This window comes from Empidonax traillii, unplaced genomic scaffold, assembly GCF_003031625.1.
Source record: "Empidonax traillii isolate 1590-97213 ecotype Southwest subspecies unplaced genomic scaffold, ASM303162v1 scaffold21:size2437335, whole genome shotgun sequence".
Lineage (NCBI taxonomy): Eukaryota > Metazoa > Chordata > Aves > Passeriformes > Tyrannidae > Empidonax > Empidonax traillii.
The window spans coordinates 1,633,845-1,705,933 of NW_020955214.1; the positions used below are offsets into that span (position 1 = coordinate 1,633,845).

General features: G+C 41.5%; 2 protein-coding genes across 3 annotated transcripts; one reads left to right on the forward strand and one right to left on the reverse strand.

The window, feature by feature from the left end:
• Positions 1-18,054: 18,054 nt before the first annotated feature.
• Positions 18,055-36,993, reverse strand: SLC35F2 (solute carrier family 35 member F2). 2 transcript variants are annotated; one of them, XM_027900486.1, is made up of 8 exons: positions 36,548-36,993; positions 31,852-32,027; positions 31,177-31,304; positions 25,557-25,716; positions 23,778-23,934; positions 22,943-22,995; positions 22,134-22,288; positions 18,055-18,557 (listed from the first exon to the last, which is right to left on the reverse strand). In XM_027900486.1, the coding sequence occupies exons 1-8, from the start codon at positions 36,700-36,702 to the stop codon at positions 18,339-18,341; spliced, it is 1,203 nt and encodes a 400-aa protein (XP_027756287.1). In that variant the 5' UTR covers positions 36,703-36,993; the 3' UTR covers positions 18,055-18,338. The 2 variants fall into 2 exon arrangements, with proteins under 2 accessions (XP_027756287.1, XP_027756277.1); XM_027900476.1 differs by lacking the exon at positions 36,548-36,993 and adding an exon at positions 33,468-33,876.
• Positions 36,994-56,335: 19,342 nt separating this feature from the next.
• On the forward strand, positions 56,336-67,441 carry RAB39A (RAB39A, member RAS oncogene family). The gene is made up of 2 exons (XM_027900498.1): positions 56,336-56,658; positions 64,761-67,441. The coding sequence occupies exons 1-2, from the start codon at positions 56,336-56,338 to the stop codon at positions 65,185-65,187; spliced, it is 750 nt and encodes a 249-aa protein (XP_027756299.1). The 3' UTR covers positions 65,188-67,441.
• The last annotated feature ends 4,648 nt before the right edge of the window (positions 67,442-72,089 follow it).

Below are 72,089 nucleotides of genomic sequence, written 5' to 3' on the forward strand. Positions count from 1 at the left end.
CCCAGAGAGCATGAAGGAGACAAAAAAGCAGCAGCCAGTGTGCCCCTGGCTCTGTGCCCTATGGAGTGGGTTGGGCTGCAGTGCTGCCCTGGCTTGTGCCACGGCTGTAGCACCCAGGCTGTGTGGCCGGCTGGACTCTTGCCAAGTCACCCAGCTCCAGCAAGCCCTCCTCAGGGCACCATGGAACGCCACGGGCACATCGACTCTCCCTGCACTCCGTAGGGACAACTCTGCACAGGGAGCTGAGCAGGAAGGGCAGCAGCCAAGGCTGCTGGAGACTAATCCCCGGGAGGATTTATCACAGGGGCTTGCAAGGTGCAGACAGCCCCTGTGGGAGTGCTAAGCTCTAGCTTTTTGCGGCTACAGGGGTTGCAAGCCCCAAGAGGGGCAAGGCCAGGCATGAGGGCTGCAGGGATAAGTGGGCAACAGCTCCCCCAGTGGGTCACGGCATCCCACCCAGCACCCAGAGCCACCGCCAAGGTTGCCCTTGGGTGCTTCTGGGGTGCTGAGTGCTAATTATGCTGCACCGTCCTCCCCACTTGAGAGCAGCTGACAGGTCTTGGGGGAAAAAACACGTACTTCGGTGTTCGCTGTTTGAGACACAAATGGTTCTGTGCTCAGGGAGCACTGGGGAGTAGTGCAAGGGAAATCACAAAGGAGTCCCCATGGGGGTCTTCACTGCATGAACATCCAGCCTGAGAAACATGCCCTCTGGTGCATTAGACCAGAGCCCAGAGATCCCAGTGCCAGGCCAAGATGAGTGAAGGGAAAGCGACTGTCATGCCCTGAAAGTCCTCTGTGGGAGAGAAGAGCTATCCTGCCTGCCCAACCTGGGCAGATCCTCTTCCCCCACTGGTCCTGTGCCAGGGCTGTCTCCCAGCTCCAGCATCACTGCTTCCCACAGGTTTGCCTGTGAAATATTAATTGTCCCTGTTCAAGCAGAGGATCAAGCAGGACTTACTCTGGGGTGAGCCTGGGCCCCAGATAATCAAATCTTGTTTGATGTTGGCCAGGTTTTCGCCATGGAACATGGCTGTGAGGCATCTTCTCCACTGCAGTTCCTGAGATGAACACCAAACCCTTTCCCTTCTGGCCACTCAAACAACTACCCCAGCATGCAACCATTTACACTAAGTGCCAAACAGAAATTTAGAGCCAGCCTCTCCATTCCCCAAGCCTTCAGAGACCGAGGTTAGGATTTATCCAGCCCCATGCACATATCTCCCTTGCCTCTGCTGCTGTCCATGGAGTCTACATGTGGCCAAGGACATGCTATGGAAGGGCATGGCTGAAAACTGATCCTGACTAAGAGTCAAAACTTAGATGATTTAAGACCTACAGGCTTTCAACCTTTGAGACAATGGCAAGAAAGACAGACTGTATGTAAAATATGAAGAGCTTCTCAGCAGAATATGATGTTCACTAATGTGATATTTATTTACATTAAAATCAGTGTTATTTATTGATACTTGCCACTCCTAATGGATATGTTTTTCAGAAACATGTTTTGATCCATCATTCTTTGTCGCCTGATAGCTGTTACTAACTGCTACAGCTTCATGATTTGCTGCTCTAGAATATCATAGATCACTTGAATCACACATGATTGTCGTCTTCCTGACTGAGCACTGTAGATCTGATGAACAAGAGTCCCCTTATCTCCTTGAAAAATACATGTAGATAAGTTCAATTTTTTAATGACTACCTCCAATTTGTAGTCTATTAACCATTCCACAAATAAAAGTGCTTGACAATACCTAAAAAGCAATTTCAGCAAGTGCCTTCCCAAAGGCACTATTACCATCGTATTTTATAACAATGGTAGTGTTTAAAGATCAGACTTCCGCCAGAATGCACCTAGCATTTAAATAACAGTAATATCCTTAAAGAACTAATGCCTATGCTCAACAGTATAAAGAGGTAGCTGAACATATGGGGTTTATCTGCATTTTCTGCAAATAAATGAATGAGAAAGCACAAGAAATCTAGTCATGCTAATAGGGGGAAATTTTTTCTACTGACACAAGCAAATATAATGTGCTTTATTCAAATTATCCAGCAGAGACAACTTCTGCATTCAAATACCTGGAAAATTGTGTGGCTCACTTGTTTGGTACTGATAATAATGTTCTCCGTGTTGGTTTTGTTCTGCTCCATTTGCCTAGTCCTCATCTTCAAGACAGCCTCCTTTGTCCCACCCCAGCATCGGAGCAATCACCACCCTGCTGCTGTGATGCACAAGGAAACCAGGGCTGTGGCCTGTAGCTTGGCTAGGAAGTTGCTTCTTTTGATCCGAAGAATTGAACAAAATTGCAAACTACTTCTACTAGGAGGAAAGACTGAGGGGTATATTATTTTTCAGGTATGTAAAGCATTTTTTTCCTCCTGAGCATAGTAAGGGACCACCAGGAACGTACATTGCCTCTGACTTTGACTCCTTCCACCCAAAGTTTCATATTTTGTTTCTTTTTTTTCTTGTAGTTTCACAGAACACATCTCTCTGTCCATAGAGCTGAACCTTGGTGGCTTCCCCCTTTCAAATATACAGCAACTGCCACACCTTTCCTTCCTCCTGAGGTTTTTTCATCAAACCTTTAGAAAGCATCCAGGGCCCAAATTCATCACTTCATCATAGAATAGTAGAATGGTTTGAGTTGTAAAGTACCTTCAAAAGTCTAGTCCAAGCCCTGACCATGAGCAGGGACATTTTTCACTAGATCAGGTTGCTCAAAACCTTTTCCAACATGACTTTGAACACTTCCATTGATGAGGCATCCACAGCTTCCCTCAGCAACCTGTTCCAGTGTCTCACCACCCTTATGACTTTGCCCACATGCAGTATTTTTCCCTATGTCTAACAAGGGGGCATCCAGCTTTCCTTTGTCCCCAAAAAGTGAAGGCAGCCGCCATGGCCAAAAGCTTCTGCATGTTGGTATGGACACTCAACCCCCAGCACACTAAGGATTCCTTCATTTATGTGTTTGATGGTGTTTTGAATGCACAAAGTCAAAATGCATAGGACAGGCACACATTCATGCCTTGGGTAAGGTACTGGCCTCTCAGAGCAGAATGTGTGTGGGACCAAAAAAAAACTTTAAGCATTAACTTTACTACTTCTGCCACACTGGTTTTGACTCGGCTGCAAGCTTCTTTGGTTCCAGATCAAAAACAGAGCCAATTCAGGGTGAGGATATGGATAACCAACCAGAGAACTGTCTCACAGGTTGCATACCCCCTGTGTCCTGTCTACAGTGGCAGTGTCCTCTGAGCTACCAAACATCTTTGATAGGAAGGAGGTCTGTGCTGAGATATATCTGAACCTAAGCTACCACCTTGTGCTTTGCTTTGAGCTTCGTACTTCGAAAAGGCAGAGGAAGCCTTTAAAATGAAAACCCTTGTTTTGTTTTGTTTTGTTTTTAATTAGCAATTAATATGGAGCTCAGTGAATGAAAATAATGTTGAAAATTAAGAAAATACTTCATAGAACTACATTATGCTTATTGTTTTTGTGGAAAGGCATACTTGCTTTATTAGAGCCCATATTGCCTGTTCTACAGTCATGGTCTTAACTAGACTAATTGCTCAGACTAATTCTGCAGTTTACAGGAAAGACAAAGATGCACGCAATTGTCAATGTAGATTAAAACTCATTTACAGCCTCAATATCTGCCCTGTGTTCTGCAGCAGCTCAGCTGAGCCACAGACCCACAGCCCCTCCTCTGCCCGAGCTTGATGATATTGAGAGAGGAAATAGCTCCTTGCAGGAGTGCTGAAGTGTGGTTGTGCTAATGCCCTTGCTTTGTTTTTAATTTAACCAGGCTATCTCTGTCAACAGGATTGCAAGTAAGCACCCCAGGAACTGAGGCAGATATGCATGGACATCTACTGAGTTCACAGTAGCTGCTACTGTGGTAGTCCAGCCTAAAAACTTATCCCCTAGATGGTAAGGACCTTTGGATCAGATTCCCACAAGCTGAAGAATTGCTTGGTATATGCAGAAGGTGCACAATGAATAGAAAGGCAGTTGACCTTCCCCGTACTTGTCCACATGGGAAAGGTGATTTTTATTTGGGAATACAGCAATGACACAGAGTGCTGTTCTGGATCAGCTTATTTGCCTAGAACAGTGATAGCCTATTTGCCTTGTAAGATAAAAGTGTCCAAGAGCTCTCCTCTTCTACCTAAGGGAAAGACTTCCATAACATCCCTGTTCTCTATATGGGCTTTTCATATCAGAAGCAAAATCCTGCTCAAGAAGCTTGGATCTTACCATGTCTCAATATGATACCTTACTGACTTTTTATGCAGTAATAATTTCAATGGTACACATTTCTGGTAGAACAAAAATAAGATACCTGCAAAGTTTTCTTGGGTTGAAAACATATGAGAAACTACTCATTTTCTACCTACACAATAAACATGTTGCTAAAAGGGCTGGATCTCAATTTGAAACATGAATATAACTCTCAGATCATCAAGTCCAGATCTCTCCTCTTGCAGGATTTTCCTTGGAGAAGACCTCCAAGCCATTTCAATCAATGTACAATTGGAAAGCTTGACTTTCTTTTCCCTCTTGTTCTAATTTCAGAACACCAAATGTCAAAGGTGTGCCATGATTTTGAGTTCTTGCACAAATAGGAAAGACTCAGGTCCCTGAGTGTTGTCACCACCATGACTACTTTGTGAAAAGCCAGTGGAAGCTTTAAGTTGAGAAATAGAAAGTTGGGTTACTACTGCCAGGTTCAAATATTTAAATATCAGGAGTCAGATTCCACCAAATCCAAACGATTTTCTTTGAACGGAATCAACTAAGGTGCTCTCTTGACTTAAACTAGTATTATTCCTTTGGGTTACATTTTCTCTGCAAGCACAAGGGCTAGAAACTTACTTTCTGTAAAAGGCAAGACCCTCATCTCAGATCTTCAGAACTCTCAGGTCTAAAACGTTGGAAGATGACTAAAAATATCACAGGTATAATGCTAAATAAACCTGCCTTCAAATGCTTCTTTGGTTTCCATGTGCACTGACTTGATACCTGGCCTTCTCTTCAGTGCTTTTTTGTTTCACACACAGAGGGAAAAACACTGTTTTTTAAGAGGATAGTATGATAACATCCTTGCAAGTAGATCCAGAATCTCTTTTCCCCCTTGAAATGCCTTAGATTATGAGATATTTTCAAGTCTGAAAACTTCTAGGAGAGGAAATTTCTTCAGAAGTGTCCTTTGAGTCAGAGATAAAAGTGATGCCCAGCAGGTATAGGCTAGCAGTAGTCAAAGAAAAGATGAACTCCCAGCAGAAGCTGTGAAATTCACTCCCTCTAGTTCTGCTACTGTAGAAAACTACATAGCTCTTTATTCCTAATCTTTTTTTTTTTTCCTATCCACTGGCTGTACCAATAATTGTGCAAAAAATCTGCCTGTGAATCTGAGTTCTTAGCCTAATTATCCTGCTGCTTATGATGTTTTCCCTGAGAACAGAACTTAGACCACCAACCATTTCATGCAGTGATCCAAGCTCCAACAAGAGGTGACACATCTGGACACCTCTGCAGAGGTGGAGCACATCCCAGGGCTGTGGGAGCAGGCACCACCTTGCACCTAGGGAAGGCAGTCTTCAATTTCCAGGTTTAGCTTTGATCTTTTCAAACATCGGTGAGCATTTAACATCTTCTGCCTTGGTAAATCTGAGAAACCTGCTTTTATCTCCTGAAAATCTGTATTACCATTTCAGCCCATATTCCTCATTTTCCCTCACCTTATGCCATGCATGCTGGCTCTCACTCCAATTTAAACCTGAGACAAGCCAAGCAGAGAAGCACAAACTCAAGTCTGTGTCCATGACTCTCTCATGCCATCTCCAGCTTCCTCAGGAAAGCCGAATATGCAGAGGAGAGTGACACAAACACCTGTTCTGGCAGGGCAAATTATAATGCTGTATTCATTGTTGTTACAACATAAAAATCCGTGTTGCACATTAAAGGGACTTTTAGTGGACACCAGGGAGGAAATATCATTTATGTCTGGCTAGATAAATCAACTTTTCGACATTACTGCATTCCTAGCACATTTCTAACTCTCAGTCCTTTAAGACTGATTGAGGAACAGACCACTCATAAGCTGTTTCTATCACTTACTTCAGAAGCATTTACAAAGAGAGCTGGTGTCTTCATGTCCCACCCTAATAATTGGAGAACTTGAGTTTGGAAGACCAAATTACTTTCCCCAGCCAATTAACAGCCCTGTGTTTAGATTGTGTCTCCCTGGCTCATCTCCTGGGATCACAGCTATTGGTACTGCTTCTCAGGCCATGGCAGTTCCGTTGTGTTATTTGAGAAGCTGTAATCAAATAGCTCATTTCCATGCTTTCTAAGTAACCTGTATTCCCGTACCCCCACTGTGCCAGTGTTGCAGGCAGAAACACAATAAGCCTATGCTGACTCCTGCAAAACCAAACAGCAACCACAACCCCTGTATGCAAAGTGCCTTTAATACACTTCTTCTAAGTTAACTAAATGTTACTGATGTTCTCTGATAAATAAAAGCCCTATAAACTGTTCCCAATGGTACAGTAGTGAGCAGGGAGAAGTGTATCTAAAGGTAACTCCTTTACCCTGAAGTTCTGTATGAAGAATGTGCTGAAGCTTCATCATAAATAATTAAATATCTTTCTAAACTATTAATGCAGTTTGTTGATGGTTTCTGTTTTCCTTATGGTGTTTCGAAGATGTTGACTGTAGGCAAGTATAGATCTTTATCTCTGATGAAAAAAGCCTTGAAAGTAGCAGTTGAAAGTGTTTCTCCAGATGGGGACTTTAAACTGAAGTGTGCTGTCTGCAAGGCAGCACTCCTAAGGAATAAATTCTCAAGATCAAAGCAAAGCACAGTAAAGTCACTGCAAACAAATCTATTTGGTGTTTGACCAACTGAAATCAGCCACTTACAAAAACCAGAAGTTTGAATCCATAAGGCCACCACCTGGAATACGCTAGGCTAGATAGAGATGATCTGCAGCAATACTTAACATTATTTCCAAGCTAACACCATAAGTGGTTATTTAAGGCCCTTCAGTGAAGACATATCAGGTACAAGACTGAAGTACCTCACTTTCCTCATTGTTCCCCTCCAGTTAGGAAGAACTTATGGGTATCAAGGCAGATGGTACCTAACTGATGAGTACCATTTGGCCATGAGCAGCTTTTGTTGTGAGCCACATGCCCTTGGCACCAAACAACTCCAAGCTGATCCACAGCTAATATTTCTGTGCGCTCTGTTGATGATGACAGCCTGTTAAGGGCAAGTGTCCCAGTGGCTTGCACTAGCTATTTCTTGTCAAAACAGAAGGGTTTTTATTAAAGAAAATTAGGTGCAGAATCATAAAAAATCTTCTGCTAGCTTGTAAGTAGAGTCCCAGATGTGGGAAAGCACCTCTCAAATCTATGCCTTTGTGCTATCACAGTAAAATAACCACTTTCAGAATGCCAACACTAGATTGCCTCCTGTTTCTGCAGTAAACCTGCAGATGAGCACTGCTAACCTGTGGTACTGAAGGCAGGGAACTATTGTTTGTGCTAGTACCCGGTGAGCCAGGATTCCACCACTGCATAGAGCTGAAGGGCACTGGTATCACCTGCTCTGGTGTTTATGTTAAACTGGTTTACATAAATACCAGTGTAAATGGTCAAACTCATTATTTGCTCCTAGGAATGCGCTCTATCTGTTTCAAAATGAGAAGGTAGTGATTCTGTTGACTCCTGTGGCCTAATCAGAAAGCCAGAGCAAGGTCTACCTGCAGGCATGTCATTGCAACTTGATCTCTAGTCAATTAGGCCATTTCGCAACAAAAAGAGAATATTGAATGTCACTGGCAGATGGTAAAGATCTGTACACAATAGCTAAAGTCAACGTACATTTTTGAGGCACATGAACGAAAAATATAAGCAGATAAAAATGAAATGTTGCTTGACTTTGGAGGAAAAATATGGCTTTCTGGGCTATGTTCTACTTTAGCTGGGCAGGAATAGCAGAGCAAGGAGCAGTGGCATCAGAGGGGGTGTCCTCTTGCAGCTTACCCTGAATGACATTCCTGCCTGCATCACTGAGATTCCCAAAAGCCTCCACTCAAACAGAGCCTAAGCAGAATAATCAGTCTTTTACCTCTATAAACAAGGATATGCACAGCTTCCTCCCCACCTCATATAGCACCAGCCTTTGGTGGTGGCATGTTGGAGCAGAGACTTTTTTCTAGCACCTGATCCATCTTCCAGAAAGTGCACTTACAAAGTTCTCTCAAACTGCTTTTGTATAACACTGTTGGTCTAGATTCTTATCTTGGCAACTTAGCATCAAAACATCACTGCCTGATCAAAGGGCTGGAATTCACACTACTTTTCTTTGCTTGAAGAAGTGATATTATTAACTAGGTTATTAGAATAAAAACTTAACACTGTATGTATTCACAATATTTTACTCTTATTAATTAATTTCTGATTGAATACCCTGCCAGAGGATCAGCTTACTACTGAGATAGAGATCAAGGACACAGAAGCTTAATTGGATGGGAAGAAGTCCCAGAAGGACACAACTCTGCTGCCTCTTGATGCTGTGCTGGATCAAAGGCTGCCACGGGCTGGGCAGAGCTGAAACCACATGAATGTGCCTGCAAACGCAGTTGCAAGGATTTGCTGGCAGCAGGGCTCTCACTGCAAGCATCAGAGCATCGGAGCACAGGAGTGTGTGTGTGTGTCTTTCATAACAAAGAGGGTCTTTAATCAGCTTTGCATCCCCAAAGTAGGCAGGGTTACATCTCAGCAACGGGATGGTCAGGTGTTCAATAGCACTGTGTCTGGGCTGGTAAGTCAGCATACCTGAGGTGTGTCTCTGCAGGGCACATCCCCAAGCCTGGCTGCCAGGGCTCCTGCTTGGGGAACTCAGAATTGCCCCATCACATCTCAGTGTCCTGGCAAACACTTGTCTGTGCAGTCTGCAGCAGCAGAGGGGGAAGGCAGTGAGACCTGCGGTGGGCACCATGCCCATGCCCCTCCTTCCTGGAGCCCACAGGGCTGTTCAGAGCCCTGTCCCACCTGCCAGTCTGTGCTGTCAGCAGCCACTGATAGGGATGTGCCCATTGTGGAGCAAGACTAACCTTGCTATAGCTGATCACAGAGAGGAAAGACCAATGCATACAAGTCCATGTTAGCCATCTTCAGTCAATTAAACGAGGAATGTGATCAAAATTCATCCAACAAAAGCATCCATAGGACAATTCCTTACGGGGAAAAATTAGATTGGCAACTGTCATCTGCTCTCTCTTCCCTGTTTTAAAGGAAGAGTGTGAAGGATTTGGTCACAGATCAGCACTTGTCATGTGCTGACTTTAAGGCCTATCTTATTTTTCATGCATGGTTGGTATCTCATGGACACAAATCTATCAGCATTGTCTGGAGGATGTGGGGCACAACCCTCAGAACAGCCCTTCTGTGAGGCTAAAGGGTGATTCAGTAATGAGTAACTCAAAATGCAGCATCTCCAAATTATAACCAAAATTGAATATTGGATCATTTTAATGAAATTTCTCTGATCCATTGCTTCTGCTAACTGAATGGTGATTAAATGATCTGGGGCAAATTGAGGTAGTCCCTGTGGAAAACTTCATAGCACTACGAGCAAATTAAAAAACCAAATGCAGGTCTTCTTTAAAACAGTCTTAAATCAGTTTGTTACAAACTCGACTCAAAGTTCTGGCAGCAGCTTGATAATGCTGCTAAAAGACATTTGTACTCTTTTGCAGAAAGAATGATGAGCAGTTCTCCTCATTCAGTACTGAGATGAAAGGTTCTTTTCTTTACAAAAAAGTCGCTAGCTCCCAGTAGACCATAATCCTCATGTTGGAGTCTTAAGGTTAACAGCCTGGGTTGGGACATTTGTCTTTTGAAATGTCTTTCATGCTTGGATAAATCATTCCCTTCCCTCTATGCAGTACCTCTGTTCCCCAGCAGCCATTCAAAAACGACTGAAACATCTGTGGAGGAACTGTAGACGAAAGACAGTAGATACCTCAAAATTACAAGTTTTTAAAAGACCTACAGAAAACCAATATGTATGTGTGATACAACATCTCATGTTTTACTAGCAACATTTCGTGTCATACTAACTTATCGGATCCTCTGAACCGCCTCACTGACTCCTCTGGATGACTCACTGCTCCCTCATCCCAAACACTGCAGTCCATCTCAGAGGAAAATACTGACTTTGCAGAGCAGCATTAAGGGATGAAGAGTGTGTGCTCTGCAAATTCATATCCTCCCCATTAACAAAAATAGACCTTGCTGAAAGAAAGCAGAGCCCAGGCACATGCACAGGCTTGACATTTAAGAGATTGCCATCACACCAGCATCGGTGTCTGCGCTAACCCTTGTAACTGGTCGTTCTTGCATGAAATATGTGAAGATTCCTGACACCTAAACAGTTTGGTGCAGAAATCACACAGCAGAGGGTAGCAAAGGACATTATAAAAGCAACAAGGTGCATGAGTGAGGTGGGCCAGGCACATTAAACCCTGCTCAGTCTCCTGAAACAGTGTCACAACAGGATCGTGATGTGCAGCCAGACATGAGGACATGGAGGAATTACTTGGTCTTCCCCCACTTATTTCACCTGAGCTACCCAATGGTGCAGCTAATTTCTAGAGCCTTCACTGGGTGAAATAGAGAAAATAAAGGCTGGAAAATTGTGGCCTGTGCTGGGTGGACTTCCCCAGACAAACTTGAGGAAGATAAGCACAGACCAGCAGCTTGTCCTGGAAGGCAGATCCTTGAGGCCTCAGCCTTAAGGAAAGAAGTGCAGATGTAGGGACAGGAGCTGTGTCCCACCACCTGCATGCAAGGCCATGAATGGGTCTTGAATGTTTCAGCTTCCTTGTTGACTCCTGGATCTTGCTGATCATCCATGTTACTGAAAGGTCATTTCCCTCCCAGAGGGTCTCTTGGGCGTGAGCAAGTCAGCATCCTCTGAGACCAAACTGGCATGGGGCTCCCACGAAGAGCTGTGCCAGTCTGGGGTCCCACTGACCTCTGCTGCCCCCCAGCACTCTCCTGAGGCATTCAGGCAGAACTTCATGCTGCCTGCCAGGGCACTGTGAGATGTATACTCAGTTTAGTAAGATAAAAAAAAATTCTGCTGGTTGACTGTGACTCCCCCCTCACGCTTTTTCAGACTCTGCAACTAAAGAACCCCCAAAGCAATAACCAGCATCTCAGGGGTTTTCATTGAGCCTAAGGAGAATGGGACCTGGAGTACCATGCAAGGGGAGGCAGCCACCAGTTGTAGGCACAGCAGGATCACCATGGATACCATGTGCTGCACTGAGATGGCTGAGGGGGTCACACAACACAGTGCCTCCTCCAAATGCTGCCATTCCTGCTTTTCTCAGGCTTTGGTGGACATCCAGGGACATACTGTCACCCTCCCTGCACCCTGCCTTGGCAGGCTCCCCTCCACGCGACTCCAGCAGACCAAAGTGTGAGCACCAGCCAAGTTACATGACATTTCACAGTTTTCCAGAACAACTTACTGTAACTGCAACCGTGCCTGAGGAAGCATACCTTGATTGAGGGTTTCTTTTGAAAACTACCTTCCCCTTTCTGCTAGACCAACCTTTCAAAGAAGCTTATTGTTGCATTATTTGAGTAGACAAAAGCAGAGAAATATTTTCATGGCAAAAAAAAAAAAAAAGAAAGAAAGAAAGAAAGAAAGAAAGAAATATATTAATAGAAAGCAAAACCAAATATAAAGAGTAATTTAAATTTGGTGGTTTCCTGGTGATTCACAGAGCCCTCTACATCTTTGCTGCTGTGATGCTGGGAATGCTTTACTCTTTGAAGAAGCAAGACCTCAGCTGTGACTGAACCTGTAGTCTTGGCTAAGGGGCCAGAAAACAACCTCTTTTATTTAATGGTGTGAACATAAAGTTGTGCCAGTTACCTGGCTCTGCAGGAACGTGTCTCATACAGTGTTTTGCATCCAGAATCGATGCCTCACAGATTTATGCAGCAACACTGAACTTTGCAATCTGGTTAAGGTCCTCACCAGGATGGAGGGCTGAGGTGAGTCCAAACCCTAACACACGTTCCTCACACCCTGTTGCAAATCCCTTCCAGGAAAGCACACCCTATGTTTCTCAAAGTGGATTCCAGAAAGTGAGGCTGAACGCAGGATTAACTGCAGTTAAGACGATTTGGGGCCCCACACCTTCACTCTGTCCTTGTGAGCACAGACTGATGCTGCTGGAGGGCCCGTGACAGCTCTTTGCAGAGATCAAGGGACAACCCACCTTTGGCAAACAATGCCCTACTGGAAACTGAGGTCCTGAGAGCACTACTGCAGCTGCAATGCATCTCAGCCAAGGTCTGGGCTCCTGCAGGTCCTTCCCGCTGCCCTAAGGAAAAGCCCCACAGCAGCTCCTTCAAGAATTAGGGGTGGGTGAGAGGTGCCCAACACCCTGCCCTGCTTCCCCATGTTTCTGTGCAAACAGAGCAACTATGTGCTTCCTGCCTCCCTTAGACTAAGGAAAACAACCGGAGTAAGAGCAGAATCTCTCTGACAGAGCGCAGTGTGTGTTGCTGTCCATGAGCTGTTGCAACGCAGAGCTAAGATGGCATCTCCTGTCTGCATGCATAAAACCCACAGGTAGTCCTCAGGTTGTTTAGCTAATGCAGATATTTCTCAGGTAAGCATGGCCAGACAAACCCTGTAGGAAGAAAGGAATCATATCTTTTTGCACGCTGATTCCTGTGTCACTAAACTCATAACCTTAATATCGCATTAACACAGCATGTGCATTTGTGCTGTAATTGCATTCCAGCTGCCTGAACGCTCTTCTTAATTTAGTCATGCTACTTTAGCTTTGTTGTGAGTTACAAATCATTCTTGCTCTCAAGAAACAAATTAATTTACAGATGTTACAAGAGATAGGATTGCCCAGCAGGATTTCTTTTTTTTTTAACACATGCAATGTATAAACTCTATTAAATGAAAGCAATTTCTTCAGGGAAGTCCAACAGGCACTTACATTGATGGCAGAGGGAGACAAATTACAAAGGTTTTTGAGCTTCAAGGAGCGTCACAGCCTCCTTGCAACTGATTTGAAGGAACTCTGCTGCAAATAGTGGAGCAAAGAAGAACATGAGTTGTAACATGTACGTCTACAGGTTTTTAAATACTCAATGATTTTTCAAGGGCACAGATACTATGCATACACACATATTATCATCAGAACATGAAGTGTTACTTGTTTGAGATTGGTGGCATCTTTTTCACCCTGAAAAAGATTTTTCAGTCATTTTGAATTTTGTCATGGTTTAGGTCAAATTTTCAAGGAGAAGGTGTTCTATTGGCCCAACAGTTTGAGGCTAAAACCTAAAACATTATCTACTTTGTTATAATGATCTGTGTATGGATGAGTTATCTGGTTCATTAAATAATAATTATGGGTTAAAGCAAAACCAATCTTTTCTGGACTACTGGCAAGCAGCCATACCTTTGTGCAGCCTTTTCCTGCCATGTTTACTCCTATCCCAATCACCCCCTTGATCATGCATTTACTGAGCTAAATGGTTGTTGGGGAAGGTGCACTTTTGCCTGTCAGAGTGCTCTTCCTAATTAAAATAATTAGATACAGTGTCAACAGATGGTGCTGAAGAGCAGCATTTTTATCCTGGACTGCTGTAACATCAAGAATATTCCTAAGGAATTGCAACTGCTGCCACTGGCTGCTGTTTACATAAACTTCCAGTGACCTCTACTTCTGGAGATGTTTCACTGTTTCCAGACATCAATATGTAATAAATGTTGATATTTCTATAAAAACATCTTAACATTTCAAATAAACATGAAAATTTCATTTTGTACAATAATAATATGTCACTATAATTTTTTTAAGCCATCTTCTTTAATTCCTTCTTTGGAAGTTGCAATGTACTTTCAGTATATGTTGTCCACTCTTTCGGAGTACTTGGGAGGCTCTGATACTATGAGGTATGAGGACAAAACACACCTTTCACCTGCAGTCCCAGTGATCTTTCTGTCTTGTTGCCCAAGCTCTCCTCATGGTATTGACAGCCAGGGAGACCGTCTGAGGAGGAGCTGGTGAAATAAAGTTTATTTTGAATAGGGTGATGTCATGGGTTCAGTAATACTGACTTCAGGCCATACATTTAAGACAAAAGTATCACATCTGTTCCCAGCTGGTAGCTTAACAAAAATACATCAGTCTTGAAGGGCATGGAAACCTGCTCTTGGAGGCTGCTTACTCTCAGAGAGATCTGAGGATTCCAACCTTCTCTCTTCACACTTTATATATCCAAGAGTCAGCTCACGAAAAAAAATCAATGCCCCTACTTGTAGAAGAGATTAATTCAATATTGCTTCAAGAATTTAATATCAAGATTTTAAAGAGTTGCTGCAACTTAACTAAAACCTACACCTGTTTCCTGGGTTTTGCTGGGATACAGTTAATTTTTCCTAGTAGCTGATGCACTGCTGTGTTTTTTGCTACTGAACAATCAGATGCAATGTGTTGACCTGTGTTGTACAAGTAGTCAGATTTTCCCTTATGGCTCTTTTCTGTAAAATCTATAACTTTCAGTCTTGAATGCTCTTAGACAAGAAAAATTAAATTGTATCTGGAGAGGAGTGAAGGATGCACACTTTGGATACCACTGCACACAAATACTGTTGAATCAGCCATAGGCTTCCCATAGCTGCTAAGGAAATCTCTCTCTGTCTCTTCCATCTCTCACATAAATCTTAAAACCTTTCAGCTTGTATAGCCCCTCACTACAGACACCAATGCCTCTAAGAATGGGACACTGCACTTGGCTGGGGTCTCCAGACTTGGCTTGCTTCCACCTAAACCTAGGCACCCAAAACCAAGGGAGAGCCGAATTGCTCCCTTCAAGGACTGCAGTGAGAGAGCTCAAGAGGGTAAGACTTCAATATCTTGGATGCTGTTTGTCTAAAGAGCGTAGGTTTAGGTGTAGCCTCAAGCCAATCTTTAAAGTATGTAACATCACAGTTCATCATATTCTCATCAGGTATAACACTAAAATTGCCAACAGGCTGCATTTTGGAGAAAGACCAAAACAGTCACAGGTTCCTTCACTTTGCATTTTTAGGAATCTCCATCTGCTTGCTCAAATCAAAATTGCTCATGATTGATTGTGCAGCTTGTGCAGCTTCTCTCTGTCAAACTTCTTAAATTGATTGAAATAGATAGTTTCAAGACAGACATGTATAACACAATACATCTATCCCACAATAATATCCCACAATACATAGTGTGAATGAATGGTGCTGACAAGAACTGATATGCCTGTCCCAGATACCACATCATATAGAACTATGTGCAACTTACGAAAGGTCAAAAATCTTAAAATAGCTGACGTCCACAAGCCCATCTTCTCCTTCAAACTAGCACAGATAATGTCACCGCTCAATTACTGCCGCACTAATTTCTTTTTTTCCAACACACCGTGACATTTTGATGCCAGATAATTTTTGATGTCTTGTAACCCAACCTTGGAGGGAGGCTGGATGTCACACATTTTTATTTGGATTCTTGGGTTTAATGCAAGTGACAGCTGGATTTTTTTTTCTCCAGCATATTCCAATATTCCATAAAGATTTGTGTTAAAGACTCATCCATGCACCTTGTCTCTGAGGTACCAGAGGATCTGGCATATGTGATTCATTAACTGAACATTTGTTTCCCCAAGAGCAATACATGTGTCACTTGTGCTCTGAGGCAATGCATCTTTAACAGTCTGCACCTACTTCCTTCCAGTTCCTGGGAAAGACAGCAAGTAGGAGTGATGCATCCAGCCCCATTCCATGCAGTGCAGGTTCAGGGAGCCAGCACCCCATGCTGAGGACTTTGCAAGGTCAGGCTTCAAGTACTTCTTGTGCCCAGAGCTTGGACTGCACCGCAGTGCCAGTTTGTGATGCAGAGCTCTTCTGCAAGTCAACTTTGCCTCCTCTTCACCCAGGTAGGGTGGAGGTAGGAAATTTAAGGCAAGGAAGGGCAGGACACTAGGTGTGCATGACCACCAGCATGTAGCTGGCCACCATCCCAGGCTGTCAGAGGAGCTCCCTGCATACAGCAGGGTCACAAAGAAATGGAAGACACCCTGGGCATGGCAAGGGCATAGAGTCATTGACAGAAGGACTGAGAAAAAATATCCATCTTGTCCTTGCTGAAAGCTTGCAAGACCTTCCAGGCCTTCTTGGTGACATTAGCACACATCTTAACCTTAGCTACCTACGATGTGCCATGAAAATATTTTGTATGGCGTTAAATCATACTATATAAAATTAAATCACAGTGATTTCACTCTGTGAAACAGAGTTAGTTTTCAGTTCAGACTGTAATTCTGTCAAATTCTGTCACTAAGCTGTCCCAGTGTACGTGCTGAGGAATCTGAGCTGGATTGCCGCCCCACACTGCTCCCCTCTTTTTGTGGTTCAGTGTAAGTCCTGCCTGTCCCAATTTGATTGAATCAGATTTCAGTCTCTTATTAGAGTCAGACTTTAAAAGCCTTGGAAGAACAAATCCATAGTTAATAGGCTGTGCCTGGAACCTTATCCATGCTTTACAAAATTTTGGTTTCAGTGGTCTATATATTGAGAAGATGAGCTACTGCCTGAGCACTCACATCATACCACAAGACGATCCTGGATTTTGAAGACCGGCCAAAGTCTGAGTCAATACACGCTTCTGTGTATTTTCAGATAAAATCTATATTAGGTTACACTGATCATATCACACAGAGTATAAAATAAATACCATCCCCCCTCTAAAGGAGCATTTTACACGGCAGGGGACTCAAATGCTCTTCATAAAACATCAGCACCTCTGCACCCTTCTATGCACAAACCACTCAGTGAAAAAGCAATGCACGTTCCTGCAGTATCTGCTGAACCTTTGTTTTGCTATTGCTAACTAAAATCAGGTAACATTTTTCCCTGAAATATTTTGCTTGAATAAACTACACCAGAAGCAAAAATTTGATCGCCAATATCTTTATAAAATGTCACATTTTCTTCTAGGCAAAGCCCAGCCATTAAAACAATTATTTGGTTGGTAAAATTAATTAATATAATTTTGAGCAACAAAGAAATTCTAGCTTAAAAAAAATAAGCAAACCAACTCTTCAGCTGCTGAATACTTTATTTTTTTTAATTTATACACCTGAAATCCAAAGGCTTATACAAAATATAAAGTAAAATAAAACCCCAGTATGTTTTTGCTGATGTTAAAAACTGCAGTCTTGTGTTTTTTAATCATTTATTGTAAATATGAAGAAGGGGAGGAAAACTGCCAGTGTATCTACTGAAAGCACTCAACCTTTTGGATACCATGTCATTATTGTTGCAATGAGAGTTGGCTAAGACAATTCAATTTTTTCAAGAAATGTCAATTTTATTCAACTCTTCCAGCAGAAATGTGTCCTGTTTCATGAAGAAATTCACTGAGAGGTGAACTTCAGTTCAAAACTTTTTGCTGTCTCATCCCAAAAAGAAACCCACATTCAGTTCTTACTGAACAGAGCAAGGGCCTGCTTTTGCCTCCCCCACCTAGTGGGAATGCAGCAAACAAAAGGCCACTGAAAGAGAAATAGAAGGCACTATAAAAACACATATTCAAACTTCCCTTACTAGCAAAATTCAAAATAAAATACACTTAACCTCCCCAGCTGCAAGAGGAAGTGCAGCAATATGAAGAGATGAACATTTGGGCAAAATATAGGAAGCAAATCCTGCCGTAGAGGAATTAAGTCCACCAGCATGTGGAAGGTGTATGTATGGAATACAGCTTGCAGAACTAGGTCCTGTGAGAAGCTGAATGGCTTTTGCAAGATGCTACTTGAGGGTACTCAGCACCAAGGGGTGGAAACCACAAAGCCCTCTGAAAGCATCGTGCAGATTTAAGTCCCTAATGCAATATAAAACATATTTTGCTCCACTTAGTGACCTGAGAGCTTGCTTTGGCTTAGTTTTTTTTCCCAAGCATTTGTTGTTAAGTTAATTAAGCATTTAAAAATAACAGTCTCTAACTTTCCAGAGACTCCACATAAATACTAATCTGTCTTCTTCTAAGGGCCAGATTTTCTGCAAGGGCAAATCAATAATTTTACTGATTGAGGATCTGGCCTTAAAAGTCTATCCAGTGCATTAAAACCAGCGCAGCATGACACATGCTTTGGCAGTAGGACAGCTCTCCGGATTAATATTTCAGGGAAATTTTGTGATTAAAAAAGCAGCTCTGTTTGAAATGCTGCCATTTCTTTAATCAGTGCTGACCACCACAGTTTCTCCTCTTATGAACTGCACAGTTACGGTTGGAGTTTCAGTGTCATTCTCCTCAAGCTTTAGTCCGGCATTGTCCAAGCCAGTGCTCTCAGGCTGTGGTAAGGCAGTGGGTTCTGCTGTCCGAGTTGGAGTGGAGCAATACAAGATGAAGCCCACCATGATGATAACGAAGGACAGGATATAAAGACCTGAAAACTGGTAGAGGAAAGAAGGAGATGCATTAAATCTTGCCTGGTTGTAAAAACATGTCAACACTGCCTTGTTTTAAGAGTGTGAAAGCTCCCCTTCCTTTTAAAAATTATTTTAATGAGGATTATCACCATGACCTGGATTCAGGTCTGAAAATCAAAATTCAACAGTTCCATTTACTTAAAGACTTAAGCCTGCTGGCTGGTTTTCTTTTCATCTCATCCTCAACGTTGTTGGACAGGGAGTTTCCACAGGTCTACATACAAGAATCTTAACAGAGAGAACAAATGGCTTTAAATATGGTTATCCTGAAGGCCAGGTTTATACACATCAATGCTGAAACACTCTGTCCCTAAGAGAATTTTGATCTAGCCCAGCCAAATATTTAAGGTCCTGGCAAGAAAATAATCTCTCCATCTTACTGAAAGTCATCAGAACAGCTGGTTCTCTGCACAGATCTCTTAACCATCTGTAGGCTTTACTACTGGACCAAAACCAGTTTGCTCCCTACACCCAGCAAGTCCTCAAAAGGAGGGAGACTGGAGCTACTTTTACAAGATCAGCATTTTTGCTTGGTTAAGACTGATGTAAGAGTGTGAACTGCTGAGGTACATCAGGCATTTGATTCACTGTTGATGGCTTGCATGTTAAAATTTCAATAATTGCCAAAATTCGTCCACCTTGACAGAAAAATAAATGCTTATATCATTACACCTTTTATTATTGAATCTGGCATGTTAAGTTATTCACAGCCAGGAATACTTCTACATCAGATTTGTTAAAATTGTCCATATTGCCTTTTGTCAAACCACACTGATTAAACAGTAGGAGGAAGGACATAGAGTATCCTACATCCCACTGTCAATATTCCCTGACCTCCTTAGCTTCCTTAGACATGCTTGAAGAATACACTCTAGTCTATCAAGCAGCAGAGCTGGATGAAATGAATTGGAGTGCCTGGACAATGGACTCTGATCCAAAAAAGACTGAGGCATCTACAATTAAGGCATTGCAATTCCTAGTTGGCAGCCACTTGGCATGGAAGTGTTCACTCTGAACAGGAGGAAGCACCAAGCTCTGAACATACCCCAGTGGAGGCAGCAGCATCACCTGTGATCCTACCCCTGACTGACCCATTCCCACAAAATGGGCAGAGCTTGGGTCTGTATCAAATCAACTGCACAAATTCTCCAGCTTAAGGCCCTGAGTGAACATATGCCTGTACACAAGGACCTGGGCTGACAGGCGAGACTGGGCAGTCGCAGGAGCTGCAAGCCCCTCTCGCAGTGCAGCACACACAAGGCTGGAGGTGTCTCTGATACTACTGAGTTAATTCCTCCATGAATGGATAGAGTCACCAAGTCAGGATGCCAAATCTGTTGCAGTGTAGCTGATTATTCAAGGTCTGTTTATGTTTTTGCAGCTATTGACTCAGGTGAACCTTACCCACGCTGCTCCAACAGGCCTATGCTCTTTTTTTCCCCTTTTGTTTTTGAGGAGAGCTCTGTGTTCTTTTCCTGGAATTTTTTTTTCTTTAATTTTGATTTCCAATATCACAACAATTTCATTGCTTCTGATATTGATTTCAGTCATACTTTCTGCAGTTTATATCCCCATTCCCACTGTCAAGTCTAAAGACTACTTCACATGTTAGTGGAGGACTGTAACTCCATCTAGTGTCTAGTTGTGCAGTATACTCCCTATCACAGGAGTTTATATAACAAAAGCATTTGAAGGTCTTTTTTAATATTTCTCGAGGGATTAGAGGTATTTATATAATGAGTTCTTTAGGAAGCACAGCAAAGATTCATTATGGAATGAAAGAAAAAAAGTTCAAAACAGGCATGCAAAATTCACATTTCACTTTAAACTGGGGCTGAAAAGTCAAGCACATTATCAAAGTATTGTGATCAAACCAGAACCTTAACAATTCCTGGGCCTGGTCTCTGCTGTGAATATCAGCTGGTTACAGGGAATACAGAGCGACTCCTTGTATTTTTATTTGTAGATTCCTGTGGCCAGGGTGCTTTTTAATCCAGCAAATGTCCTGCCTGGTTTGTTTGTCCCATAGGTAAGGAAGGTATATGGTTAACTTGGCAATATGCTTTTCTGCTGCTGAGTATTATGTTAAAAGGCATGTCAAAAGCGGCCTCTCTCAGTTCACAGTGCCCAAGTTATCTCAAATCCTCTGATTACTAAGAATGCAGCATTACTATTGCTCCCCTTTTTGCTACTTCTCTGTTTCTAACCACAGATTCAAGTTCCTATTTCAAAAAATATCTGAAATTCCCTGAATACAATCCCAAAGTCTTCTCTAATTCATTTTTTCTTTTAGCTACCACCGAATAACCTGCCGTTAGCAATTATGAGATGGTATGCTCCTAGAAAAACTTCTCCCCAAAATAAGCCAAAAATCCAGAAGAATAAAAGTTTAATATATCCCTTCCAAAACTCTTCACTATTATGGATATAAATTTATAATCACTTCTCAAGTTAAGCTATCCGGGTGCCAAAATACATGTTTGGAAGTGACTTAGAAAGAATTTAATTGTTAGAATGTAAGTATGGTTTGCTTTCTGCATTCATTTTTAATGGATGCTTTGTAGCTTGGAGCAATTTTGGAACCCAAAACAGGGAGGAAAGCTGAGCTAAGAGACTCTTGAAAAGGAAAATCTAGCTGTTGCGAGACCCTACCATTACCAGACCTCTGTGCTGCCTTCACTTTCAGAAACAAATCTGACCTAAAAGCTTCTGGCTGAAGAGAAAGCAACCACATGGAATAACACAAATTAAGTTCTTCAGCAAAGCTCACAAGCTTCTCACTAAGCCCTCCCAGTCAGTGAGTGACTGACTCAATTACTCCAATTGCTTTAACAAGGTAGGTTCTCAGAAATGATTCTGGATGAAAAGTGCAGGGTGGAATGAAATCCTTTTAGCACTGTCATTTAGCTTGAGTAGATACTGCCAAAAATGTTTTAGAGCACAATAAAAGTAACTGCCTTTTGGAGATCATGCAGCATAATATATTTTTTCAGTTCCTTTGTATTATTCAGTTCCTTTTGTATTTTTTTCAGTTCTTTTAGTCTCCCCTTAGTGCTAAGATTGTTAACCCAAGACATTGGTAATGAACTGATTAAATTTCTAAATAAAAACATTAATTTCTGAAAATCAAAGTGGTCCTCTTTCAGACACCAAATGCCTGCCAGGACAGGGAGATTCAAACCCTCTCTTTCGACACTTGAAGCGATGAACCAGAACTAACATATAGTTCCATACTGAGCTTTCAGCAAGAACACTACCATTTGGACGCCTCGGGAGATCATTTACTATCTCTTAACATTAACTTATTCTTTCAAGTGTGAAATGGTTTGAAAATCACCCTCTGCCTAATGGTGCAATGCTATGTCATTAACTAAGCACAACTCCTTATTCACATCTGCCAACAACGAACAATACAAGCTGTAGAACCGTACAGATGCAAAAAACTGTTCTGGGGCTTTTAAGAACATTATGCTTTATTTATAATTTTGGAGTAGAAGCATAACTGAAAGAACGTGAAAGTGAAAGAATGAATGTACTTACCTTGTAATAGAAAAGGAAAAGCCCAAAGAACAGACTGTAGAGATCTGCAGTCAGAATACCCAGGTTGACTGAGGTTGCGCTGGTAACTTTAATGACAACTGGCATGAAGCTGTACAGCCCAAACATGCACAGGGCAAAGACTGTGAACAATAATGCTGTAAAACAAGACAACAAGTTACTCCTCAGGCACAGAACAATGATTTTAAAGAACACTGATAGTTTTCAGATGCTTTAAAAAGATGCATTTTTATCTTTTAGGATAAGGTCTCCTAAAAGATATGGTAACATACACGTAAGAAAAACACAGAAGCAGTCCTTTTCCAAGATTACCTTGTACTGCAAGAATTACTGCATCTGTACAAGAAAGTTCTCGTTCCTTTCTAGATAACATTAAGAGCTGACTGAAGAAATTTGGAGCCGTATTTCTTGATAACATTTAGCTGTTAAGGTCAAAATGTAATCACAAAATCAATTTTTCCAGTATTTTATTTAGGAAGGAAAACAGAAAATGTTCTTGAGATGTTCCAACACCAAACACCTTAGTAATGAAACAGGTTTAATTTTTAATTATTTCAATTTATTTTAAAAAATTATTTCATGTTATATGTAAAATGCAAGACCTGCTTTAATGTTCAATCCTGCAAACCTTATCTTTGCTGAGCTACAAAGTTTGCAGAAAATATATTTGTGAAATATAATATTAATGCTGCTTAATATTCCAAGAAAGAAAAGGCAAATCCCGGCATTCAAAGTCTAAATCTAATTTTCCAGTGTTCTTTAACATTCACATCATTTTTTCATACACATACCAACTTTCCAGTTCCACTGAATTCTCGTTATCTCCTTATGTTCCACAATGGCTCTAGAAATAGAGAAAAGATATAATGCAGTAAAAAAGGGAAATAAAAATCATTTTCAAGTAGAGAATTTAATTACCAAAATATATAAGAAACATTTTGATTTATAATCCCTTAATTTTTTGTTTGAAATTTTACTGAATGACACAAACATCTAACAGGCATGAAAAAAAGACTTGAAAATTAAAGTGCCTGAAAGTTAAGAGCACTGTTATTTAATTCTTATGCCTTTTTCACAGGCTTTTTAATTCCTCGAAGATTTAGTTTTATTTGATACACCATTTGGAGAAATTATTAACCATAATGATAAGAAATGAGTAACATAAAATTCATCAGATAGACTTAAGTGCATGTGGTCTGTTACTCTGATGTGGTTATTTGTAAGAGTATACAAGGCTTCATTTTAAACTTGAGTTTAATATGAAAGATCTCCTAACAATTATCTCCTAAAGTTTTCCACAGAGAAAACCCATTAAGAAATACATTCCTCTCAATAGCCCTCAGCATACTGAGAGTTCTCATGAACATAACAAAATCAAAAATACAGCCAAGTATCATATGTGTTCAATTGCAGGAGTTCAGTTTTAGAATTGCTGTAATAAGACCAGTGCAAATAAAAAGGATATAAAATGGATGCTGATCAGCAACATAAATCAAGTGGAAGGACTCCCATAAAGGCCAAATGCAGATGTAACAAAGATTTAATTAATAACAGCATTTCATGGTAGACAAGCAATCATCTGTAGAATATTCTTAATTAGTTTCAAAATAAATATTAGATCCTTACAGCTGTAGACCGCTGACAATAGTCCCAAACAAGCCCACCATTCCTAGAAACTCCACTCTGCTCAGATTTTTCACAATGTATTCCTCACTCACATTAGAAATGGCATACAAAGAAGCACCAAGAAGCACTAAGACATCTCCAATCACCACGTCACTACCTGTACAGAAATATTAATCCACAATTAAGGGTAAGGGTGCAAACACTTTTTAACTTTCCTTAAAAAGACAAGCAAATTTATCTCTAACATCTCTCCCTTTCTAGCACATTCAAGGGTAAGGGGAAAGGAAACACCTCCTGCCTGTGCAGAGGAGTGTCTGAGCACGGACTCTGCTGCCTGCTCACCTCACGCTGCACAGTCTGGAATAAGGAATGAGCTAAACCCAGCATTTACATCTCATCCTGACCAAGACACTGCTGTACCATCTGGTCCAGTCCTATTTCTGCTGACCTTGGGCACTGCAGGGAGTAGAGAAAATTCCTGGTTAGAAATGCTCTCTGCCTTTCATTAATATTGTCACCACTTTTGCCATAAGGCCTGAATCAAGTCTCACTAGAATCAATATATCGATTTTGATGGGACCCAGACTCAGCTTCAGGTTTATAACAGGCCTTAAGTGGGCACTGTAGATGGGTGGTACCACGTGTCCTGCTGCTATTTATACTGTGCAAAGGGGACTCCCTGTGCTACAATCACTTACCAAGTAAATGCTGCTAAAATAGTTTTTTAAATCCTTGAATTGATTTAAAATTTCCTTTCCTAAGCCAGTTGGCAATCACTAAGAAAATATGTCTAAGATATGAGGGTAAGCAGTAGTAAGGATCCCCAGGTCAGCAAATAAAGTACAACTGTCCTAAAGTCTCAGGGAAAGATATTTCTCCCTCAGGACCAAGATGCTTGTACCACACGGCAGTAAAGCTAAACTTCAGCTTGTTCTGTCTTCCCTACTAAGGTCAATAATGCCACACAGGCTTATCTCTACGCTGCTTTATAAAGACAATGCCCTGAAATTTACCTTGTCCCATACCCTCTGTCTGAAAATTCAAGATTCTTATTCAAAATAAGATGACTACAATATGGGTTGATTTGGGCATCTGTCACAGAGAAGACAAGTCCTGCCCTTAACTGCTGCACCCAGCTGAATCCTGGTCCCCAGAGCCCAGCCTTCCTCCCAGAGGCCCCAGGAATCCCAGCATCCTGCCCCATCTCCTCTTGCTCTCCTATAGTAAGCCCCTGCTTTCCAGACTGCAGCCTATGGGCCTTGGGGATACATCAACCACTTCTGTTGGGTCTGCCAAAGATAACTCAGAGAAGTCAGCTGCTGTGGGCAACTTTTTATTTGGTATTTGTACTCAAAGAAAACTGCAAATCAGAGAAGACTGAGTACCAGCAGGCTGATACTGTGTAAGCAAGACAAGGTTTGCAGGGAGAGGCAACTTCTTCTATTAAACCATCTCACATGATAGTCAAAATTATCAAGCTTTCAAGAATGAGACTTCTGTCACGTGTAACGGACAGCAGTAAAATTTGAGCTTAACAAAAGTGTTTCTCTTTTAAGGTAGAAGAAATAATCCAAACACACAAGCAACGACATTCCACAGCTCCCCATAAAATCACCATCTCCTCTTCCTGGACAAGAAATACAAATAGCAGTATGTTCTTTCTTTTAAAACAGAACTATATCCGCTCCCCCTGCATTTGCTCTTCTCTCTGCTTTAGAAGTTAGCCCACCATAGGAACCATCTCTCTGGTCTTCCCCCCCGCAATAAAGTACTCCTTACCTTCACTGTCCTGCCTCCCTGCCAAAATGTCTGCACCCACCATTGTTCCTACACCAAGCAAACAGACGGCAACAGCAATAAAATGTATCAGCCTGTATCTTGCTCGGAGAACGAACCATGACAAAGCCATCAGCACAGGAATCCCAAAGCAGTCCAGCAGCTGTGTGCACAGAAAAATTGTTTGAGTTAGAAATGCACCCCAAATCTGGACTGCAACATCCTGAAAGCAAGTGTATAGGATATTACTTTCCATCAATTGTTAATGAAAACTGCAAAGCAACCTCAGTAGATGTGTTTAGGAGAGGGGTGAGACCATGGAAAGCATTTTGCAAGTGATGAAGAAGCTGGAGCAGGGGTCCACTCCCTCCTGGTAGTAAAGTGCTGACTTAGAAATTCTTCTAATGATGGATCTAATAAAACTTCACAGCTTCACAAATGAATTCTAGGATGTCGCTCTTAACGAGCATTGCTCCCCACTGCTCCACGTACACAAAGTAAAAATCTGGAACTACTGATGGATACAAGTAATCTGATTTTACATGGAAGTGACTAGGACAAGAATCTGACCCTACAGCTCAGCTGCATCATACAAAAAACCAGAACTGATACATGTGCTGGAAACCACGTGCAAATTGGTAGAAATAACATAGGTAGCAAAAACAGCTGTCCTTAAGTCATCTTCCCAATCTCCCAGCTTCCCACAAAAACACATACAAGTCATCAGTGCATTTTCATCACTCTGTCAGAGCTGACTCTCAATTAGTCAGAAGCAGGTAACCCACTCTAATTCACCCATGCCCTAGCAGCAGAGATGCACAAGGCACCTGGAGTTTTGGAGCACTTCAGATGTGTTTGCAAACACTGCCCCAAGCAGACTGAACTTCTGTGGTTCAAGGACGTCTGTGCTCCATGACAAGCAGTGACACTGACTTCTCTTTCCTTTCTTTATTATCCTCTCTGTACATGTTCCTATGTATCTTTACCTTGCTGTTAGACCCACTCATAGAATCACAGAGCAGTTTGGGTTGGAAGGGGCCTTAAGGTTCATCTAGTTCCAACCTCCCTGTCATGAGCAGAGACACCTCCCACTCAACCAGGCTGCTCAAAGCCCTGTCCAACCAAGACTTGAACACTTCCAAGGATCTTCCACCTTTCCTCCCTCAGTACAGAAAGCATCAAGAGTTAGCTGTGCATTGCAGCATATGAAGGGCATAATACTCTAGAATAACCAAATAATACCATGATCACTGAGCTAATCATAAGTGGTTTAATATTTAATTCAATTAAAAAGATTTTGTTTCTGAATTTGTGTAGAAGAAAGAAAATGTCTTTTTCCTAACCTGCCTTTGTAGAGTGCCATGAAGTTACACAAGGGAACAGCCTAGAGCAGAACATACAGTTAACTTCCCAAAGACTGCTCACAAAAGACTCTCAAATGTCAGCCCTTAAAACTTGGCCTCTTGAAGTCCCAACAAAGTATAAGGTCCAGGTCAACAGGACTGTGGCATAATCACTGCAATCAAGACAAGAGCCCTTAGTCCTTAATGTCTATTGCCAGCCTCTGCTTGCCTAGGTGTACCACTGCAGTCAACTTATGTGCCGGCTTCCAGTAGTTCAGCCATTATCCCCAAGGGCTTTAACCAAATTTTTTAACATTCTGGTGATGATATGTCTGGTTTTACTTGTTCATAACTACACATAGTAAAGTCTCCCAAGCATAGTGTTAAGGGAAGCTATTACAGATTAAATTCTCATGGTGCCTCTAATGTTTCCATCTCTTTGTCTTCACTCCTTGGATTGCCTTCAGCTGGTTTGTAAAGTCTGTTTGTGAGGTGCAGAAGTACTTGCCTAGGCTGTATTATGAGATATTACAACTACCCAAGTCCCAATATGTGATACCAAGTATTTCATTACAACTTTATACTATGGAAAAGTATCATGCTGTGACTATCTTGTCACAGGTCTTGTTCTCTATCTTACTTTTAGTCTAGACTCAAGAAAAACCTTCTAACATTTCCTTCAAATTCGACTGTTTTGAATAGTATCAAACAACAAGAAATATTACAAACATAAGAAATTAAAATTTTTATCCCCCTAGTGGTAGACATCTCTTCTATTAATAAGTAAGCATTCTCATCCCCATTAAGTGAAATGTTAGCACACAGCCTCACAGCCTCCAAAGCAGCTTTTCAACCCAAACAGAAGGAGCAGAAGAAAAATCCTTAAAAAAAAAAAAAAAATTCTTAATGAGGATGTAGGGGAGCAGTACATAATGAGCTAGAAGTCTTTCAGTTACGCCAGATGGGGAATTGTTGCATCCAGTACAAGAACATATGGTAGAGCTCCAGCATCCTGATTAGACGACTTGCAGCCAGGACACACAGGCACCAAATGATGAAGAACACATTCTGGTAATCTATTTCAGGAGACAATTACCCTCAATTACACACAAATGAAATCAGATTTACAACTACTGGATCTTGCCTTCCCTTCATCTAGGACATTACAGAGCTCTTCTGTACAGGATCAAGATCAAAGAGGTGCAAAGCAGATGTAACATCACAATGAATTGTGTCAATGGAACCAATTAAAAGAATAAAGTTTATTTATTCAGGTTTTATTATATTTACAGCAGTACTGTGGTACTGACTACTATTGCCAGTAGAGCCTCATCAAATGCTCATCTTATTCAATTCCAGCCTGTATTTTCACAAGTGAGGAAAAAAAAAAAAAAGATAACCTGGTGATTTGATTTACAAATGTTTTGACTAAAGCCAGGCTTTGGCCACACTGTTTATAGGAGGTTTTAAAGATAGGGTGAGTAAATTATTAAAAGACATTTTAATACATGGTTAATAAATTATCATAGACTGTTGGAGGTCACTGGTTTGCTTATAATTGCCAGCTCCAGACAGCTTAGTAAGCACGAAAGCTCAGCTGACCATCCTGCTTGCTTCCTCACAAGGCTCCCTCAGGGCAGCCACAGCTGAGCCCCAGGAGCTCATCCTGCATTTCCCCCTTTTCCATCAGCTGATATTCTGTCAATAATTGCCTTAAAAATGCTTCCATTCAAATTATCTACAGAGCAAATGCTAAATGTGCCAAATAACATGTTAAAACATGAAACCACAGCTACGCAGCTTGTTTTTTGCTATAAAATGATATAATCACAGAATACTCTGAGTTGGAAGGGACCCACAAGGATCATTGAGTCCAACTTCTGGCGTTGCACAGAACAGCCCCAAGAATCACACCATGTGCCTGAGAATATTATCCAAACACTTCTTGAACTCTGTCAGGCTTGGTGCTGTGACCACTTGCCCAGGGAGCCTGTTGCAGTGCTCAGCCACCCTCTGGGTGAAGCACCTTTTCCTAATATCCAACCTAAACCTTCCATGACTCAGCTTCACACCCTAATGTGTGGCCAAACAGCAGCACAGTCAAGTCCTGTCACAAGACAGGACATCGGCAGCAAGAACTCTCCTGGCACTGCCTCAGCCACAGCCAAACAGGAAGAGTTCAGTTGTGGACCAAAGTCTTTTTCTTTATTTACAGAGAAATGAGAGCTGCCATCCCATCGTTATCTCCTAAAAAAATCTCCCAACCTCCTTCTGTGAAATGCTGGTATTTGATAACTAAAGGGAAATCAGTTCTGCTTTTGTGTGCATGTGGGAGAAAATACATGGAAGTTCCTTGCTGAGCTGAGAAAACTTACCTTTGAAGTTATGTTTCATAGTGCTGAGCTGAAGCTCCAGCCAGTCAGCATTTTAACAGTGTATTTCCCTGTATTTCCCTGCATTCCCTGTATTTCAGAAGATGCCATATACCCCTGTGTCACTTTATGCTCCCTGGGCATCCACTCGTAGACAGTACTGCAGACAGGCCATCAGACAGGGTGCTCTGAACCACAGGTTCAGACGTAGTTGCAAAACTGCTTGCTAATGACAGAATGCCTCGCACTAAAGCAGATTACAGGCTTTCGTTTATTTTTTTTTCCCCTACTCCTGTATCTCATTTCTGAGAGAGGTGAAAAACTGGTGACTTTAGAGAATGTGAAAGAAACCTCATGGCAACAGGCAATTACAACAAAATCGAAATTACTGAACTGGCACAAAGCAGCATCAGTCTGAAGGTAACCAAAAGGAAAAAAAGGCTCAGAAAATGCTTGAGTTTGGCAACTGTACAGGAAAACCTATTACATCTATTCTTTCTTAATTTCTGTGAAAGAAATCATGGGAATAGCTTTACTACTTCTGAGAACTTGGATCAAAGTCCTGGCTTTTTAACCAGTAAAGTGTATGATCAAACAGTGTTTCAGTTATCAGCTTAACTTGATCTTGAGACTGAAACATGTTGCTCTTAAAGCTTCAATTTCTTTGGCATTATTTGTCAGGAAATTAAAGGCCTAAAGAGTCCTAACACCTAAGTATGAAGTGGAAATGTGACAGTAACAACCCAACAGGCACCACTGGTCTTTAGGAGTGTAAAGAGAAGTTACTGCACTTCTCTACAGAGAGCCCAGATCGCAAGAGTTTATTGCTTTACAGGTAATTCTTTTAAACATTAACCCTCGTTACTTTGACTCTGTAAAACACTGACACCTAAACACTCATTTCCAACTAACAGCCAAATCGGCACTTTACATTGGTTTTTTTATTCAGGTCATGACCCCAGCCACAGATCCCCAGCACAGGTACCAGCAGGCATGAACTGGCACGACCTGGACACACTCCCTCCCTGCTTGTGCAACATCCCCTCCCCTGTTACCACAGCAGCCACAAAGCTGGGCTTGACACAGCTCACTAACAGGTCCAGCCTGTAGGGTTTAGTCCCACTTTGCTCAGTGCCCTGACCAAGTCTGCTCAAGATATCTGGCCATGCAAGCTCAGGAGCATGCAGTTGGAGGCAGGAGGAAAGCACTGACTCCCCCAGCAGCTTTTGTCTATATAGGGTGACAGAGAAATCCCAGCCTTAACCCTTCTGTTTGTAGAGCTGTTTCAGAACACAAGATTTATCCTAGCGCAGCAATGCAGCATCAACTACTAGTGTTGCAGAGGATGTCTACCATTAGTTTAGCCGTCTGGTATGGTGACCTCCCTTCTGCCCCTTCCAGGGAGGACCCTGAAGTGCCACAACCAAAAGACACAGGGCTGGTCCCTCAGTGCATGGTCAGCAACACCAGCTAACTATCAGTATGTCCTCATACATGGGGTTACATCTCACAACACCTCCCGCAACTTCCAGGAGTAGGCAAGAGACAACCTACCTTGCTTTTGTCAGCAAGAACCCGCACTGAGTGACTTATCTGGTCATAAATCTTTATTTTGTGTCAGGAGAAAAAACTGAGTGGCTGTCAGCAAACTCTTAGAAGTGCTTTTATCAAAATAATTAGAGTTCAGCTTAAGAGCTGGCACAGGGCAATAATACCAGCTAATTTTCTTTCCTTCCTGGAAAGGTTACTCATGATACAGGATGCTCTTCCCTGTACTGCAAAGCAAAAATAGATACTGGAAAGTTCTTTTCAGTTTAAATAGCTTCCATGTCTGCGTTATGAATCTCATTTTAGAAACTAGTCCAAAACTGCAATAAAAGCAACAGTTAAAGAGAGATCAGTCCTTACCTGCACACTTGTGAGGGTTGTATATTGGTAGGCCCTTACAATCATGTAATTGGCTTCAACATCAGCCACTCCCAAAAAAATATACTTCCACCACCTCTGTTTCAAAATTTGCCAAAGACTGTCACCACCTGTTAAGAAGAAAGCAGTAATCAATATGTGTTTCTTTCCAACCAAACGTTGCAAAGGAACTTTGCTTTTTAGAAGCATAAATAATACTGAGATGTTTGACTTTGTCCCTGCTTAAGAAAGATACACTGACATCAAAATGCAGCCTGGGAGGAGACAATGAAAATGGGTCAAAAGCACGGAAATTCTTCCACATGAGGAAAAACCCAACAAAACTGGAATTGTTTAAAGAGTAAATTAACAAGACTAGGAAGACTACTAAATAGCCTCTGGTAACAAAGCTTGCTACAACATAGCCTATTTTCCCTAATATAACATTTGACTTCAAACAAAAAAGCACAAAACTTTAAACAGATATGAAATTAAATGCACATTTTAACCAGTGAAATTCATTTCCGTATGTTATTAAAAAGCATGAACTTTAAAAACTAGTATGAGTATTGAGTTCTGTAGTTTCAAATTCTGAAAAGAAAATGTAGGGGAAAAAAGAAAAAAAAAAAGAAGAAATAAAAAGATAAACCAGAACCTCCCATTCCATATTTCACATACCAGTCCTAAATGCCAGCATTGTTGTATAAACCAGAAGCAGCAAAGCATAGTTGATGAAACTTTGAAACATTGGAGTATTCACTTCGTATTTTTCTGCTAGGTACTGGCTTGTAACAGCAGTCCCACAGATAAACAAAGAGAGCATCTGGCCCAGAATTATTGTTTTCAAAATATGCCTGTGAATATAAGACAAAACAGTAAGTTTAGAATTAAACATTCAAGTTTCTAAAAAAATATTTGCTAGTTGTACAGGGAAAATGCCAATTTTTTTTAGATTGGCACTTTGTTCTTTTCCTACTCCCTACCAGTGTGGTTCTGATCTACTGGTAAGCAGAGCTTTGGATACACAGAAGATCTAGTCTAACCTCAGGAGAGCCATGTAAGAAGTGAGACCAGTCAAACCACCAGTGATGGAGACTGCAATAATTTGCAAGGATCTTCGAGCACCTCAGCTAGTCAGACTCTACCTAATAGGAGGTTCTATTCTTATTAAGACAGCTTTTTGAGTCAAATCCTTTGTCCTCCACTGAATTTCATTCTAACTTTGGAGCCGTGGTGAGACTATTTAGCACCCTGTCCAGTAGCATCTTGCAAACCTCCACTGATGGGGACTCCATCCCGGAGGAAGTTGTTCCACTGATTGTTCTCACCTTAGGAAAAAAACAAAACAAAACAAAAAACCTTTCTTATAATAAGAGTTATTATAGTTAATAATTATTGTGGATTTTTTTCAGACATATTCCATCATGTTCTGCTGTAACCAAGGATGGAGTTAAGAATGCACTTTGGGTAAGATGATGTTTGCATTTACAATTCCTCTTAAGTTGAACCCACAGCTAGGGAAAGAGCCAAACAAACCCCACTCTTTCAGTAGCAATTTTTCATCTAATATAAAATGAACTATTTCAGATGCTCCTAGAGAAACAGGAGCAAGTAACACTGTATCTTACAGCTTGCTGTTTATCCTGCCAATGGAGCTATGCAGATTTGTACTACCCCAGTCTCTGCATACACAATATACTGTGACAGGAGCTCAGCCCTGTGCTGCCTGTACATTTAATTTGTTTACTCTGAAGACCTATGAGAGTTTAACTGTCCACACAATTGATTCACTTGCTCCTACTCAGAGTAATTGAGCAAGGAAAGAAAGGATTCCATTAGGGTTCTGCACATACCCTGCTCACATCTCTCCACACAATGACTTCTGGCAGGACACTCATGGGTCAGACACACCACCTAAGAGTAACACTGTTTCCCCCAGATGGATGGCTTGAACATAGTAAATATCAGCTCACCCTGCTATGCTGCCCAGTTCAGCTGCCAGGCAAGAAAAAAAACTTTGAAGCTCCATCACTTCTATTATATGGGTTTTTTTATACTGGTCAGTGGTCTAATTGTGCTATTTGGTGAACGAATCAAATGATTGTGACACATTCTTTCTAATTATGCTCACCATGTTCCAGCAAGAGAGTAAAATCTGCTGCCATTCAAATCTGCTAAAGATTGAGCTGCTTTACTGAAAACAAGAAAGACCCGGCTGCCCTCTTACAGTGGAATAACTCCACTAAGCTGCTCTTCATCTTTTCTAATTATCAAGTTTCTCCAGTTTAAAGTACCTCAGGAATTACTTCCTTGTGTTTCTGTATATGGGAAGAGATGCAGGACCAGAACCTCCAGAAATGTTTTGCTTTGTGGTTACTACCCAAGCAATCATTGCTGTCGAGGTAATGTCTCAGCAGTCCTATAGCATTTAATTCTATAGTACCAAAGGCATCTGACAAAGCAAGCAGGCTTCACTGCACCTCATGACCTTCTCTATTTTCCTCTGTTTTAATTCAGGGTTTTTTCTTCGTCCCTGACGACATTCAAAATGTTAACATCAAAAGAGACACAAAAGGACATTGTTCACTGACAGTGAAAGGCTATGCTCAAAAAATGTCTTCTATGAATCCCCAAATACCACATACCTCGCAGCTTTCTCAGCTGTGTATAAGATAACAGTCTCTTGCTCTGACTGCCCTCTAACACCACATTGAAGCCTCTGCAGGAAGCAGCAGTAGTTTCCCCTAACACCACTTGCCAGAGCGTCAAAATTAATTTCTTCAAATTGAAGTGATGGTGCCATGCTCCTGGCATGATGCACTGGACTCACATCTGTCTTAATAAAAAGTGTTTGACCCTCTATAAAGTTTGAGAACAAACTTTAAATACTAAATTTTGCAAGACAATTTGTCCTGAGAAAAATGCTTTGAAAACATGAGTTTCCATTCATCTCAGTATTGACATGAGTATCGATGATGGGGATTTTCTTATTAATAATTGATCATATTTTGAAATATATTATTAAATTTTTCATGCCAGAACTTGATCCTCTCTCCCTTTTTTTTTTTTTTTTTTTAATGCATTTGAATGGACTAAGTCACTTTGTACTCTCAGATGATGCAAGGTAAGTGGTCTGAAAAGGCCTTTTATTTTTATAGTTGGGGGGGTGTTGTTTTTTAATGATTGGTATCTGGCTACTAAGCAATTACTCCTCCCCTCCCTTCAGCCACTATATCTTAGCTAGCTGTATCTATGGCTTTGAGCAAAACTTGGAGTCATTTTGGGAGGTTTTGGAGCATAAAAATTTGCCACAATTTGGTCTAAAGTGAACACTGAACAATATGCAGCTCTCAACATCATAAGAAAAGTCAGGCTGGCTTTCCTTGGCTCCACGTGAAACGCAGAATAAAAATACACCAAGATACTAAAATACAATCAGAGTCTATGTCTGTGGAAGTTAAAGAAAATCTAATAAACCCACAGTTAACAATTTTATTGGCTACTAGTTTACTAAATCCTATAATTTTAATGTGATTTTTTAAATTAAAATAAATAGACCTTTTCAAAAGTTAGTTTTACTTATGCCACCAATTAAACACTAACAGGCAAAGCCTGGCAACACTCTACACATAGAGAGTCTACGTGCACTTATTTTTAACTATTGAACCCTTCCTAAATCGGGAGGAAGTTACCTTTTAATGTCAATAATCTCACCTTTTCACGTGAGGAATGGAAATTTAGTTAGTTAAAGGAAAAGTGCAGGTTCAGACAGAACCATATTGCAACATAATTAGCACATAGCTCAGGACTACCAAATATATTTTTAAAAACTATTGTCATCACAAGTTATTGTTTTGCAGTGTTCTGCTTTGAAACTGAGGTCAATTTAATTTAACAGAAAAGACAGATTTCTTTAATTCAAGCACCAGAAATATACTTTCTACTGGTTTTACTCAAAAACAAAACAAACACACCAAAGAAACAAACAAACAAAAAAAAAAACAAATAAAAACCACAAAAACACACACACAAAAACCCCAAAACAAACAAAGCAAACAAAAGTCCAACAACCTACAACACTTCACAAAATTCAGTGAAAGCACTTTATTTTCTTTCAAATACCATCCACAGACTTAATTGGTGTAGCCCTCTGTTAAAACTAACTACCCTAGGTGAGGTTACTGAACAGTTCAACAAATTTCTATCTTGCCTTTTGGGTCATTCCTGACAGTCAGAAAGAATGAAAAGAGAGAAACTTGTATAACCAAAAGAGAAAGCCAAGCTTTGCCCCCTGGAACAAAGCTCTGCTTGGCCAGCAGTCACCTTCACACAATCCAGTTGCCCAACTCCAGCTTACGATGGAGGCATGAGGCTGGTAGGAAAGCCACTACATCCTTGGCTGACAAAGAGGAAATCTGATGCAATAATTATTAGAGACCAAGCCTATGGCCTAGAGCTTGGAGATTACTTCCTCCCCCCCCACAAATGGAAACTGACGCTCTAAGCAGATGTAGCTCTAGAAGGCTGAGGAGGTATTCCTGCTCTTGTAAGAGTGCAGGAACGCAGTGCTTCACAAGTACCAGCTTTAGAATACATGCTATGCCTGCACAGCTTGACAATTTTTTTTCCAGAAGTTTTCCATGCTTAACCAGTATCTCATATTTCAAAAGATATACCTGAATAGGTCTCTGCCCTAAACCAATTCAAGGAAGGAGGGAAAAAGGATATTAGTCTTTCTGGACTACACACCTCAGCTCAGCTATTTTGTTTTGTTGCCTTCCCTGCCATCTGTGACCTGTTCTTCACAACGAAGCGGATCGAAGATTACTGAACACATAGAAGTACAGGAAAAAAGAGGGAAGCGGAAAAGTATTAAGCCAGAATTACTTAAAAAAAAAAAAAAAAAAAAAGTGCATGTGTACAGATACGGGAGTGCACTCTGACAACGTCAGACACACCACTCGCTAATTCTACACTCCTCTCAGCTGAAGAGACCCTTGGCGCTCTCGTCCAGCAGCAGCCGCAGGCTGCACTCAGCCGTGCTCCGGCAGCAGCCCCGGCATCTGAGCGCCCCTCACCCGCGGCGGTGCCAAAAAGTCCCCGAGCCACCTCTGCCGGGGCGCCCGAAGGGTCCGGGCTCTGCCCAGCCCGGCCGTAACCCCGGGCCCGCACCGAGGCGGGTGCTCTGGCCGGGGCACCACGCGGCTGCTCCCGCCGGCACCGATCGGCCTCCGCATCCCGACCGCGTTGTCGGTCAGCGTGCCGAGGGGAGAAGAGGGACCTTTCTCCCTTTGTCCCTTCATTCCCTCCCTTCCTCCATCCCTCTCTCTGGAGGCCGGCGATGCGCGGCTCCACGGGGAGGCCGAGGACTCACCAGGTGCAGAGCTTGGCCCCGAGCAGCGCCAGCAGCCGGCGCGGGGCGGGAGCGGCGGCCCCGGGCGGGGGCTCGGCCATAGCAGCAGCATCAGCAGCAGCTGCCGCCGCAGCCCCGGGCGGGGGTGCCCCGGCAGCCGCAGCCGCCTCCTCCATGGCCCAGCGCTGCCCCGGCCCCACGCCCGCCGGGAGCAGGCAAGGAGGGAGGCAGGGAAGGCGGACGCTAGCGAGGCGGCGGAAGGAAGGGAGGGGACGGAGGGAGGGATGAGCAGCAGCGGCGGCGGGACGGCGGCACACAGCGCTCCTGGCAGGGGCCGAGCCCGGCTTTGTGCCCGCCAAGGGGCCGCCCCCGGGAGGGGCATGGGTCGTCCTGGGGCGTGGGGTCGGAGGTCTGCTGCTGCCTGCTTGGGGGGGGATGACGCTGTTCGTCTTCTTTTCCCTCGGCAAGCCCCGGCCACGCGGTTTTCTCCGTCCGCCGGGCGCAGGTGGGAGCAGCGAAAGGCGGCTCCAGCAGCGCCAAGTTCATGTTCCCGCTCTCCCGCGGGGTTCCGGCAGCAGCCCCAGCGTGGTGCACCGATGCGGGTCCCTGCAGGGCTACTGTGCCCCCTGGTCAAGTGGCCGCAGCAGGCCTGGTGCTCAGGCAGTTCAGGCTCATCTGCCAGTTACAGGAGCCGAAGTTACTCTAAACCCTTAAAGTTTAGCTTCTCACAGCTTTGCGCGCAGCCTTCAGCTCTTTTAACGTTCCAGCTCCCACTTCTTTACTGATAACTCCCATGCCTATGGATTTATCTCAGCCTGTTGGTCTTCACCCACATCTCAGGGCAGCTCACCTGGAGAACCTGGTGATATTTTGCCTACTGTGATAGGGTTTTTAACGGCTCTCAACTCTTAATGATGCTGTCACAGGTGGCAGAATTAAACCCCAGAAGTGACCCCAGGAAGAGCTCAGCTCTTGGAATTCCTTGCTACAGGTAGGCTGCAGCAGCCTCACATCAGAAAGCCACTACCAGGCTGGGGCTTTACTGCAGAGCTGCAGAAGGATTCCAGTGCCAGAGGGATATCTGTGTACTGTGAAACTGTGAAACCAAGTAAAAACAGCTTAAACAGGCAGGGATCGCTTTTTAATTTAATTTTTTAACGAAGAAAAAAAATTTTTTAAAAAGCAGCAATAACAATTTTTGAAAGTGGCTTTTGGTAGACTTTGGGGACTAAGTTTATTTCAGAGTATGGTAAACTCTGCCATCTCAAGAAATTGTTATAGCTTGTGGACAACATTGTCACGAATGCAGAGATATGTGAGAAGTCTAAACATGACTTCGTGTCCAGCTACTCCTGCTTTACTATGATTCAGGGTTCATCCCAGCTGTGATTGTGCCTGTGTGTTTCTGGATTTCTGTTGGTTCCCTAGTTCGCCTCATGCTGCAGCAAAGAGGCCTGCAGTGTGTGCCGACCAGGCTGACTGACCCGACAGACCAGACTTGGTGTTATCATTTCCTATTGCCATCTCATGAGTGGAAACATGTGAGTGTGTGCACCTAAGGCTATGTGCCGCATTCTCTTTCAGAGATTGAAAAGTTGTTCCTGGTGCCCTACAAAAGTAACTGGTTACACTGTAACATGATTTACTATGTCTTTCCCAGGATGAGTGAAATCCCTGGGAACGACTCTAGACTAATGGACATATAGCTCTTTTTTGACTTAGCAAAAATATAGACGAAGTACTATTACCAATACATTTGTAGAGTTCTTTAAAAATTAATCATTCAAAAGTTGTATCTAAAATATCAAACTATTTTGAAGTGTGCCTGAAAGGAACCAGCAATCCAAATATTTTTTATAGTTAGATGTCTTCTAGAATGGATGAAGGATAGCTCAAAAGTACTAGCATCGCTCTTTTTTTAAATTTTTTTTGCTGCTTTTCAAAAAAAAATATTACTTTTGAGCTGAGAACAAATAAGAGAATTAGCACAGCCATAAAAAATGAGAAACAGACATAGATCTCATATCGTCATCTACCTTCAACTTGGTTTTGTTAAACAGTTTCATTTCAGTGTGTCCTGTCAGGCTGTTCCTTGTGCTGAGAAAATCATAACTTTTACTAGGTGATAAAAGTAGATAACAATGATAATAAGTAAAGACACAGAACATAATTTTTAAGTTGACAACATCTGCTTTAAGTTTCAGGGAGCTTAAAGGGCAACGTCATTGTACACTTAGACACTTTGCTCTATATCACTGTAACAAAATTATATTTTCTGGATTTGCCTTATCAACAAAAGGAAAGAGAAAAAAAATCTCATGAATTGAACTTAAAATCTGAAACTGCAGAAGTGATTTCTTATAAAATGCTGAGCAGGCATAATGTTAGAGGTTTTTTAATTGGAAGTCTAATGTGCCACTAGAGGTCCTTCATGGTCAGATTATATTTTCCTCCACAGCGTTTTAGGTTTTTTTACTATTTCTTTATCCATGCTACATATGAGAATTACAATCTCTAAATAAATTTATTTTGCTTAAAGTATTACATTCATAGAATCATAGAGTAATTTTTCCTTGATTAAGCTTTTGAAAATATTTTTTAAAATATCAAAAGAATTTTCCAAATAGCATTTCTTTAATAAAAGCTCTTGTTTTATTAAAAAATAAAATATTATTTATTTTTTACTTCAATAACTGCATGTTTTCACATTTCCTATTTTTCATTGTCTTATAACACCTCCTTAACATAACTGCTTTTCTCTTAAAAAAATAGAGGAAGAAAAGAAATATTGAACTAATGAGTGGAATTAGGATAAAAACCAGAACAATAAAACAATATGTACGGTAGTTTTTCTCCACTGCTTCATTATTTTCTTTTTTTTTCCTATTTAGAATTTGTTTAAAAATGTCTGAATGCTACTTTGAAGAACTGTGCAGCCTTGGGACTGAGATTAAATGTCTCACTGCAGAACACAACGTCATTTTGGGAAACTAGTAACAAAGATTTGTCATTCACTATTTTGAAATTGTTAGGAACTGAGGCCAAGAAATCCTTGCTGTTCCTGGGATGGCCATGAGCTGATAAGTCCTAATAGCTGCGCAAGAGGCAAATGGAATCACACAGTGTATCAGCTGGAATCAAGACAGAGATGTGTTAGACTATACAAAGTCCTGGGGAGACTTTTAATGAAAGATAGGGTTTGTGCTGGTTATTTGTATTCAAGAGAAATATGCAGAAAGATGCAAAAAGATCTGTAGGAGACCACAGGAGCTTGGCTCGTTAGTCTAGCAGAGGACACTGAGATAAAATAGGAATGCTGTCAAAAATGCAACTGAGAGCAAACCCTAGAAAGAAACGTTCTAAAATAAAACACAATGTTAGTATCAGGACAAACATGCACATATGAAATGTTATTAGGTTTAAACAGACAATTAGAAGGGTTCCTTACTAACATTTAAAAAAAAGCATTTGCAGATGAAGGAAATCACCATTTTAAAATTAAAATATTCTACCATTCTCTAAAATTAGCCATTAAAAAAAATTTAATCTAAGAAACATCACATTAAGCTACCCAATGCAAAACCCACCATATCCTGTGGTGCAGGGGTGGTTCTGCTGTCTCTACCAAGAATGAAATATGAAAAAGGATGTGTTTTCACATTGTAATGTCAGAAAAGGTATTAACTAAGCAAAATCAACTAAATAAGGAGTGAGAATTTAATTATGTGGTGAGTTTTATTTATTAAAAAATATAAAGAATAGAATTTATGCACTTGATTGTCATTGAAAGCCACTAGAGCCAAGAGAAATTGTAAGACAGAGTCGTTTTGGAGACAATCAATACGAGGTCACACAAGTCTATGCATCTGCAATTCTGGTCTCTCACACCATCTTCACTTCCTTTTTTACCTGAGGTGTGACCCACTGCTTGGAACTGCCCCCAGGAAAAAAAAAATGGGGGTTTTGCTGCAAATGAAGTGTTTCCAAGGCCCAAGTAAGCCTATGAGGGTTATTAATTTCAGTAATAATCAGCAAAATCTCAAAGGACACTGGCTTTTTACCCAGTTCAAACACATCTCCCTGAAATTTTTAATCTTTCAGCACTGACAGCAACATAAATGATAGTGAAAAAGCTAGTGGAACAATTGGAGATTACAGCTCCAAACCATGAGCTCAGTATCAGAAAGGCAGACATAATAAAGCCCAAGGACCATCAAAATTTAAATCTGCTTAGGATATATTGAAAGCATGGGGTTTTTTTCCGAAACTCTTTGTCCCTGAAATGAAGGAAACTGTTCCTCAACCCTCTGACAAACTTCTTTCTCTTAAGAGAATTGTATTCTCCCAGCGGTTTTATGGAATAGCATTTAACACCTCTGACTGCGCAGCTGCAGCTACAATAAGTCCTCTTTAACAGGCATCTTCTGCTCTTTAGGCTAAACAGAAGAGTTTGGGGTTTTATTAGTTAATGGCACTGATGACTACGAAAATAACATTTGAAAAGACCCAGCAAATTGCCTAGAGTTTCATCTATACAGACTGGGATACAACCCTATCTCAAGGTTTCCCACATTATTTAGGAATTATAATCTAATAAATATTCCTGAAGTTTGTGAAGACTTTGTGTTTTGTTTTGCAGGGAGAAACTCCTGGCAGTAAGAATTTGTGGGGACCACAGGGGTGTCCTTGGCTGCATTTCTGTCAGACTGGGCAAAGCAGACAACATGGTCATTCTGGCCTGCACTATTGCTTGGGACCTGATAATCCGGCGTGTGTTGTGTTCACCATTTAGTTCAAGCCTTCAGCATGTGATCCCTGCCCCACACTGGGATGGGGTGCTGGGGTCAAACCTTCTGGGTAGAACTGACTTTCCTTTTCTAGGATGGACCGCTGTGCTGAGCCTTCCACCTCTGGCTGTGAGGTCCTTCCCCTTCTCTTGTATCTGTCTAGTCCTGTAGAGATTGCCCATGCAGCTGGTTGAGCCACCAGAAAATATCTTGGGATTTGGGGGGGGTTGGGGTATTTTTATTAAATAACATCAGTGCTCTATTCACTCCTCTCTCTGCATTAAACTTCTGGTCATGGAGAGGACCTCCTGTTCCAGTACAAAAGCAGAGGCATAATGGGTAAAGAGTGGGAGTGACAAGAGCAACTCTGATGTAGATCCATTTTGTCAGGATTGAATTCTTCTTGGGAAAGCACATTTTAGCTGTACCTATTTTAAATAGAACCAGATTAAGTATTTTAGTCTTTAAATAAAATCACTAAACAGTCTGTTTATTACATTGACCCCATTTTTTTTAATCAGAATACCCTGTGATGCTGCATACAGACTGATATTACAGGAAAAATATAATCGGTGTAAATTTAATTGCAAAACTTTTCCATTCTGAGGTCCTTCTTAATTAAGACTGTGTAGTATTCATTTGATATTACATGCTTGTCTGTGATGAAATATCATCATAGTAATCAAGACTAAACTCATCATGGTGGAGGCCAGAATCCACAGTTCCCTGCATGTGTGTGAATTCCAGACTTTGCACTGTGTGGTGTATCTTTAAATCTTACCATTTATATACAGAATAAGGTTGAGAAGAGACTAATCAGGCCCTGACAAAAACAGGTTTAAGGGTAGGAAAGTATTTTACAGGCAAATGAGACCCCTGTCTTCACTCCCAACCTAACAGAAGAGTTGGGACAGTCTTCCCATGTTTGTTTTTACACTTTATTGGTACTGTCACTTGTCGTTTATACCTTGGTGAAAAAGTTGTTGGTAAGAACATCTAGGGCAGCATTGTGATGATCCACAAACAAAATGTGGATTCCAGGCAGAAGATATTTTTCAATTAAATCAGCTAGTATAATTTGAAGACAGTTTGGCCTGACACACAAGCAGTTCATCCAGTTGGATTTGCAGTGTTACAGACTTGGGCTGCATCAATGCATTTATAATATATTATTATAATATATTATTAAGATAGGAAACTTCATGTTTATCAAAAAATATTCATAGAATTGCAGAGTAGCTTTAGCTGGAAGGGAGTTCTGGAGGCCACCTAGCCCAACCCCTCGCTTAAAGCAGGGTCAGCGTGAGCAGGTTGTTCAGGGTCATGTACTGTTAAGCTTGAATATCTCCAAGGCTGAAGATTTCACAGTTCTCTGGGTCCTTGTTCCAGTGTCTAAGTATCCTCATCATACAATAAATAAATAAATATATAAATCCTTTTATCTAGTCAGAAATTTCCTTGTTGCAAATTGTGATTGTCGGCCTTTGTCCTTCTGCTGCATGCTATCAAGAAGATGAAAACTGCAAAAAAGATCCCCCTGAGCCTTCTCTTTTCCAGGTTCCCTCAGATTCTCCTTGAATGTCATATTCTGCAGATCCCTGACCATCTTTGTGAACTCTGTTGGATACCCTCCTATGCCATTTTCTTTGTTGTACTGCAGAGCCCAAACCTGAACACAGCAATGGTTATTAAGGTGATCATGCAGGGTGATTTCAGCAGTTTTAACATTTATTGTCTCAGAAACATGGTTTTGACAGGTCCTTTCTGAAATATTAAATTTTTTTTACTGATCTATTGATTCTTGTATTCTGTTATTTTTTGGTTCATATATACATTGAAAGTTTTTTTTTAAATAAAATCATGCCTTATGACATTTTAAATCATACTTGGAGGAAAAGTATTCTGTAAAAGCATATTAGGTGTCACAAAAGGTTTTGGCAGTCAAACAAAACATAAATAATACCAGACATTTGAATAAATAAAAATATTCTACATATAAAAAGATACTGTAGAAAAGAGATACCATAGGGTTATATAAACAATGCAGAGGTAAATAGTCTTAAATTCTTTTTTTCTAAAATTCCTACAGATAGGAAAGCCATGTCCTTGAAATTTCCTGTTCAAAGAAATTTTAGCTTAATAATATACTCATGTCTCATATTAATTCCATCTCAAAAAAAAAAAAAAAAAACAAACACACACAAACCTTTCCTCAAGAACAGAGTATTTCAGTATTAAGTATTTAAAGTTTGGGGGGGGGTTAAATATGTCTGTTCTTTCATCCTGGTTGGAGTTTGAGTCTTTGTAATTTTATTCTGAACAGCTCCTAAACACTTTCTTTAAGTGAGGAGAGAGAGGAAAATGTTTTGTTAAAGTAGAATAAAAGTTAAAGAGGTTACGTGTCAACCAGACCTGTGGAACTGCATTCCACTCTCTGTTTTAATCTTGGCAAGGAACTCATAAGTAAGTTATGCAAGCTGCGCCTTGATTGAAGCACTACTTTAGTTGAACTTTCACCATGTGGGGAGATCCTGGTAGACATTTTGAACCTACAGTTTAGTATACCTGTAAACAGAAATTTAGTTGTTCTCATCAATTAGCACAAAGTAATCAATGTTTAATCATGTTTGCTTGTTTGTTTGTTTCAATATAATTGTTAAGAAAATATTAGTCTTCCTGACATTTGCAGAGCTGAGCTGCCAGGTTAGAGAAATGTTAAATACCCACTTAACTTCATGTATTGAAGTGCTTTCCTAAAACTTTTTTACTAAGAAATGTAACCACGTAGTTTTAGTCATTCCTATTCCTTTTCCTATTTCTGTTATGACTCCACTAGGACTAAGACTGATCACAGAATTCTCTTTCTTTGTTATATTGAAACAAAAGTTAATAATAGGGAAATGATTCTTAGACTTCTGTTGGGAGAGAGTTCCCAAAAATATGTTTTTATTTGAAAGCTTAGCTGTTTCATGGTAAAGTGTTCTCTACCTTTCAGATTTTTATAGCCTTTATAGCAATGTAAGGTAGTGAAAAGTTTGCAAGTTATAACACTGACCAGAATTTTATTTGGTCTTTTTCTTACAACTTTCCCTTAGCTAGTCTTCAGTCCTAAAAACTACAAGTTAGGTCTTCCCACAGGAAATACACAAGCAAAGAGTTGGTATCCCACACTGGATACCCATGTAATAGTTGTGATTGTTGCTTTGTGTTTCTGTTTGGGTATGATAAATGTAATATCCCAGAAAAACTTGTATTACGTCTGTGAAAGAAGAAAAAGAGTAGTTGTGCTGATTTACAGGAATCACTTGAAAGATTTTATAACAAAGTCACTATTTTATGAAAGCTGTAATTTTTGTTGTGTGCCACATTTCTTCTGTTTATATTTCTTTTCTGTGTGATGTCTCTTTGGCATACAATTTTTTCAAGTATACTCCTCTCCCCAGCAGCCCCTTGATCTGCTAGTATCTCTTAGTCCACCACTGCCACTCAGCTCACTTATACCACTAAACCTCTTATCACCATTGCCCAATCCTCCAAGCCAGTGATATCAGCCATAACTTCAGCAGGCACATCATGACACCTCAGGCTACAGTGACCACTTCCAAAACACTTTCTGATTCTATAACTAGTACAAATCAATGGTTGTTCAGTTCTCTCAGCATGTTAAGGATGAACTTCCATTATCTACATTGTATTAACAGTGAGATAAAACTTTTTCAAAGAGCTGATTATTTTTGCATTATGAAAAGATCATTGATCTTCCTGGAGTTGTAAACACTACAATGTCTGAGACAATGCATAGTTAAGAAAAAGAACATCCTAAATTTGTAGTCAAATATGTACTTACTTGAGTTTTGACCCATCTGGAACTGTCACACCTTTCCCACCTTTTCCCATTGCCATACAAGTAAGTCAGAATTTTACCAAAAGAAAGAATGAGGCATTCTGCTATCTAGAAATTACAAACCAGATTTTTGAGTTAGACCAGAATAAATTCAGAGTGACAGCCAGGACTGTGTGTATACATCTGAACTACAGCTTTGATCTAACCACACTTTAGGACCATAATGAAGGCTTGCCCAGTCCCCTGAGTCAGAGGATCAGGGATGTGGGAACAGTGACTTTCCATTTGTGGACACTGACATTGTAAGGGACCAGCTCTATCAGGTGAATGCTCACAAGTCCATGAAGAGATTCATCCCAGAGTTCTGAAGGAGCTGGTGGATGTTATGGCAGGACCCCTCTTGTTCATCTGTCAAAGGTCTTGGGAGTCAGGGGAGGTCCCTTCTGACTGGACTTCCATATACAAAAAAGTACACGAAGGAAGATCCAGAGAACTACAGACCTCTTAGTCTAACCTCAGTTCCTGGAAAAATGACGGAGAACATTATACTGGGTATTATTGAAAGTCATTTAAAGAAAAATGCAATCATCAGTCAACATGGGTTCACAAAGGAAAATTCCTGTTTAACTAATTTGATATCCTGTTATGATAAGGTCACCTGCTAGTGGATGAGGGGAAGGCAGTGGCTTGTAGTTTTTCTGGATTTTAGTAGAGCTTTTTATACTGTCCCCCACAGCATCCTTCTGGACAAGGTGGGAGGTGATATTGACTCTCTTGAAATCCAAGACGCCTTGCAAAGGAATCTAGATAGATTGGAGCACTGGGCTGAGAAGTGATTATCCCACTGTATTCAGCATTGGTGCAGCCTCACCTTGAGTACTTTGTACAGTTCCAGGTCCCAGAATTTAAGAAGGATGTGAAAGTCCTTGAATGAGCTCATCTAGCTTGGAGAAAAGGATTCTGAGTGGCAACCTCATCTCTCTCTACAGCTTCCTGAGGAGAGAAAATCTAGAGGTGGGTGCTGAGCTCTTCTCTGTATTATCCAGTGGCAGGATGTGTAGAAATTCAAAGCTGTTCAAAGTGGTTCAAAGCTGTGCCACAAGAGGTTCATACTGGGTATTAGGAAGCATTTTTTTTATCAAGAGAGTGGTCAAACACTGGAACAGTCTTCCTAGAGAGAGGGTGGATGCTCCAAACTTGTCAGTGTTTAAGAGACATTTCAACAATGCCTTTAATAACATGCTTTAGCTTGGTCAGTTCTGAACCGGTCAGGCAGCTGGATTGGACGATTATTCCAACTAAAATAGTCCTACTCTATTCTAAAGTTCCTATAAAAATCCCGTAGGTGAGGTGGGTGGGGAGGAGAAATACTGCTCTTCTGTTAAAAGCTCTCTCTGATATTGCAGGTAAATATTAACTATTTCTTTGGTAATGTTTGACTTTTAGAGTAAAGAGCTCTGTATATATATCGCACTTATTCAGTGTGCCAGACCATAGCATATGTTTTGAGGAAGAAAAGTAGTTCCATTGATTGCTTATTCAGGAAAATCTTTAACATTCATTGTCATACTCTAAATGCTAAGATGTGAGTTCTGCCAAATCAATAGCACGCCCAGAGGGCATACACAGAAACATTACAGATAACAGATGTTACACCTTTGTTTTATGGCATAGGTATATTTTAAGAACAGGGAGGATGTTGGACATACTCCAGAGATCTTTCTTTAATTTCTTGGGTTAGCTAAAATCACAAATTCTGTCCCTGCACTTCCATACTGTAAATAAATTTTGTGAGTTGAAGCTTCAGCACTTTTCTGCTGCACTGCATTCATAGTGACCTTTTGTTGGTGGATTAAATGGCTGTTGCACATGCAATACAGATAAATAATCATCTGAATAGAGGCTCGGGTGCATCTACTCTAGCTTTAGAGTGGTGTACTTTGTGCAGAGTCACTCATCTGCAAATGCTGGAGCTTCTTTCTGTATTGTGAGAGAAACTCATTGGCTTGAGGATTGCTGGAGCTGGTAGCCCAACAGAGGCCAGGCTGCCATAGCTCCATTTGCCAGATGCAGTCAGTACTGAGGTGGACTATTCCCAGCAGTCCCAGAGATTCTATACACTGTGTGTATCTACATACATATACAGCTGATCACACAAACAGAAGCATGAACATCTTAATCTTCCCAACTTTTTGGCAGTTAAGGGTTTTTTTTATTGTGAAATATGTACCTACATTAATTTAAAATAAGCCGTGGAATGTGTACAGTTCAGGTACTCAGTCTGTCCAGTAACTGACCCTGGACCTTGGCCTTTCAGTTCACTTTGCATGACCCCACACAGACCAACATCTACACATACGCACCATGGATCTCCCCAGTAACTGTCCCTGGATCTTCTTGTCTCCCTTGACTCATACTCAGAGGCTGTGACAAGAAGTTTTATGGACTTCTGGCTTGATGGACAGAAATTGCTTTATTGCTCATGATCCAGGGTTTTTATCTCATTCACTTCCAGCTGGGAGGGGTTAAGCAAATCAAGGCAGAACACAGCTGCAAGTCACACATCAATCACTCTCTCAGGCCAGCCTGTCACGCATATACACACACACAGAGACCTTGGAGTTTCAAGTTACCCCTTTTTCACACCCCCACATACTGAATTGCAAACTGGAGAGCTTAGCTCACCTCTGGCCTTTATCTTCTTGTTCTCACACTGGCTTGCTACAAGAGACATATAGAAGCAGATGGGTCTCAGTTGACACCTGACCTCACAGCCTCTCCAGTGATTGGCTTGGACCCCTTGGTCCCTCCAAGAGGAAACTGTCAGATGACTCTGATGTGCCTAGTATCCAGCCTAGACCTATGGCAGCTCCAATATATGGCTTCCCAGCACATTATCCTTCTCACCAACTAACCCAACTTGATATTTGCAGGTGGGCACACACTGACGTACACGTCTTCACAGTACACGGTCTTCTCCAAAAGAGCAGCATCCTCCCTCCATCCAAATTTACTTCACCTGCACTTGCTCAAATCACACCTCTCACACGGGCTTTACAAAGATCACTACAGCATGAGTTGCCTTTTACTTATAGCACCAAGTAAGATCTCAGTGTAGAATGTGATGTCTCTGAAGGTGGATCCAGGGTTCCCTGCCACGTTTGCCAGTGTGAACAGACTTTCACCTACAGTCACAGAAAAGAAAATGGCCTAGATGGACCCCACACCAGAAAGGTCTCTTATACCTCCTTATCTGCAAAAACAAAACTCAGGAGCTTCTCAGTCTTGCTGCCTTTAACATTTGTTCTCTGTTCTTTCTTCTAAGGTCTGAATTTGCTAGGAACCATTCCAGAGCAGCTCTTAGCTCAAGGATCCACATTCTGCACTAGATTATACCTTTACATCAATTTGAGCTCCTAAATGAACATAATCTTTAGAAAGATGAGCATAATCTCGTCTTTTCTAGTCTGTCCACTTGTTGTGGGAAAGCAGTTTCATGTTGAGAAATTTTGATGATTTTTTTTTTTTTTTTTTTTTTTGCCAACTACATATGTTTTAATTACTGATTCAGGGGTACTGAGAAATAAGATAAAAATTCAATGCCTGGTTCATTCCAGACACCTTTCCTGCCCCCTTTCTAGTCTCCCCTCTGCTTGATTTTGCCAAATGTTACACTCCGTCCCTCCAGCAAGGCACCAGGCACCACAGGAGATTGACATCAGTGTGTAGTGGTTTCTTTCCTTGGCACTCCATGTTTCTTATGCTTTTCAACTGCCCAAGTGTGGATTCCTCCCCAGATTATAATCCCTTTCAGTGTAGTACCTGCTCCTGCGGGGATTCCTTCATGGATGTGATCTTTCTAGTTAGGGGCTGTATTTAGGCAGAAGCATTCTCAGTCTTACCTTAGGTTTCCCCAGCCTTTCACTGCCCTCCAGTGGATAGTGCTGCTTGTCAGCTTTTTCTGCCGCAGTGTATAAGGCAGCTTTAAGGAACTTCCTTTCCTTCAATGCCGTGTCCTTCAGCAGATATAAAGAGAACAACATGCGAGTGGCAGTATCCAGGATTAGAACACTGAGAAACCTTGAACACCTTTGCCTGATTCCTGTAAAAGCAGAGAGCTCTCCTTTTGAACCCAAACATTCTGCAGCATAAGAACTTTCTCCAAGACATCTTGAAGAGGTGTTAAGGTGAGGGTTTAATGTGTAGATAATAGTCTTCATTTTCATTCCTGGGGTCAGAAGATCTGTCGAGTTTTGGTTGAATTTGAAGTGTGATGAAGATCAGGTCTTCACTGCTGTAAGGCTTGTCTGTATTTCTTTCTAAACAAGAACAATTTAGTTTGGGGGACAGGTATATTCCTAACAATAACATGAAATTACTCAGAAGGGGTAGTGGAAGTGAAACCCTCCTGGGAGGATGTTCAGGAAGCTAGTTCTTCAGTGCAGTACAGACAAAGAGAAAGAAACTCTCATAAAAAGAAACCCTTCTTCACTCTCCACTCTCCTGTTCTCCTCTCCCCTCATACTGCAAACTGCTGTCAGTCCCTTTGGTGAGGCAATGGGCAGTGCAGAGATTGGGGTCAGTGTGTCGTGGTTCCTCCATCAGCAGCAGTCCTTTTAGAATCATGCCTTGTGGGCCCAGCTCAGGCATGGTTTTACCTATCCTTCTCCTCCAATCTTGTAAATTTTTTTTCCTATTGTTCTAGTGTTTTCTGCCCTTTTTTCACGCGTTTGATTAAGAGACGCTACAAACCCATCTTATGGCTCAGAGACACCACCAGCTTGGCTGATGTGTTCAGCTGTGGCCTGTGGTGGGTCAGGCAGAGACTGGCTGTGTCCAGTGTGTCTGGGACCTTCCCACGGAGCTCAACCCTACCACCTTCTCCCCAGTCTGACAATTATGTTTAAGAGGCAGATACATGAAATGTTACAGATTACATGACTTCCCTGTGCCATGGGAGAGATGGTGCAGTGAAAGAGAGCGTTAGGCAGGCTGGCACTGTGGGTTCTTTTCATAAGCTCCTCACCCTGCAGTAGAGATGGTGCAATCCTGAAGGGAGCATGGGTGGGTCAGTGTGGTTGTTCCTGACATGCTGTGTCATCCTAGCGCAGGGTCATGGGTGGGTCTTGAGTGTCCCTTGCTCTTTTCTGCTCCCTGAATTCAGAGGTTGCAGAGATGGTCCTGCATCCTGGAGCAGGGTCATAGGTTCTCCCTCTCTAGGGTCTCTTTTTAGCCCTCAGTACCCTTCCATGTCCTTAGTTACAGGATTAGTTAGAGAATACCTCATGGATAATTACACCAATTGTTCTCTGATTTCTTATTGCTTTCCAGTTCTTGCTTCAGTTACTTCTGGATGCTTTTCCATTTCTTCATAATCATTGGCATAGCTTGGCTATTTGTGTCCTTGGGCACACCAAAACCATCCCCTACCAGGGATGGAGCCCTGGCTGGCAAAGGCCCCAGCCCTTGCTGTCCTTCAACACAAGGGTACTGACCAGTAACCTGTTTACGTATGTCCAGCTCCTTTTATCTCCTCTATCCTGTATTTTTCCCACACTTGTTCCTCCCCAGCCTAATTTGATCTTTCCCTCCCCTGACTTTGATCATTCCCCTAAATAGTAAGTCTTGTACAACCCTAATCTTCTTTCCAACTTCCCGTGATGAGTCCCATGTTTCTGTAGGTGACAGTTCTCTCTGAGTCTGTAATGGGATTGATGGGAAGTGTCTTCCACTGACTTGGCTGGGGGTATCCTCCTAACCCATGGGACTGGTGGGTCCGCTGTTCCAGCCCTTGCAAAACCCTGCCAGGGATTAAGTCAGCACTAGGTGCAGTTACTGGGGTTTTTAGTCCCCTGAATTTATAAGAATTTATAAGAAATTTTATTCAATATTAAATGGCTCTAAATTTCCATGGACAGAGGGAAGACTTCCTGTCATAACAGCCCTCCCTCTACCTCCAGTATAAACAAGGTGGAGCTTCAACTGGAAGTGCAGGGTATGACATTCTGGGAGAAAGACCGTGGGACCTACTTCCAGTTGCAAAGCCTAAGACCAGCCTTTGCACCAGAAGCAGGGTTGCAGGGCAGCTGTCGCTGTTTTCTGAATGAAAGTTGTCTCTGATCTACACCGTGCATCCCATGGTCACGAGGAGATAGGGTGATGTGATAAAGTACTCAGTGACACACAGTTTGCCTGAGAGGATGGGTAAGTGGATAATGATTCCTGTTGTGCAAACACATCACACACAGATCAGAGCTTCAGCCCCACCAGTCTAGTTTAGACAAGTCCTGTACCAGTAATCCCAGAGGAACAGGTCACTTTTTCTGACTGGTTGACATGCTGGGTCTGTGGATGACAGTTTAGCTTCTGTGCATTGCAGTTCTTGGGCTTCAGCTTCTACGCGGTATGGGATGATGATGTATGGTGGGCACTCCAAAAGGACTACTGTCTTAACAATCTAATACCTTTCAGATTAAATCACTGACATAAACTGGCAATGGCTCTTCTAATCACACAGCCCAAGGCCAAACATCTTTGACATCCTCTATCCCTGAGGCCAATTAACAGTTGCCACCACAGTTTCCATATTCCTCCAGCCCCCCATCCAAGTAATGTACAAGAAAAGAAACATTACCTGTGCTACCAGCTCATACTGGATTAATCTAGCCCATTCAAACCTGGAAAATGTTATCACAGCTCATTTATCTGGGCAGTTCTTCCAGATAGATTAAACTCAGTGGAACTTACCATACAGGGAACTTCTTTGTTTAATGTTTGCAAATACTGCAGGTAGACTAGCCTGCCCGTCCTGAATTAGCTCAGCAATTATGTTTACGATGGCAATTAAAAGTAATACACCTCTTAAGAAATCATCAGAGATTGCATATTGGCAAAAGTGGGAATCTGTGAAAAACAGATGACAGTGATAGTGGGAAATTAATTGTAGGATTGGGTCCTTCAGAGATGATGAAACGCTAGTAGAAAAAAGCACCTCTCTGATCAACATGCCCAAAGGGTCCATGCCATTAAATTCAAAAAGCATCCTTTGTTAGTGGAAATCTGTATCATTTCACACACCAGCATTTCCCAAACAGAAAAGAGATGTAGGAGATGGACTTACATCAGAGCAAAGAAGGCATAGAATCCTAGAAGGAATTGTTTCAAGTGAGAAATGGAAAAGTGAGGTGTAAGACTGAAAATTACAAAAAAGAAGGCATGAGAATGAATATTTCACTTGTTTTAGATAATAGAATAAATTGCTATTTTGGGTTGGGTTCTTAATCACACATAAAGGCAATCTAATCCTGCCCAAAGACAGATTCTTGTGCAGTTTAGGCATTATCCCTGAAATGTCAGTGTGAATAAATTCAGGTCAGTATTTTAGTGCAGCAGGTTGCATGTTCCTGTATTTTCCTGACACTTTACTGAGTCAGATGTGCTTTTGTAACTGTGATTGTCTAAGATGTCATCCTAGATGTCTCAGATGGCAAGACTTTGCAGAGCTAGATACCATCCATTGCCCCTGGAATACACAGATGTTTGGGAGGGAAATACATTTTTTCTTGTAGTATGTCTGATCTAGACATAGCAAAGATCAAGGTAGGAGTCATTGCTCTGAGTATAATATAACAAAAGAATACTAACATTTTGAGGGAGGAGACAGTTGGCAAACAGGAGTGAGACAATGATGGACCTACAGACCAGGTAGATGTTTACTAGTGTGGAATAGGGATAGCTGAAGAGTTGATGAGAGGAAAAGTATAAAAAATATTTAATGGCTAAAAAAATGGCTATTGATTTAATATTCAGTCCTTGATTTTTAGTATTCTGAAAAGTTAGGACTTTTATTTCCCAGGTTTGTCTTCGAAACCGTGCTTTAGGTATTTCTGGAAGATCAGGTCTGAGGAGTCAGGAGAATTTTTTCTTATCCCAGTTGGGTGTTTTTTTTCTCCACTAACTGCCTCTGTGAGTTCATTCTGCCGTGGAGTAATTTCCCTTGCATCACCTCTACAGAGCCATTGTAATGATTCACAAACAAAGTGGTTCTGTATGTAGATATTTATTTATTTATATATTTATATCTTTATATATGGATTCTGATGACTCAGCTCTGCAAGTTCCTTTTTTTCCCAGTGTTTATACTGATTTTTTTTTCACGCACATATTTATCCCAACAACACCCTTATCAAACAAGGACATCTTCTAGGAGGTTGTCATTTAAGAAATGTCCTTCCCACCATCATATGAAACCTACCTGGCATGATGACATCTGAGAGGAAGAAAAGTCATTGCTCATTAGTAGGGAGTATTCCACCTTCAGTACTAGTCTATCAAAAATAGGATAATTTGCAGCCAAAAAAAAATGTAGGTTTGCTTCACCCTGTCTGGGAAGAGCAGATTGAAGCTGCCAGTGTACAAGTGGTAGAAATTCTCTGAAGGAAAGTAAGGTTCATGTTGCTGCTTTAATCACTCTGTTCTAACCATCAAAGCTCCTCAAAACATACCCTTGTGATAGCTTCTTCTGACTGCTGGTCTGATAACTTTGTGATGGACTACATTCTGTCACAGCCTCTGTACTCACTGGTAAATGAACAAGAACTGAATGACTTGGACATAAAATTCACCCACCTTGTTCACAACAGAAATACAAATGCAGGCTCCCTAGGTAGCATTTATCATATGACACTGAAAAGATCACTGCCTTTCTACAATGACTAGCTTAGGTAGACAGACCAGACTGTGGAAGCCTGAAAATATATGCAAACATATCTAGTTCAACTGTAAATGCCAAAGGCAAATTGACTTTGCTCACCTGTTAGGAATGAAATGAGCTGTGTAACTCATTAGAGTGAGGTTCTTCCAGCCCAGAAGTGCAATCTGCTGTGCATCTAGGTTAGACAGCACATACTGGAGGCTTGGAAGACCTATGGGTGTTAGCCAGGGTGGTGATCCATGAAGGATGTAGGTATTATATACTGATCAAAGTCCACCAAAAATTTTGCCTTGTTTATATTCAGCAAGCATCAGAGCTACTGATATCACATACCTCAAACCTCTGTTTCACACATCAATACTCCTTGTATCTACATGCCACTGTTTTCAGAACACTTGGATCCCAGGAATCACCTGTAATCACATCCCATGCAGAACTGCAAGAAATTGACTGATTTTAGCCTTATGAAGGTTCATGTATCTGAGTTAACATTGTTTTAATTGTTTCTCAAAGGAGCAACTTGTCAAGTACAAACTACATTCAACTTATTTTAAGGCAAAGAGTTGGTGAAAGTAAAATGGAGAAATGTGCAGGATTCAGGAGGGAACACATTTGGAGACACATGCAGATACAGAACCACTAAGTCTTGGGGACTGAATGGCTAGCCCAAAAGGTCCCTGGAGAGTCCAGATTCTTGGAGCAGGTGGCATTTTGCAGCTTCAGCATGCATAGTAAGAAAAATCCCTGTGGTAGCTTCTGGCTGTGTCTTTTACAGCTTCTGGACTGCCAGATCAAGTCTCTGCTGGAAGGTTCTGGGGTCATCTGGAACTGTCCCCCAGGGCCAGCCACCCATGCATATCCCAGACGAACTCATTTTGGGGCTAGGAGACAAGATCCTGAGCAGTGCATGCAACCCCTCTTTTGACTTCATCCTGCCCTTGGTCAGGTGAGGGGTCAAGGTGCCCTCACTACTCCATACCATGGAGCTGCAAGATGTACCCAAGCCTCCTAGGGAAATCTGCTAGTCTCATGCTGGTAACCAAGTAACAAATTGCAATAACAAAAACAGGCTCACACTATGAGAATACTCACAAGTTGTCCCACAGACTTACAAAAAAAATATGGTTTCAGATATGCCCCTAACCAGCCACGGGCAGTTAGAGTTTTAGCTGCATTTGTGCCTGACACTAACAGAGGGAAAACAGGCTGTGGGAAAAAAAATGTCACCCATCTCTCCCTGTCCTTTTCACTATCAAAGTGCTCATTCGTATCAGTACCTACTTACTGTTGACCTTCTGCCAGCAACAACCTACTTCCCAGCTCTCTCAGGCTACTCTGCTGGGTTCTCAGGCACTCCGCCCATGGTTGCCTCACCCCAGCCCAATCTACAGAAGAAGCTGCTGCAATTCTGTTTACCAGAAGTCCAAAGATTTCCTCTTATTTTACTCCATTGCCCTTACGAGCCATCTGAGGACTATTAGTGTTTGTTATCCCATGTGGTTCTGAGACTCTAAAAGAAATCTGAGGAATCTATTGCTCAGCAGGTTTACCATAAGATGATACTTAGCTGAAGATCCCAGGGGGACAAAGAGATTTCTCTGACACGGGCATCTCTACTGGCAGAATTGTTCTATTACTGTGAGTAAAGGCACTTTCGCCAAATAAGGAGTGATGTCGCTGTCATTTCCAGTGTTATGCCTTTTCTCTAAGCAGTTTGCACGGTTCTCTCTGGGGATACCTGGATTGCTAACTCTCCCTTCCCGTTTTGCCACTTGCCCAGCCCATCATTACCACCCCGCGCTTGATCCTCTGCGGGTCGGCCTGCCCAGCTCCCATCCCACGGGACAGCTTCCTTTCAGCTCCCTGCCCCTTTCTCACCTGCCGATCTGGTTCCTCCACACACACCCCCCCCCACCACCACCGTCGGTGTTCCCTTTCTGCTCCCGCTTTCCTTTGCAAAAGTCACGCTTTAGCAGTCCCTCTCCCACGATTTTCCGTGCCGGCCTGAGTTCCCCGCCCCAGCATCCCCCTTCTCCCGGCCCACCCCTGCACCGCGGGGGCAGCTGGCCGCTGGGCGCGGGCTGTAGCCCCAAGGCATCGGGGCGCTGCCCTCCCCTCCCTCCCTGCCCTCCGTGCCGCGGAGGAGGGCCCGTCTCTCCGCGCACATGACGGCGCGCTGGGAGGGCGGCCCCGGCGGGCGGCTCGGCCGCGCCACCGCCCAGCGGGCGGCAGAGGCGGCGGCAGAGGCGTCCCCAGCGCACAGCGGCGGCGGCAGGGCCGGGGCAGCCGGGGCAGCCGGGGCAGCGTGGGCGCGGAGCCGCGGCGGGCGCGGGGCGGCGAGGTGCTGAAGGGACAGCGCCCGCCCCGCCCCTCCCCGCCCGGGCCGCCGGCGGGGACCACGGCGCGGAGCGCCCGGAGCGGGGCTAGAGGAGCCGGGCCCCGGCCCCTGCCCGCCCGCCGCGCCGATGCCGGGCGTGGGGGCGATCGGGGCGCGGTGCAGGCACCGGCCGCGCAGGAGCCCCAGGAAGAGCCCCAAGGCGGAGCCGGGCCAGGCCGGGGCCGCCATGGACGCGGCGATCTGGATCTACCAGTTCCGGCTGATCGTGCTGGGCGACTCCACCGTGGGCAAGTCCTGCCTCCTGCACCGCTTCACCGAGGGCCGCTTCCCGGGGCCGCTGCACTCCGACCCCACCGTGGGGGTGGACTTCTTCTCCCGGCTGGTGGAGATCGAGCCCGGCAAGAGGGTCAAGCTGCAGCTCTGGGACACGGCGGGGCAGGAGCGGTTCAGGTACAGGACCCGGCCCCCTCCCACCTACTCCCCAAACCTGCCGGCCCCCGAGCACACCCTGATTCCCTCCCTCGTCGTCCGACACATCTCCAGCCCCAAGGGCTTTACCTTGCCCCCCAGCACATCTCCCTGCACCAATCTGGCTGTGCCCCAAACAGTCCTCCACCCCTACCAGTGGTCCCAGCCCCGTCCCACCATCACATTTGCCCTGCCCACCAGTTCCTTCCCAGCAGTTTCTTCCTTCCCTACCCCTTCCCTTCACACACATCAGGGAACAGCTGCCCTTCCCCTCCCAGCTCACACTAGTGGGTAACAAGTGGCCTCCTTCTCTTTCTTCTTCCCTCACTCATCTTTCCCCTTAAGTCCTGGACCTAATGTAGCAATCCCTCCTCCAGGTTTTTTTCCTTCTTTGCAGCAAGAGACCCCTGCTTAACTCCGCATTTCTTACTTTGTCATCACCTCCGAACTCATCCTCCCCTGCAGTATTTCTTTCTGCCATTAACTCTCCCTCATATGCAATCTGGAGAGACCAGGCCACCTCCCAGCTCTTCCTCCTTCCAGCACAACAACAGCGCTAGCACCAGTGCAGCCATGGCAGTGTGGAAGCTATGGGGCCGCCAGCTACAGTCCCTTAGTAGTGTTTTATCTGCCCTCTGCATCTGCTCTGCACTGATGGTTGCCAAGAGCCTCCACTAATACCTCTACCATTTTTACTGTAGCTAAACTAGCTCAAATGCTGCACTGAGTATTAAATCCCCTCTCCCCTCTGTCACAAGCAAGTAACAAAACTACCCTATTTTCCTGCCCCCAGAAGAGTCACAGTCATTCCCCAATTTACAAACTGATACCGTCACTTACTCACTCTGGTGCCTCTGTTGTATCTGTACTGCTTGCAGCTTCAGGCAAATTGTGTATGGATTTTAGTTTGGACTTGAGTTCAACAGATATGAACTCGTGGGGGGGGCAAATGCATAGCCCATCTACATGTACCTGGTAACAACACACACTTGTTGTTACTAGGATGCTAGCAGGAGGGTTGAAATGGGCCTCTTTGCTGGCCAGAATCAATTCTTCTGTTCCCTGTCTTCTGTTGCAACAGTTGTGCAGACTCACACACCCAGCTGAAGGGGTGGGATTGCACTGTCTTACCAGAGGACACCAACTTCTTTTTTTTCCATAACAGTGAAACAAAAAACAACTTTCCTGGGCTTACATGATTCAGAAATTCATATATATTCTTGCAGTCAGGCTGCTGAAGGGTTAGCAAAGAAATTAGCAGTGATAAGAGCAAGCTCTTAGCATTTTTCACTCTCCTTGTGCTTTCCAAACAGACGGTAAAGTACTTGTAAATAAGTGACTGAGAATGTACAATCTCTTTATTTTGAATTTGCTGACAAATAGCCAGGATGAACAATGACAAGACACTGGACTGAAAGCAGTGCAAATGCAGAGAATTTTGCATACATTTAAAGTCAAATGATGCCCATCCTTTAACCCAGGAATGTACACTGATGAGTCATGCAGTCAGTTGCTTTTAAATTTACCATTAGTACACCTCTGTGTTTTTTCCAATACCCATAAATACAAACTGAAGAAAGTAGTTGTAAATATTTGTGTTTGTTTTTGTGCTAGGAGTTTCTTGTCAGTTGGTGTGCCAAATATGACAGCATTTATTATGTAGTTTGTTTTACATTTGCTCAGATAAATTCTAAATATTTTACTAAGTTATACACCACAGGTTAAAATGTTGCACATTCTGTTCTCTGCTAATGCAGAACACTACAAATCACAAGCAAAGATTATCCTGGGGAAAAACTAATTATTCCAAGACGTTACCTAATTCTGGGGAACACCAGTTTGCAGTTCTGATTCCCAATTCTGCTCTGGCTCACTTGCACGGGAGATTTAGAGGAGGTAAAACCTGTCTTTAAAGCTCCCAGGGGAGTTCCCTGCATGTGGACAGAAAACTACTGGCTGTATAATAACCCCCTAATTTTGGTCCCAGGCATTAGGGGCATTCCCAGGGGAAAAGTAATACGTGACACACCTGCTGTCACGCTCTCTTGAAAGAGGACACGTACTTTCTTGGGGGGATTGTTTGAGAAAAAATTTTACGTGTCTCCAGTTCATTGATGCTTCTGTATTTGAACTGGATTTCATGCTCTGTTTTAGAAATCATCTTTAATATGCACTGTTTGCATTACTTCTCAAATAAAGCAATTCTCACCACTTCAGCTGCAAACAGTGGTGGGAGGCAGTTCACTTATTTGGAGCTCAGACAGGGCAGTTACTGACTATATTTACTTTGACATCAGTACGGCATTACTAAGCAGAATCTCCCATTGTGTGAGGTGCCACATGGACAACAACAACATAATCATTAACACCTTACTAGAACAAGAACCTAAAGACTTGCTTAGTATAAGCTCCAGCCTGTACTGCAGACTAACATAAATAAGGGGTAAACCCTCAATTTCTTTCAATCTTCAGATTAGTCATTTAGAGCAATATGCTGGTTTGGCTGTTTTTTACATCATCTACTTCGCTATGATTTTTGTTTGCTTGTTTACTTTCCCCATATGTAAATCCAACAATATATTTAAAAGATGAAACCTCCAGTGCTATAAAGTGCTTGGTAGTGGTGCTAAAACTGAGAGTTCGTTTCAGTAGGGAAACATATTGTGGAGATGCTTCCATTATATTAACTTTTATATCCACTTTTTAGTAGACCATGATATTAGATACATTCTGCTTCTAACACATCACTTGAAAATAAGACATTGCCCTTATTCTTTTTCAGTAAGCCATATGTATTTTCAAAATTAATATCATTACACTGTAATCTTTAGTCATAGTATAAAAATAACTCTTCAAAATTAGATAAAGGTTTCAGTGAAAGTTTGGTTCATCTGGTAAAGATCAGTAAGATCATAATGAAAAAAAACCACTGTGACTGATTTAAAGTCTCCCTAAAGCCATAGTCTGATGTAATTAATGCAAAGAATCATAGAATATCCTGAATTGGGAGGGGCCCACAAGGATCATCAAGTCCAACACCTGGCCCTGCACAGGACATCTCTAAGAATCACACCATGAGAGCATTGTCCAAATTCTTCTTGAACTCTGTCAGGCTTGGTGCCATAACCACTTCCCTGAGGAACCTGTTCCAGTGCCCAACCACCCTCTGGATAAAGAATCTTTTCCTTATATCTAACCTAAACCTCCCCTGACTCAACTTCATGACATTCCCTCGGGTCCTGTCACAGATCACCAGAGTGAAGAGATCAGCACCTGCCCCTTTAATTCCCCTCACGAGGAAGCTGTAGATGAGGTCTGCCCTTACTCTCCTCCAGGATAAAAAAGCCAAGTGACCTCAGCCACTCCTTGTATGGCTTCTCCTCACGGCCCTTCACCATTTTCGTAACCCTCCTCTAATAGTGTTATGGTGCCCAAAACTGCACACAATATTCAAGGTGAGGCTGCACCAGAGCAGAGAGAGAGAATCTCCTCCCTCAACCAGCTGGTGATGCTTTGCCTGATGTTCCCCCAGACACTGATGGCCCTCCTGGCTGCCAGGGCACTGCTGCTGATTGCCCAGTCCTCTAATTTGTCGAGGTCTCTCTGCAGGGCCTCCCTGCTTTCAAGGGAGTCAACAGCTCCTCCCAATTTAGTATCATTGGCAAACTTACTCAGTGTACCTTCAAGTCCTATGTCCAAGTCACTTATGAAGATGTTGAAGAGCACTGGCCCTAAGAAAGAGCCCTGTGCAACCCCACTAGTGACAAAGCACCAGCCTGGTGTCACCCCATTCACCCCTTTGTGCCTGCCCCATGAGCCAATTGCTCACTCATCACATAGCATGTTTATCCAGCTGTGTGTTGGACATTTTGTCCACAAGGGTACTGGGAGAGACAGTATGGAAAGCTTTACTGAAATCTAAAAAGATTATATATATCAACTTGGCTTCCCTTGATCAAGTGGGTGGGTTACCTTGTTGTAAAAGGAAATTAGCTTTGACAAGCAGGACTTTCCTTATGAGTGCATTGTCCTTCAGGTGCTTTTCAGTAAGTTCCAGAAGAATCTTCTTCATTATTTTACCAGGTACTGAATTTAGACTGGCAGTCCTATAATTTCCAGGGTCATCCTTCTTTTCCTTCTTGAAAATTCCGACATCTGCCAGCATAGAATCATTCATGTTTAATGACATTAATAAGCTGAACCAAAGTTTACACAAGAAGCCTTAATTTCAACAAGAATTTAAGATCTGCATAGGGATAATTTGAGAAATGGAAATTTAAACATCCCTTATGAATAAGTGAGACTACATCAAACCTGACATGTCACCCAAGGTTTTTTTTTTTCTTTCTGTTCAAAAAGTGACAAAAATAAGGGAGTTAGAAACTTCATTTTACTTTTAGAGTCTAATCTTGTAGCACTTACCAAAGTATGTATAATCACCTAAGTAGATTTCCTGCTTAGGAAAGAACATAAAAAAGGCTCATCTGATTTTGTCTATGGTCCACACTCAAATATCTTGTCTCTGAGAGAGTCTTTGCATTGTCCTGAGTACTCTGCTATCCTCTACTTTCAACTTGAGGGACTTCCAAAGGTTAATGCTCTTTGTTTACTAAAGCTCACTCAGTCTCTTATTCAGGACTTGTTCAGTCTTCCATGGATTATAGATAAACTCTGCATTCATAACATCTTTCCCAAGGAGACCTACGAGTTGCATGAAGAGCCTTTTACTGTCAACTCTTCTCATCTTTCGTTGGCCATCATGCACTCTCATCACTGAAGTGAAGACATAGGCCTGTAAAATCTGTAAAGCTGTATATCTTCTGAGCCTCTGTAGTGTGGGCTCTTTGAACCCTGACTTTTGTCTTGTGAAGTAGCACATGAGGCATCTTTGTGAAAGATAGGGTCCTGCACTGTGTTAAAAGAAACTTCATCTGCATTTTGTGAGGAGCTTGAACCCGTCTGAGGGTGCCTGCATGCTTTTGGGGATCCCTCCCAAGCAAAACCCTTCTGTGCACTTGCCTAGAGCAACAGTTTGTTTTCATCTAAGATCTGAGCTAAGAGGGAAAGCAGAGTTGTCCCCACTGAGTGGCTCACAACCTGTGCAGAGGCAGAGCACTCAGGCCCCCAGGGAACTTATTCAGGCACCATGGTTAGATCTGCAGCTGAGTGTAGCACAACTTAGATGCTGGTGTTTTGGTTTTGACTAAGACTTGTTGAAGGCACTTAATAGCCCTAATGTCTTTATTGCTAATATTAATAAGAGACAAAAATTTCCCTTGCAATTAGTTTTAGAGAGAAAAAAACCAAAGACAACAAACACACACACATAAAAAAACACCAAACCAAAACAAAACAGAACCAAGAAAAGCTGCAATAAAAGCAGAGAGACCTGCCAGACCATCAATCAGTGCTCTTTCATTCTTTCTAAGTGTGATACAAGGCATAAGTGAGCACATCCACTTCACACAGTTCATTTTCCAAATAACTGTAAGTTGTCTACTAAAAATTATGCTAATACTTTATCTACTCTGATTGTCATATTTAGGTTGAACATTTTGCATCTTTAAGGTGTTTCAGATGTTGTTGAACAACCTACCCCATTCACATGCCCAGATGTTTTCCCAGCTGATGGCCTAAACTTTCTGCTTCAAAATTTTGTCTTATTTGTCAGGAATACTTTTAAAATATAACTGCAAGTGATAAATCACCTTAATAGTAAAACTATCCAAATATTTGTAGACCATATTTTTAACAAACATCATCCAGAGGGATCTGGACAGGCTGGATCAATGGGCCAAGGCCAACTGTATGAGGTTCAATAAAGCCAAGTGCCAGGTCCTGCCCTTGGATTACAACAACCCCATGCAGCACTACAGACTGGGGGAAGAGAGGCTGGAAACTGACCCAGCAGAAAAGGATCTGGGGGTGCTGGTCAATCGTGTCTGAATATGAGCCAGCAGTGTGCCCAGTGGCCAAGAAGGCCAGTGACATCCTGGCCTGTATCAGCAATAGTGTGGCCAGCAAGACCAGGGCAGTGACTGCCCCTCTATACTCGGCCCTGGTGAGGCTGCACCTCAAATCCTGTATTCAATTTTTGGGTCTTTACAAGGCCTCACTACAAGGAAGACATCAAGGTGCTGGAGTGTACCCAGAGAAAGGCAATGGAGCTGGGGAAGGGTTTGGAGCAGAAGGCCTATGAGGAGCAGCTGGGGGAGCTGGGGTTGTTAATCCTTGAGAAAAAGAGGCTCAGGGAGGATTTTACCACTGTCTGCAACTACCTGAAAGGAGGTTGTAGCCAGGTGGGGTTTGATCTCTTCTCCTAGGTAATAAGTGATAGGACAAGAGGAAATGCCCTTATGCCAAGGGAGGTTTAGACTGGATATTAAGAAAAAATTTTTCATGGAAAGCATTGTTCTTTCTAGAACTACCTGAACTATTTTAATGCACTCATTTCTGTTTGCAGACCCTGTACAGTGAAAAAAAATTGGTTAAGAAAAGCAGAAACAAATCCTTAAAGCAACTTCCTTTAATACTTCACAAAATGCGACACCTTCATTTATGGTCTTAAACAGTTTTGTAAAACTGTGTATCCTTTTTCATATCCAGGCTATTTGAAATAATCAGACGGTAAGATTCTGTTGTCTTCACATTCAGAGAGATACTTCATGGACTCTATTGCAGGGAAGGTAGAAAAGATCTTTCAAAACATTAGAGCAAACAGTCGCTCCCTGTTATCTACATAAAACCATTTCAAATGCTGTTTGCTGTGGCCAAATGAATTTATATGCCAAGAAGCATAAGTCTTATCTAGTTGTGCACTTACCTATCTGTAATAGGACTACTGCTGCTAATTATACCTCCACCGTCAAATTGTTATAAAAAAACATACAAAATACAATGAACAGAAAGTTGGAGGGAGCTACTGTTATGGAAAGATATATTACTGTGTACAGTTCATCCTGCTTCCAGAAGTTTTGAGCCTGCATCCTCTTCATAATCATGAGATAAAATGGAATTAATTCTTGGATAAGTTATGATTTCAAATAATGACTTTTAATAGAGATCATGCATCTCATTTCAGTTGGAGAATATTTATATATACATTAGCTGTACATTTATGCTGGTAACAAGTTCTCACATCCACTCCTTGATAGGCTGTCACTTCTTTTAAAATGTCTCTTTTCACCTTCTCTATGCTTCCTTATTGCTCATGATTAGAGACTTACAATAATTAGTTCTTTTATCTTTCTCTCTATATATGTATTCTGACATTTTTTCTTATTCTAGAGCACATTAAAAATATTTTCAATGAGAGGAAGGGTTTCCTACTTCCAAAATTCCTTCCAGTGAATATTCTGGAACTTAAAGGGCTCAAAAGTAGAAAATATCTGTTACCAGTCCTCACGCCAAAAAATTATAAGTTTATAAATTATTAGCCTCTGTGTGACAGAGATGCTGGAGACAGACATGTCCCTTGCCAGTGCTGGAATAAGTGTGTGTTTGCCCAGATCAGTTACTTTTGGACAGTTTTGTTCAGGAGTTTCCTTTTTCTACCTCTTGACTTCTTCAAGCACAAAGAGCTATGATTATCTATACAAACCTTCTTTTAAAGTATGGTTCTGGAAGGAATACAAAAGTATATACCTCTGCATTGCCAAGTTTGGGCTCCAGGTTTCTTGCTATTTCAGTTTGAAATAATTGCTTAGAACAAAGCAAAGTGCATGTTTGTATGAAACTGAAGGACTCACACTGTAACACCAAAAATATATATCTTTTATTCTGTGAACATGTTCCATGGTTTGCTAATGAAGTGCACTTTGCAAAATAATTCGGCATTCAAAAGTTGCCCTAGAGAAATTGGATTCAGCAATGTTTAGAAAGTGACTTTTGAATGTAAGAAAAAATCCAATATTTTTGTGTCTAATAGATAAATGAATAAACTCCAATTAGCTTTAAAAAAGCAAAGTTATTTAATGAAACGTATAAAAGATAAAAACACATTGCCAAATGGAAAAGTAATCTAGTTATGAATAAAATGAAAATGCATTTTAATTTATCTTTTTCTTTTTTTTCCCCCTTCATAGATCAATAACACGCTCTTATTATCGCAATTCTGTGGGCGGCTTATTAGTGTTCGACCTCACAAATCGACGATCTTTTGAACATGTGAAAGACTGGCTAGAAGAAGCAAAAATGCACGTGCAGCCCTTTCAGATTGTGTTCCTATTAGTAGGGCACAAATGTGACTTGGTGTCACAGCGTGAGGTTACAAGAGAAGAAGCTGAAAAGCTGTCATCTGACTGTGGTATGAAATATATAGAAACCTCAGCAAAAGATGCCACAAATGTTGAAGAGTCCTTTACAATTCTTACACGAGACATCTATGAACTTGTAAAAAATGGAGAAATCTCAATACAGGATGGATGGGAAGGTGTCAAGAGTGGCTTTGTTCCAAATGTTGTACATTCATCAGAAGAAGCTGTAAAGCCCAGAAGACAGTGCATCTGCTGAATTTGTAGCATGCCAAAGAGCCCATGGGGCGTTCAGAAGATGATGCCAACCTAAATAACAGAATAATGGTTTTGAAACAGTATTAGATCATGACATAGCTGAATCATAGAACAGTAATTTGGTTTTGTATCCTTCTGTCTAGGTCATAATTCATAAAAGTTTAAGTGCTTTTTTTCCTTTACAGAATACAATAACTTTATGTGGTCTTCAGGAAAAGAAATTATATATTGCTAAAGGGAAAACTAATGCTATGGCAAGACACTGAGAAAGCGCAATAATCGTCGTGACAACATCCTCGCTTGGGCTTTGTATTTTGAATACTGTTTAAAATTCAAGGCTTGATAGGTGAGGATCAGATGACCTCATTACTTTTGTTCATCCTGCCTTAGCTTTGGACAAGAAAATATTATACCTTATACTTTTTAAATTTGATTCTTTACTCAAGTGCAGGGTTGCTAATGACTATTAAAGTTTAGAATGCTGTAGAATTTGATAATAAAGATAACTCTAAAGAAAGCAAACTGAAAGATTGCTCCAATAGCAAACGCTTTTGATATGACTATGAGTACAAGCCTTACTAAAGAAAAAGAATGTTTTAGAAAAGATTATTTATTTGTATACAAAAATAGGGAATAGAAACAATGGAATTTATTATTAAATATTTTCTGAATTGCCAATGAAACTAAACATAACATCACATGTGATCCAGCTGTTATTTGGCTTGTATACAAAACAGATTTCCCAACCACTGGAGTTACATTTCAGTGACCAGATTCTCAGCTGGGTAATTATCATAGTCACACTGATGCCTAAGGAATTATGTTAATTTACACAAAAAGACTCCATATTAGCTTTAAAAAATAAATTTACTTCTAACTAGAAGTAAAAATAAGTTAAGAAGTGCTGCAACCCATGGGGACCCAGGCCTTAAATTTGAATAGGGCAAGGACTGTTTTATTCTTAGCCAGCAAATGTTAAACTGTTGTCTAGAATAGGAAGCTTTTAAACTAAAACTATTATGAATAGAGTGTTTGGAGAGGAAAGAATTTCTGAAATGATGTTTGGCTACAGAGGACAAAGTTAGAGAACCCCTATTCTAAGAAAGTAACCCATAATAGCTTTCAATAACAACAAAAATAGGAGAAATCTGTGAACATGTAGCATTTTACTGAGCTTGAGGTCATCTTCCTACTCCTCTGAATATAACACACACTAGCTTTATGCAAACTAGGTCTAGCACTTAAATACCAAATAAATCTATTTCTATTTTATTGTAGTAGTACAAAAGGTAACTTGATCTTCAGAGTTGATAAGCATCTACAGTTTATCTGGGCATACTCATAACCACTGAATATCAAGACAGTTATCTTCATATAAAAGTGTGTTATCATGTACAATTCTCCGTTTTCAAGTCTAGGTAACAAGTCTATCTAATCAATTTTTGTTTTCAACAAACATATAATTGGTTTTCTCTCCAGTTGCTTTTAGGTTCTTTTACAATAATTTTTTTTAATATTCCGTAGTATAGAGACAGGTTGTTTGGTTCCAGTTACTTTATACATTCATAGCCACTAAAATTATTGACTTTGAAGACAACTGAAAGATTAGGTTTTTCTATAGCCTGAGTCTTATTTGCACTGAGGCACAGTTACACTATCATGGAAGGATACAGAGGCCTTAATATAAGGAATCAGCCTTAATTCATTAGCAATTAAATCAGTTAGTTAATTCCAGTCTCAGCGTGTCACAGAGTGATTGCTGTGAGCCTGATTCTCTATTAAAGTGCATATATTAGTAATTGACACCAAATCAACTTTGATTTGAGGGCATTTTAGGCCCTCTTTACAAAGTAAACCTGACTACAGATGCCAAAAGGTAGTGCAGAACCAGGCTGTGTGCATTTGATACTGATTCCCTTGTGATACTAGGCCCATGTTGCGTATCTCAGATCTTCTCTACATTGTTTAAGAGGACAGAATGGGCCAAGATATAAATCAGTGGCTGGGAAGTCAAAAGACCTGAAGTCTACCACTGGTTTGTTGTGTGTCTCTGAGGAAGGCATTTACATTTTCTGTGTCTCACCTTCTGTATCTTAAATATAGAGATGATTGTTCTTCCTCAAATTCACAAAGACTGCTGAGACCTGATCAGACTGTATGATCTTCAGTCTGGACTCTATCCTCTGTGTGCTACCTGTTGTGATGTGTTTAGAATCATGGGATGTGAATGCTGGTTTCTTCTGACATACCCAAATAACAAACCAAAACAAAACTGTTATAAGTGCCAGGTATTGCTCTTACTATGAATTAACATTTCATTACACATTTCATTACATTCGGATTAAATTCTTTTATGAGCTTTTCATTCTGTATTAAAACAATCAGGTGTGTTGGGGGGGGTGGGTAAAGGACTGGGATAAGAAGAGAATGGAAGGGAGGTATGCACAGAGAAATAAACAATCATCAGAACAGAGCCTTAATCTCTGTTGTCAGTGTTGTACCTGTGGTGTTACGTTTATTACACTGGGAATAGAGCTTTTAACCAGATTCAATTGTGTAAGGAACTGGTATTGTCAATGCAACTAGAAGAGAAGTTCACTGCATTTTAAAGTACTGTGCACATAGCTGTCTTATTTATAATTCCTAAAAATGTAGATTAACATGTACTTTCATACATTGTCTGTCTTTATGATATATTAAACCACTACTGTACCTTCTCACTACACATTTGCAGTTAATAGAAATGTCTGATAAATAGACAATTTGCTGAAATACATGATTTTTTTTTCAGAAGCTTTGCAGTATGGTATGTAAGTAACAGCTTGAATAAGCTGTATAATGGGTTATAGTTCAGTGCATGTATATTCTTTTTCCCCCTGAGGAAGGGTGAATACCAATAACAGAATGAAATTCCCAGAAATTACAGAAATTAGATAAATCTTATTTTGTAGCCAAATTCAAAAGTAGAAAATATTTAATAAGAAAACACCACAACTTTGCAAATTAAGGTTTGGTCAATCCCAGTTAGGAAATGGAAAAATATGTTAAAGTACCTTGAGAAAGGTTTTATTTGGATTCACAGGCCTGGCAAAGGAATGGATAAAAAGCATTGTTTTGTACTCCTAAAATGTTTAACTTTTATTGCTTTTAAGTTTGATAAGGAAGAATAAATACCTTCCTCTACTCATTAAAATATTTTACACATGAATTCTTCAGATATTTTGGCTTGCTTATAATTGTATCTGCCCTGTGTAAGAAGCATAAACTATCATACATTAGGAATCAACCAAGGAAAAGATTTTGAGGTAGCAAATGTTCATACTGCTCATTTATGCCTTCGGTATGGAATAGACTTACCAATCGAACTTCAAGCTGATGACTGTCCTGTGCTCACAGAAAATAATACAGGCTTGACTGAGCACCCAAATACACTGCTGCCCTGTGCTGAGATCCCTTCTGCCTCAGCCGAAATGTTACTGGTACCCAAGTCGCCTTACTTAAAGTAAAGGTGGGTGGATGCACCACAGTCACAGATATTTCAGTCTCAGCATTCAAGCTCCCGTATAGAACACATGCTTCATTGCCTTCTTTGTACATAATTAACATCCAGGGAGAGTGGTTTTCCCCTAGCTGTAGACCTCAGCACGTGACATCTCTGCCTTTGCTTTTTACCCAGAGGTGGCACTGCAATCTCAGCAGCCTATATTAAGCCTTGGAGAGAAAGAAAGAAGGCTGAGGGTATGTTCTCTTCGTGAGTATGGAACCATACCATAAACATGCTGCACTGTTTATGAAATCATTGAATATTAAAACACAATTGTCAATAGCAAACATTTGCATTGCTCATTTCTCAGAGTCTCTAGACAATCTTTCAAATAAGTGAACAAAACTAAAATTCTAAAAGAGGAATCTGTAAAATATAAATCTCCCTAAAAAGCCTAATGGATAGGACTACACAACAAAATACATAGATTAGAAATAATAAAAATAAGTCAAGCATAAATGTAATGAGCCTTTCCTCTAGTAGTTAATTGTGCGCAGAAACACCTACATTGCTTAGGTTCCTTAAGGATAATAATGGAATCACTGAATGTATTTAAAACTAGAAGACTTCAGTGAAAAATTCATCTTCCTGATCCTCGGAGAAAAAAAATATTACTACCTCACAAATGCACTTATACTTCCTTCCCAGCTCATTTCTAGTGGTAATTCAATGTCTGGGTCTGCTGCTACGATTCATGAGGCTCTCCTCTAAAAACTGACTACGTACATATGCTGTTGTTTTACTCATCAACATTTGCCCCCTCTGTGAAGCAAATACAGCTGTGAAAAAGTTGAATTTTACTTTTGAGCACGGCAGAATTGTTTATCGCATTTCAGTGAATGTGCAATTCTAATGAAAGTAATGTGAGCGAAAGTGTGCCAGTTGGGCATAATATGAAGACTGTGAAGTTCTGCAGGTTCCTGAAGACAATTTACCTTGCATAATACTTAATCAATGGGAGTCTGAAGAAAACTAAGTTCGTTCTGAAAATATAAAATATTTCACTAAGCAGGACTTTTAATGTGGAAGAGTCAGTTCTATAGGCGCAGGACTCTACAAAGAAATCGTTTTTCTTCAAGGAGTTGCAGTTCCCACAGACAACCAGTGGAACAGCAAACACACAGCTAAAATGTGTCCAGGAAAAGAGCTTGATAGCACAAATCCACAAAAATATAATATATGCACTTGGGAGCCAGGAAACAATTGTTTGTCTACAAACACCACCACAGCCCCTTGCATGTCATCCTCTCCCATGACTGCCCATTGTCCGCAGGGGTCAGACAGGAACAGAGAGCAGCAGATTCTTTATGTAATAGCAAGTAAATCTTCCTTTAAATTCAAACTGAGGAATTCAATTAGCAAGAAAGCAAATCCAAGCTTCTAGAGTGGATCCCTGTCCTTGAAAGTATTTAAATAATTTCTATTTCAGAAAAAGGCACATTTCAGGACACCACTGTGTAACTGCTGGTTTAAAAGTAAACCAGTGGAAGAAATGAACCCAGCTCAAGAGAGGTTACGAGTCAGAGTTACAATTTTCTAAAGAAAGATTAAAACAAATGCAATGATACAGGGAAAACCGGTTTTAACCCACAGACACATGTATAACCCAGCACTCTGGGACAAGAACAGAACAGTGTTCATCCACCTCTGTGAAGAGATTATTTGTGGGTATAGGAGTATTGTTTGGTTGTTTTACTTGCTTTTTTTGTGTTTCTGTTGATACACACATACCTTTTAATAAAGGGCTGTTATTTTTTCCTTTTCCATAATATGTTTTTTCCTTCAATTGGAGCCTCTTAATTTTGGATTTATAATAGAGAGAGAAGTTTGGGTCTTTTCTCCTAACTCATCCTCAGCACAAGACCCTTGTCTCATTTGAACTGGGACAGGTGCCAAGGACCTGGAGTCGGCACACAGATGCAGCCTATTGACTCCCCAACTCCAGCAGCTCCCTAAGGATAGATTAGTTTTGTGGGACAGCTGCAGGAATGTCTGGGTATAGCTATGCTGGCACTATATTTACATTGCAGGCTTCTTCCCCTTTCACTTTCTCCCCTGCATGGTTTCTTTGCAGGAAGGGGCTGTCAGAAGCCATATCTTGCACCATGGTCTGACAGTGAGCAGGGCAATAGTTGAAAATGTTAGTGGTAGTTGCTAAGTATTAAGGTAATAAAACTGAGGGTGGGAATTGTGGAAAATATTCCAGTCATAATCTTAGTAATAAAAATCTTCCAGGGCTGGCGCTGCTCTGCAAGCACTTTCAACAATTGCCCATTTTGGTTAAACTTCCAATGCCAAGCAAATAGTTTAGGCTATTTAGTAATAATTTATATTAGCTTGTAATTTTAGAATGATTACTGCTTATTATTCAAAGGGAAAAGCCTCCTCTGTGCAGATAACATTTTCCCATTTCCCTGTTTGGGAACATACAGTTTGTGTTATATGTATTAAAAGAGCTATGCCGGGACATAAGTTTAGAAGATGCAAGTCTCAAATCCAGTCAATCAGACCACTGAAATTCACAGTTCATTTTGTTGGGATTTTTCTCTGCCCAGTTCTCTGTGGGAAAGAGAGTTTGATTCTCAGGGAAGCTTTTAAAACAAAAGACAGACAAAGCTTAAGGAGCACTGAAAAAGAGATACACATGTGAACAAGTGTCAGAAAAACAGAACATGTTTTTTTCACATTGTATCCTTTTTACTCTACCGTGCTTCATAGATCAACTTTAAGTCCCTGAGTACACAGTGAATGGAACAGTAAATTTCTAGCTGTCCAAAAACCACTAGGAGATCAGATGTAAATCCCTGCAGCAGTTCTCTGCAACCCTGTGCTTGGGTGAGGAACAATGGCCACATTCTGCCTAACACACACCATGTGCTTCTCTATGTCCCAGGAGGAATTTGGCCTCAACAAAACCCCTCCTGTAGGTACTGCCTGCAAACAGTCACTTTGCACCACCTCACATCATTCTCAGTGTCACTCTGGGCAAAAAGTGCAAGGTTTTCCAGAAAGGAAACTGGGAGGGAATAGCACTGTTGTCTAAAAATACATCAGAGAAGAACAAACATCAGGGAGAGAGAAGCTATTTAAGCTAAAGGACAATGTTGGCATAAGAACAAAGGGGTCACACTGAGATGCACAGGATAGGTGGTTCTGGTGATGCTAAGATACCAAAATCTTAGTCAAGTTTAAGTGAAAGCAACAGTAATCTTTACTCCCACATGCAGGCAATTTCTCCAGAATGCCATTGTTACTACCTGAAAGGGTGATGTAAAGCCCAGATAGTAAACACCAGAAGTGTTTTTTTTTCTTGTTGAAACAGAAACTAACATAATAGAAGAAGTTTGGTCACTGGTGGT

Excerpts from the sequence above, each read along its gene's own strand:
- SLC35F2 (XM_027900486.1), bottom strand. The coding sequence starts at position 36,702 with ATGGAGGAGGCGGCTGCGGCTGCCGGGGCACCCCCGCCCGGGGCTGCG. Across the intron at positions 23,935-25,556 it reads AGGGAGGCAGGACAGTGAAG|GTAGTGACGTGGTGATTGGA; the intron begins GTAAGGAGTACT and ends ATTTCTGTACAG. Across the intron at positions 18,558-22,133 it reads TTTTCCTTTTCTATTACAAG|TTTTCAGGTCTTTATATCCT; the intron begins GTAAGTACATTC and ends TTCCTCTACCAG.
- RAB39A (XM_027900498.1), top strand. The coding sequence starts at position 56,336 with ATGCCGGGCGTGGGGGCGATCGGGGCGCGGTGCAGGCACCGGCCGCGC. Across the intron at positions 56,659-64,760 it reads GCGGGGCAGGAGCGGTTCAG|ATCAATAACACGCTCTTATT; the intron begins GTACAGGACCCG and ends CCCCCTTCATAG.